Source organism: Ambystoma mexicanum, chromosome 6p (assembly GCF_040938575.1).
Source record: "Ambystoma mexicanum isolate Mex_15411 chromosome 6p, UKY_AmexF1_1, whole genome shotgun sequence".
Classification (NCBI taxonomy): Eukaryota; Metazoa; Chordata; class Amphibia; order Caudata; family Ambystomatidae; genus Ambystoma; species Ambystoma mexicanum.
The window spans coordinates 599,883,273-599,955,361 of record NC_090935.1 but is presented as its reverse complement, the minus strand read 5'-3'; positions in this window follow the sequence as shown (position 1 = coordinate 599,955,361).

Genomic DNA, 72,089 nt, shown 5'->3' with positions numbered 1-72,089 from the left:
TTAGTATCATCCTGTAGTTTGGAGAGCATCATCTTCAGATTCCCTTTCAGAAAGTCAGCCTCATCCATACTTACATTGATGCCCAGGTATCAGACGGCAGCTGTAACCATTTTCAATTGACAGTCTTTAGGGATCGCTGCTGCCCCCCACCCCCGAACCAGGAATAATACTGATTTCCCCCAACTAATCTTTAGTCCACTGTGTTCCCCAACATGTTGGATCAACTCCATCGTCCTGGGGCCCGAGTTCTTTGAGTCCCTGAGGTAGATTAAGACGTCATCTGCATACAATGATATGCAGTCTTCTCCCCAGGTAGACCATTTGCAGCCTGCTAATCTCCGATCCCCTCTGATTCCTCTGCCATTGGTTCTATCGCTAACAGGAATAAGAGTGGTGAAAGCGGGCACCCTTGGCACATGGCCTTTTGTAGTGGAAAACCACTAGATATATACCCTTTTACTCTGACTTTAGCCATGGGATTAGCATATAGTAGCTTGACCCAAGCGGTATATCACGGCTCAAACCCCATTCTTCCCATGACGGCCCAAAGGAAGTCCCATATAACCAAATCAAATGCCTTTTCTGAGTTAAGGGCTATAAGGGCATAAGGGCTGTGTAAGAGCGAGCACTTCCTCAGTGAGTTGTGCACTCTCTGCAAGTTCATTCTTGTCAACCACATTGGTCTGAGTGGATCATCTAACCAATCATCCTAAGCAACCTATTTGCTAGGATTTTTGCAGATATTTTGTTATGCCCATTCAGGGGGGATATAGTGTGAAACGTCACACATACATCAGCGGTTTTTCTTCTTTATGAATTACCACTATTGTGGCCAGTCTCAGGTCTTCAGGCAATTTTCCTTTTTAAAAACGTTCCTTAAACACATTTAACATGGCTTTATATACCTTATCACTTGCCTTTTTTCAAAACTCGATGAGAGTCGGGGGTCTTCCCAGGCTGTAGTTGGGAAGTCTCTGTTTGGATTTCTTCTATGTTGATCTCAGCTTCCAATTCCAGTCTAGCTTCCTCCCCTATAATGGGCAATTGGATTGCATCCAGGTATTGTGTGCTGCAGTCCATACTGACCCTCCTCCCCCTTCTTGACCCTGTAGAGCTCCTGGTAGTAGTGGGCAAATGCATATGCAATCTCATCCGCCTTCCTACAGCTTTCTTTATCCATATGAGTGACCTCTCTCCCCCACCTAGACCCTGCCTCTCTCTTTTCTAACCAAGCTAACATTTTCTCTGACTTCTCTCCTAGTTCCTATAATCTCACTCTTTACTCCCAAAAGGCCTGTTTGGACTCGTCTGTGGCCACTGTCTTGTATTGATGTGTTACCTTTTCCAGATCCCTTCTACACTCTTCTGTATTGTCCCAGGTGTATTCTTCTTACTTCCTCCCGATTTCTCTCTCCAATTTAGTTAATTGTGGTTGTTTCTCTCTTTTGTGTTGTTCTATCTGCGCCATTGCGTCCCTTCTTATTACCGCTTTATATTCCTCCCAGATAGTATTGTGGCTGTCAACCATGTCTTCATTCAAAGCAAAATAAGCTTCAGTCGTTGCCTTTAGCCTATCCATAATGGTAGGATTGTTAACGTAATAGGCGTTTACCCTCCATATCAATTTCCCCTTCGGTGCCTGTTCAGCAATCATCATATAAAGGGGTACATGGTCTGAAATACCTCTTGGTAAATACTCTGCTTCCGTCACTCTCCCGACTGCATGCTGGGAACAAAAATATGGTCTAAGCGTGGGAGTTATAGTAAAAGGAGTACCCTGCAATAGTGGGATGAAGTTCCCTCCACACATCTTCATCTCTGTCACTTCTACAAATGTCTAGTGCTGATGAAGTCCGGCCTCCCTTTATGAGTGGATCAATCTTTTTCAGGTTGCATGGTGTCATTAAAATCCCCTCCCACAACTGTTATGTCTGCCCCATGGCTTGCTATTAAAGTTTGCATCATATTTAGAATAGCCCCCTGGAGGTGAGGTGGCGCTTACAGATTCAAGATGGCCACTGATTCACCCCACAGTTGCACCCTGGCCAGGATATATCTCCCTTCCGCATCTCTTTTAACCTTAGAGATCTTCAAAAGCAATGAGTGTCTGACCATAATATCTACCCCACTTGATCCACTGTAGTACCCTGCATGTTCTACCACATTGTACAGAGATCTACCCAGAAATGCACACGCTGTTCTGTCATGCGATTCTCTTGTAGAAGTACTATATCCGCATTTTGTCTGCTGAGAAATGTGATGACTAAGCCCCTGTTCATTTAATTGAGGAGTCCATTCACCTACCAGGTCAGGCATTTTATGGAGATACTATACCTATCTTCCATTCCTGTTACTTGTGCTCCTACCCAGGATTCTGCCCGATGTCTGCCCTCCCTGCTCTGATAGGATTCTTAGGGGGTTCCACAAACCTGTGTCTTGGGATATGCAAAACCTGAACTTTCAACAGTTCCCTGTAAACTCACCCCACCCCGTACTTCCCCCAACTAAAAGCATCTGTCCCCCACAAAACCTGACAACCTTCAACATCAGCCATAGGTGGCAGTCTCGGGGAACGACTGTTAGAATCGTCCCGTGCTGCTCCGACAGTCGGTTTATTTGTTGACAACTGTCTTCATTGTACAGAGTGGTTGTCAGACCAGTCGTTTCTTGGCGTTGCTGCCTATTTCTGCCTGTTCTGTTGCATTTCTGTTTCATCTCTGTGCAGTCCCGTTCCCGGTCTCTCCAGCGGTGTCATCTTTTCGTGAATTCAGGGTGCTTTTGTTAGCATTACACGGTTCTGAGGGGTAAGCTTTGGTCTTCCCGCTCTTTGTGTGGCCCACTGAATCAACCCAATCCCATGCCTCCGCTGGACCAGTGTGCCTGGGCACAACTTTGCGTACTTCATTTCACTGTCCGCGTCCTCCGCTTTACCATTTCAAATGATTGGCATGCTTTATGGACCGCTTTTGTCAAGGTATATGTCCGTCCTTACTCCATTCACAGCCAGCAGTCCCTTCTTTCTTGCTGTTTGAATTATCATGTCTCAGTCCCCATAGTTCAATAGTTTTGCTGTATCCGCCTTGATGTGTTTCCAGGCAGAGGTATCCTGCCAGGCACACTGTGTGCCCTCTCCCCAGAGAAGAAGTTAGATCGACCTTTTGGGCCCACCCACTCCTTTATCTATCCCTCCAGGTACAGATCAATTGATGGCCCTTCTGTTTTTTTCGGGGAGGCCTGTTATCTGTATGTTACTGTGCCTGGCCGTACCTACCATGTCTTCCATTCTGTCTTCCAATAGCTGTGTTTTAGAGCCTAGACTTTGCACTTCCTTTTTAGCGTACCTAGAGTGTCCTTCACTTCAGAGATCCTCATCTTAGCTTCCCCCACTCTGCCAGATATGTTATGCAGGTCCTGCCTCAGTAGGCCCATATCCAGCCCTATTCCATCCATTTTTTGTTCCAGTGAACTCTTAGATTCGTGAATGGCTTTTAGAAGTTCTTGTATCAATTGATTAGGAAGAGGGTCTTTGTGCTGGATCATGCCCCCTATATCTATTTCATTTGCTCAGGCCCTGGGAATAGCTGTTGTGGTAAACAAGTCCATCTTGGCTTGAAGACTATGTAGTATTCAGCATGGGGACAACATGCAGTAACCACGCAGGAGACGGTGAGTACAAACAGAAAATGTACTCTTTATTTCTTCAGTTACAGATGAGGGTTAGACTGAAGCACAGGAGAAAGACATCCTTCCATCTCACAGTCCCACGCTGAAGTCCGCAGAAACTGTCACCCAGACATCCTCCAGCCCCTTTCATTCTACATTCCATGAGGTATTCTCACAATATCTCTCAACACACATGCATGCAAGATACCAGACTGGACATTTTGCTCTTTTCCTTTTCTTTTGACATTGTACTGTGGCCCACTTCTCTCTCAGCCATTCCGTGCTAGGGACCACTTACTCTAGAGCTCCCTGAATGTCTGGTCCTATGAATACTTTCTGTATGCAAAGACGTCCCCTGTTGCCTCACAATCTGGGGTCCTGGTGCTCACTACTTCCGTTATCTTTGTTTTCCTGAGCTGGGATGTATACCATCTCTTTGCCCTTGAATTCTTCTCAGGGATGATCAATCCCTTCTTCTCAGGTGTGTGTGTGAGGGGTGGGGGGTAATTCCTCTCTTGTGTCCCAGGTATTATCTTGCACACCCATGAGGTTCATTGCGGGGGTCAGGTACTGTAGTTTATTATTATTTTCCACCACCAGCGTATTGGAGAGGGGGAACCCAGTCTCTCTCCCCCTCCCCTTTGTGCTACTGTGATTCTCTGAGTTTCCAGATAAAGGTCTCAATGTTGGTCCACCGCACCTCCAGCCCCTCAGCGGTTAGATCCCAGCTGCAACCTTCGCCCACTCTCACCTTTTCTGTCTGCAAGAGGGATTTTCTATCTTCCACGGTCGGGACTTCAACCCCAGCTCATCCCCACTGAACATTTTTGCGGGGGTGGAAAAAGAAGCCGGTCGCACTATGATCACCTTCTGTCTGTCTCAGGGACACAGCTCCAACCCGGTCCCCCGATTCTGTCGGATCTCTGCCATTTTGGAAGCTACCAATCTAGGCTTCAATCTCCACTACCCCTCGCTCCTCCTGGCAGACTGGCTGGTTGGACACCAACAGGTGCTTCACGATAATTTCTCTAACTGGTCCACTGCTGTTGTGGTTAAAACACCTTGTGTTTCAGGATCTTTAAAGCATGTTTTCTCCTGTCGGAGCAGAACCTCTGCACTGTGCGACTACACTGTGTCGACGCTGAACCGCGACCCCCTCACTGATCCTTTTTAACTTTTACATGGAGCACACTCCACAAAGATCTCGATATAGCCGTCCACTAATACGTAGATGAATCCCAGTTGTACATGAGAGTACAGGGATAGAAATTAAGATTCGATAGGCAGCTCTTGGTTATCCATAAAAGCTAGAATTTTATACAAAACTCTGTGCCACCCACGAATGCCTTGTTAAAAAGGCCCCTAGCTACTTCAACAACACTGTAATACTGAACAAGACATCCAGAACACTCAGATCTAGCAAACAAGCACACCTCTCTACCCCACACATCAAATGCTATAGAGCAGGGGGGAGTAGCTTTCCAGTAATGGCACCCAAAATCTGGAATACACTCCCACTACAAACCAGACTGAAGGCTTCTCACCAATGCTTCAAGAAATCCTTAAAATCTTGGCCATTTAATAAATATTAGCCAACCAACCGCTCAGGGATCACCATCCTGACCAGCCACTTCTCCTTCACATCTTAATGTATTGTTAACCCTTTGTCAAATGCTTCAAGAGCACCTAGTGCTACCTGATGGATTGGAACTGTATCTATATATAATGTATCTAATGTAAATGCACTGACTGGAATCATGTTAACTCATGCAAAGATGTCTGTAACTATGTGACATCCTCGGGTTTGGGCGCATTATACATGAAATAAATAAATAAATAACATAAATAACCAGTAAGGAGCAGCTATCATTGTGGTGGAAGGAGCTAGTACATAGTACAAGTACATATAATTCTGGAAATCTAACGTTCAAATAATAAAATGCATTATCTTCCCATTATTTATGACTCGTTATTATTTAAATGTCGTTTAGATGTGTCCCAATACATATTTATAGATTGTCCCAAATGCACAGAGTAAGATTTGATTAGTTGTGTTTATTCTGCATCAATAGCTCCTGGTGGCTATTTGTGACCCGGCTCATCTAGGCTCATCTAGGCTACAATCAGGAGCAATATAGCTGCCAGTTCTCCTCAATTTCAAACCCTACAGAACATACCCCGCAAGACACCAGTCTTCCCTGTGATTACTTAGCTATCATTCAGTCCTGGATGTCACCTGTCTACCTCAAACTAAAACCATTCAAGACTGAAATTGTCCTCATCAGTCCGCTGCTAAACAACAACTTGTTCAACAATGGCTGAAAGGTATGCACCTAGAAGAATTTGATCCGCAAATCTTGGACTCAGTGAAATCCTTAGTCTTCACCATTAACAGTAGCTTGTCCTTCCAGAAACACATAGCCAAGATGGCCCAAACAGCCTGGCTCCAAATCTCCACTCTTCACAAAGTCAAACCCTTCATCCCGCCACAGAACTTCCAGACCATAGTACAGGCCCTTGTGGTTTTGCATATCGATGGCGAAAATGCCCTCCTGATGAGGCTCCGAGCGGCTCCCTTTGCTCCCCTAAAAGCAGTGCACCGTGCTGCAACACATTTTATTACAGGTGCACAGACATTTGACAAAGTCACTCCCATCCTACACATACTCCATTGGCTTCCTCTCCAGCTAGGATCCTGTTCAAGACTGCATGTATCATCTACTAAACAGTCACAAGTCCCACACTAGTGTACCGGGCAGCTAAGCTCCACATATCTAGTGGCACACACTCCACACACAGCAAATTGACCGACAATCTCAAATCAAACTCGTCTGCAAAGAGAGGACCTGCAAACAATGCTTCTAAAAAATGAGTGCAAATGAAACAAGCACTGGCAAAGCCAATAGTTTTGGCGTTTACTGCTGATCTTTGCATTTTGCATTTATAGGCATCAGGGTGCAAGGAGGAGAGTGCCAAGTTTCAAAGGAGGATGTGATAAGGGGTACGGGTGTGTAAGGAAGTGGAATAGAGCATGGGAGGAAATGACTGAGAGAGGGTGCCATCAATGATGAACAAGAGGAAATATGAGCATGAAAGGTCGAGAGTAAGAGGGTAAAAAATAAGGCAAGAGTTTGAGAGGAAGGATGACAGGGGGCAGAGAGTAGGGTGGGGTGGGTTTGGGTGGTTTTAGAGAGAGTTGGGTGGCTGGGGTAGAGAGAGTTGGGGAGGCTGGGGGAGGTAGAGATGGTGGGTGAGGGTGGGTGGGTATAGGTTGAGAGAGTGGGGGTAGGTTGGGTGGGGTAGAGGGACTGGTGCTAGCGTGCGTGGATGGTGTAGAAATATTTACAGTAGGGTGGGTGGATGGGGTAGAGAGAGTGACCGTAGGGTGGGTGTATGGGGTAGAGAGAGTGGCAGAAGGGTGTATGGATGGCGTAGAGACAGTTGGTTGGGGGAAAAGATAGTGGGGGCAGGGTGGCTGGTTGGGGTAGAGACTGGGGGCTAGGGGTAGAGACTGCAGATACGGTGGGTGGGGTAGAAAGTGGGGGCATGGTGGGTGGGGGAAGAGAGAGGTTGTAGGGCAGATGGGTGTGGGTAGAGAGAGTGGAAGATGTGTACAGAGAGTGTGTTAGGGTGGGTGGAGGTAGGGAGAGCAGTGGTAGGATAGGTGGGCCAGGTTAGAGAAAGTGGGTGTAGGTTGTGTGGCTGGAGGTAGAGAGAGTGGGGGTAGGGTGGGTTGGTTGGAGTAGAGAGAGTGGGGCAGGGTGGGTGGGCATAGAGAGAGTGGGGTAATATGGGGGTAGAGAGAGTGGGATAGGTTGGGTGGGTCGGGTAGAGAGAGTAGGTGTAGGGTGGGTGGGTGTTGGTAGAGTGGCAGCATTGTGTATGGATGGGGTAGAGAGGGTTCCATGTGCTAAAATCGCAGCAAAAATTGCTGTTTGCACAATACATCGTGGCAAAAGGCCATGGTTTTACCGCCACAATCCATGTAGAAGATGCGGGGGACTCCCCCACAACCCCCAGGCACATTATACCATTTAAGGGGAGCAGGGGACACCCCTGCAACTCCCGCTCCCCTTAAATGGTATAATGGGGTACACCTTTACTGGGTAAAACCACAGCATTTTAGCTGCAATTTTTTGTAAAGGCGACATTTTTGCCACAATTTTATTACTGCATACCGTAGAGAGAGTGGGGTTGGGTGGTGGTCTAGACTGGAGGCTGGGGGTAGAGACTGGGGATAAGGTGGGTGGAGTAGAAAGTGTGGGTACGGTGTGTGGGGGTAGTGTGTGCGGGTGTCGTTAGAGAGAGTGGGGTAGGTAGGGCTAGCGAGAGTGCGGGTAGGGTGGGTGTGGGTAGAGATAATGGGGGTAGGGTGGGTTGGTGGAGGTAGAGAGTGTTGGGGTGTGGAAGAGAGAGTGGGTGTAGAGAAAGGTGGGTGGGTGGGGGTAGAGAGAGTGGGGTTAGGGTGGTTGCATGGTGTAGAGAGAGTGGGGGTTGGGTGGGTGGGGGTAGAGACAGTGGGGGTAGGGTGGGTAGGTGGGGATGATACAGTGGGGATAGGGTGGGCGGGTGGAGGTAGAGAACAGGGTTAGGGTGGGTGAATGGGGAAGAAAGAGCAGGGGTAGGGTGGAAGGGTTGGGGTTGAGAGCTTTTTCATGATTGATAAATGTGCTCAAAGATACTACACCAAGAGTCACTACCTACAAAACGTAAAAACCTACAAACCTTGGAAATACAAACGTTACAGTTTAAAGAAGTACTTCACAAGAAAACAGTTATAACGGGATAACAACAACAAATACAATTCTACTTTAAAACCTCGAATGATGTACATTTTATTTTTTCAGTTTCATTTTTTCTTGCAGGAACCCTTTTCTACCGCCTCTGTTTCCTTTGAAGTGTTGTTTTTGAGCTGAATACACACAAGTTGAGCCATGACCGGCCACTTTCTGGCCAAGGAACCGGTGAAAAACTCTACAAAGACATTTGTATTCAGGACAGTAACATTAATGTTGGGATGTCAAAGCAGTATTCATTGCACAACCGTTTCCTAATAGTATATATCCATCTCTGGGCCTCTATGCCTTGGGGGTGGATTGGGTATGGATGTCAAAATAAGAAACTGGGATGAGAATGTCTGCGGTAATAAGGGACTGGGATGTGGAAGTGCCTGGTAATAGTTATGAGGGATAGGTAAGAGGATGCGTGTGGTAATGATAATGAGGAACCGGGACAAGGATGTGCATGGAAATGGTATTGAAGGCCTGTGAAGAGGATATAGTGTGCATGGTAATGATCAGCTATGACCAGAATGAGGGATGTAGGTGTAATGAGGGACTGTGAAGAGGATGAGGGTTGAGGGTACTCGGGGGCTGTGATGTGGATGAGGATTGCAAGAGTAGTATGTGTCTGTGACAAGTGTGAGTGTTTTAGAAATAATGTGGAATGGTGTCGAGGATGGGGTTGCAGGCTAATAAGGGACTATGATGAGGAGGAGGGATGCAAGGCTAATGAGCTTTGTGATGAGGATTCTGGAGATAAAAAGGGTTTGCGATGAGGATGAGTGTTGTATGGGTAATGAGGGACTCTGATAATGAATACCTAGTGTAATGAGGGACTATGACTAGGTTGGTGGATGTCGAGGCAAGGGTAATGAGGAACCCTGAAGAGGATGAGGGATTCTGGGGTAATGAGGGACTGTGTTGAAGTTGGGGGATTCTGGAGTAAGGTAATGGGAGACTGCTATATGGATTAGGTATGCCAGGATAATGGTAATGAGGGGCTGTGACCGGGAGGTGGGATTTTGGGGTAAGGGTAGGGGTAGGGGTAAGGGTAATGAGGGACTGTGACAAGGATGAGGGATGATGAGTTTTGGGGAATGAGTTGCTGTGACAATGATGAGGGCTGCCTGGGGGAATGAGGGACTGTTACCAGGATGAGGGTGGCTGGGCATTATGAGGGACTATGAGATGGATGAATGGATGGGAAATGCCAGGGTAGGGGTAATGAAGGGCTGTGATGAGGACGATGGATGCTGGAGGTAAAAATAATGAGGGATGCCAGGTAAGGGTAATTTGGCAATGTGACAAGGATGAGCAATGTCCGATTAACGGTAAAGGGGGACTGTGACACAGATGAGGGATGCCAGTGGTAATGATGGACTGTGACAATGTTGAAGGATGCCAGAGTAATAAAAGACTCTGATGAATATAAGGTATGGTGGTGTAAAGTTGATGGGGGACTTTGATGAGGGATACCAGAGTACAGATAATCAGGGATTATGATGAGGATGAAGGATGCAGTAGTAATGAGGGATTGTGAAAATGAATGATGAGTGTTGTATTGGTAATGAATGGATACGATAAGGATGAAAGAGGATAAAGGGAAATGTACTTTGATAAGGATAGGGGATTCCAGGGCAAGGTTAATGAGTGTTAGGACTCACCAGGGACGGTGGTCCGTCACTCTACTCCATCGTCGTCGGCCATGATTCATTGCATGGCGGTGGCAGTTGCCATGGTGACTAGGACTGGCTCGGTCGCTACAGGGAAGCCACCAGGCATTGCTTCTCAATCCAGTACTCTATTTAGAATGAGTGGCTGTCCTGCCTTCCTGTGACTGGCTTCCCGGTGTCCTGATTTCTGGTTTCCTTATATTGGATTGGAATCTGTTTTCTCCTTACTTCAGCTTAATTGAAATAAAATGCTATTCCAGTATTTTGACCTCAGCTTCCACTCACTGGATTTTCCCTGCTTGCTCCATACCTGTTTTGACAATTCCCATGGTGTCTTTCTTGGGCTTTTCTTGATTCTCCTTGGAACCAAAATCCCTACTACTGGTGTGTCCTGTTATCCTCCTTACTCCTGTAGCTGAAGATCCTGGACCATTTCTGGTGGCACCTGTTCCTTTCTTCCTGCGTCCTTGTTTCAGCCGGTCAGACCCTTGCACACTTTGTTCTCCTGGACTTCCTTACAGTGTTTCTGGTCTATGGACTGTTTTTTTGTGGAAATGTCTTGTTTGGGTTCCATGAACTGGGGTTTGCGGGCTCACAGGTAAGCCAACCACAGAACTCGTGTGGCCCCTTTGTGTATACCGTCTCTTTGGCCACTGTAGTTACGTGTCAGTTTTCTTCCCATCACAGTTCTGGAGGTTGTCCGTGGGTGTTCATCTCATTACCTGGTTCCTATATTTTCACCTAATGCCTCGGTCAGTGTGTTTGTGAATTCATTCTGGCAGTGGTATTGGGAGAAAGGCATATCATCTCTGTGGAAGTGTCGTACCACAACATTGAGGTCCTGTGACTGGATGCAGTGGTAATGAGAGACTGTGACAATGATCAGGGATGCCATAAGTGATGAAAGACTCTGAGTATGAAGGGTGCTGGTTTAAAGTTGACTGGGGACTTTGATGAGGATTCAGAATGAAGTGGTAATGGCGACTGTGAAAAAATGATGAGGGATGCATTGGTAATGAGTGGCTGTGACAGTGATGTGGGGTGCAGGGATATGTCTAATGTAATGAGGTACTGTGACGAGGTAGAGAGAATCCTGTGTAAGGGTAATGAGGCCCTATGACAATGAAGAGGGAGGTGAGGTTAAGAGCAATGAGCGACTGTGATGAGGAGGAGGGATGCTGGGGTAAAGGTAATAAGGAACTGTAACAAAGAGTTGGGATGCAGGTTTAATCAGGGACTGTGATGAGTACAGGAGATGTGATGGTAATGAAGGACTATGGTTAGGATTATGGATGTGGTGGTAATTAGGAACGAACAAGTATGAGAGATGCTGTGGCATTGGTAATGAGGGACTGTGACAATGATGGGGGCTGTGGGGGTACTGAGGGACTGTGACAGTATGGGGAATGCCTGGGTAAGAATAATGAGGGACTGTGACATGATGTGCTGATAATGAGGGACAGTCATAAGGATGAGGGCTATAGTGGTAATGAGGGACTGTGCCAACGATAGGAATGCACGGGTAATGAAGGACTTGTTAAGGATTTCAATCAGGCACACACCCGGGTCTCGCCAAGAATGTAATGCACAAATGAAATACTTATTTAATATGTCTATAGGTTCAATATTCGGAGTGATATACCACTTATACCACACCCGTCTCAAAATACCCGCCAGGCCGCAGTGGGCCAGGAATCAGGCTGGGTTACAAAGGTAAATATTTAGTTATTTATTTAAAATTCAAATCAAACATCCATTTTAAAATATAAATATGGGGCAGCAATCACCAAATGGTGACAATATAAATCAGAAAATAGGTAAAGCAATTGAATTCACTTTGAAGCAGCACAGAAGATAAAATAAAGGGAAAGGACAGTTTTGGTTTGTGAACAGATAGCGCTTAGGTTAAGATTTACCCTGCAAAGTTCTTAATTCACACATGAGCAATTCTACATAGATGTGAGTGAGCAGCAGGTATTCAGGAATGAACAACAGAATACAGTGTTGGAATATTATGTTGCCTCCCCAACCAAGAGAGAAAACGTTTTTGGAACTGGTACACTTTTTAAAACTGACAGTTGGAAATGGCAAAAATGTTTAAATTGATATAAATTCTTATGAGAGCAACACTAAACAAGTCCTAACAAACATGAGCTACAAGATAAACAACAGTACACACTTTAGATTGGAATGGAAGTTAAGAAACACTTTGAATGCGAAAAGACACGTGTCAAACTTGAATTCGCGGTAAAATGTCACTATGCGATTTTTAATAAAAACAAGTCAAATACACTTTTTTTAGCCGTGGATGTAGCTAAGGGCCGTAGGTCTAACTGAGAGTTGGAATTACGTCTCTAGCTATAAAATTGAAGAAGTTATGGAAGTTTTAGTGAGAGGCATTTTTGAAAAAAAATAGAGCAGAGAAAAGCAGAAATTCGGTTTTAACAATGACAGATTGGGTTTATTTAACCTACATTAATGAATATGAAAAAGAGAATGCCACCCGTGATTCTCCACAGTTACGCACGGCCTCTTCTAACTATTCACATATGATACTCTGGTTTCGGTTCTGTATGGGAATGACTTTATTTAATCCAAACCACTAATGGGTTATGGTTTAATGACACAAAATGGGAAAAATAAGCGCAAGAATGGTTCCGACAATGTTGGGGTTCTGAAGTTAAAGATAGGATAGGTTGAGATTGGGATAGGACAATGCAAATATACTAGGGGTTACATTGATTCCTGTTTATACTTACAGTCCACTGTAAAATAAGATTGGACCGTCAGGGTTCTGGTCATCAGATCGGGTCTACTGGCAGCAAGGCACCTCTGGCAGGATGGTCAGCTGGTCAATTTAGCGGCACCTCAGACTGGATTTGGATTGGCCCTTATGGTCACTGGACATGGTGGATTAGCAGGATTGAGTGTTTCAGCAGACAAGCCTTAATGGTAGTGAGCCAGACTGGATCAGAATTATTTTCCCTGAAGTTTAGGATGGTTGGATTTGTGCCTAGCTGAAAAGAGTTCAGCAAGTGCTGAGGCCTTGGTTTGCAAAATAATCTGGATCAGGACAAGATGAAGAAGTCAGGAACAAGATGAAGAAGTCAGGAACAAAGAGCTGCGCGGAAATCAGGATGCGGTCAGGAAGCAGTGTGTGTCTATGTGTGGTGAAGTTCCTATATTTTTCCTGCCAAGTGACTAAACAAAGTTTATGGCAGGGGCAGAATTTCAAACCACACCCCTACGGCTGTGAGTGGCCAAAGGCACTTGCTTTGTTCTGGTTGGGAGTCAGAAAAGAGCTGTCATCTTTATGATGGGATTTAGGAACTCCCACATTGATTTGAACCACAGTTTAACTTTTGCACGAATGGACATTTCAATAATTATGCCCTAATTGGAGACATACATTATATATTTGCTGAGTTATCCTTACGTCCAATTCCCATCTCTGTGAGAGGTGTCTTTGTCGTTCTGTGGAATTTTATCAATTGTAACCATAACAGTTTGGGCTAACAATTTCTTATTCAGTACATATCTGGGTGATTATCACTAGAGAATGGGTATACCACATTCGATTTGCAGCATTAATAGTTTTGCTTGCTACAATTAGGGTTTTCGTGTAAATTTGGTCCCTTATGTAGTACAGGGTTCACTAACGTCTTCAAAGCAAGGGCTTAAAATTAGATTTACAACTACCAATTTTTAGATTTGTCCTCCTTCATGGGGCAAAGTTAAAGGTTTTCAAAACTTAATCACAAATATGCATTTTAAACAACAGATATCTATTCAGTTTTTGTTTTACTTTCATTCAACTGGCAACAGCTGTCCCATTCCTTTGATCAGGGTGGTGTGCAGAGGGAAGTTTCCTGCCATTGTTGTTGTCAATATACGAGAACCTCCAGCATCAATTAAGCCTTCCTTTAGCAGCCTAGTGTCAACATGAAGTGTCATCTTTACCAGGCTGGGCACTGTCCAATCAGAATTAACCAGTTAACTCCAAACTGGGTTACTTTAATATTCCCTAAAATCTTTAATTTAAAAGATATCAAATGAACAGATGTTATATGGGATGTTGACAATTAAAGGAATTAAGCCTGTCACAAAAATTGTTTTTACACAGACGAATTTTGCAATTTCTTCATGGAAAAAACACATTTAAACTGAGTCTTTTACATCAGAGTTTCCTTTGCAGCATACACATCTACTCAGCACCATTTCTGTCCTTGAGTGCTGGAAATTGTCTGTAGTGTGGAAATAAGTATTAAGCCTTTGCTTGGAGTTTTTTCTTTTAATCACACTTTCCCCATGGAACTGAAAGAAACTGTTGCTGGACTGGTTTTTCATGAAATACCTTTCCTAGCTGCTGTCAGTCAGTGAGGCCCGGTTTTTCTGACCACACTGGATGATCTGTGATTTTAGCACACTTTTAATTTCAATGGTTCACTTGGAAAATGACTGAATTTAGCACCAAAGCAGCAATTTGAAGGTTGCAATTGGTTGCGGAAGCTGCTTTTTAAAAGGCATTTTCGGTTTTTAGCCCACTTCTGTGGCCTTGCTTCTTGTTACATGTCACAGCACCCACTGGCATTCTCCTGCATTGAGTTCTGTTTTTTTTACCACAACTTTGACTGTGGGTGGCAGGGGTGTGCAGCCTTTTGTGATGGTGAACCATGCACACTTTTGCAGATTTTTCTGCGCACAGGGGTTAGCGCATCCATTTTTGGCTGATTCTTTCCCCATTGGCAAAGGGCTGCAGTGGGGCGCATTGGCATTGGTAAGAATATCCCACAAAGCCCTCCCGCCCCCCGACTTCGGCTTGACGTCAGTCATGGGGAAGTCAGGCACGTGGGATTTTTCTTTCTGTCCATGTGAAGAAATCCAGTTGCTTCTCCCATCAGCGATTGATGCGACACGCTCTCCTCGCCAGTTCTGGTTGGGATGGGAAGATACTCCTGTCTTCTCCACTGCTTTCTTTTCCAGTGTGGAGCGACACTCGGATCTCTTGGGTTTTTCTTCCCTGGTCCCCGAGGAGGTCCTCCTTGGTGATTAGGTGGATTTAGTGCAAAATAGAAAACAGAACATAGCGCGGTTATGAAAAATGTCCCACTACTGTTACCAGGGGGATTTCAGCTGTGGGATAGACACATGCATTGCATAACAATTGACAATATTCCCTGCATGTATTCAATGACAATTTTAACAATTTCATTGCATGTAATCAATGCCAATTTAATAATTTCCCTAGGCGTCCAGATTATCTCCCTCTGGGTTTCCGGTAGGCTCTTCTATTTGCCGCACAGTATGCCTGGGGTGGCAATTGTTTAGCTTGTTTATGTGGACCCACTTGTCTTCCCCTTCTGTCAAAATTCCCTTGGGGATGCGGATTCTGTAGACGACTGGTAAGATTCTGTCCACAATTTCAAACTGTCCCCGCCAGCTAGGCAGAAATTTGCACTCCTTGGCTTGGTTCCTTTGGAAATTGTACAAGTAAACCCTGTCTCCTACTTGATATTCCTTTTTGGTTGTCTTAAGGTCATAGTGGGTCTTCATACTGTCTGCAGATCTTTCTAGATTCTGCAGAGCATACACAAAAGCATGTTGAAGGTGTTTTCTCAGATTCTCAACATACTCATGAGTTGTGGAGGCATTGATCAATGTCTGCTCTTGGGTTCTGTAGAGCAGATGCTGGGGTAGCACCATCATTCGTCCAGTCATCAGCTCAAATGGAGACATTTTTGTTGCAGAAAAAGGGGTAGATCTGATGGCCATCAGGACAAGGGGTAATCGAATATCCCAACTTGGCCCAGAGTCTTCCACAAACTTTTTTAATATGCTCACAATGGTTTTATTGTGCCTCTCAACTCCACCACTAGAGGACAGTGGTATGCAATGTATAATTTATTTTTTGCCCCAAGTATCTCCCACATCTTTGTCATCACTTTGCTGGTGAAGTGACTACCTCGGTCTGACTCAATCCTTTGGGATGGTCCAACATGCAAGAAGATGTGATTGATCATCAGGGCAGCTGCTGTTTCTGCCTTGCAATTTGGGGCCTGGAGACATTACACCCATTTAGTAAACAAGCATGTTTCGGTTAACATGTACTTGTTCCCCCCAGAGGAGTGAATCACAGGCCTGATGAAATCGACTTGCAAATCCGACCAAGGCAGTGTCATCCTCCTCTTTTGGAGGGGAGCACAGTGTGTGAGTGATGTTGGCTGAAATTGTGCACACACAAGACACCCCTTCAAGTATTGGTCAAGGTCCTGCCCCATGTGTGGCCAGTATGCAACCTCTCGCAAGATTTCTAAAGTATTGTGAAACTCCCGATGACCAGCTGTGGCCGTATCATGGGCATGACTTAGCGGCTTCGGAATGAGGTAGGGACCACCCACTGGTCACAGCCAGATATGGATCTCCTTACCAACAAACCGTCTTGGATTCAGAACATTTTTGGACATTTCATCAACACTCTGAGGTCCTCTTTCCCAATTCAATCGGTGTCCATCAGGGGAAAGCTCTCAGGGTCCTCAATGTGTTGATTGGATAATTAATTATTGCATCCCCTTTTTGAGCTGTGATTAAATCAGCATCTAGGGTCTCCTTACTCTACTGGCCAGTTGGGAGTTCATTGTGAGCATTTGTCTTGGACCTAGTGATAACAGTGACCTGGATTTCCCCCAACAGGGACTCGATCTCAAGTAGAGCCCCTTGGATGGCTCCGGTTTTGGCCAGCTGATCAGCTAGGTCATTTCCAGTATTGTCTGGTGCCTGTACTTTAGAATGACCCTTTATCTTCCAGTAGATGGTCATCCCACTAGAGGTAACCAGATCATCAATATTCTGTATTAGTTTCCCATTTGTTAGTGGTTTATTGTTAGCACATAGCATGCCTATGGTTTTCCAATTAACCAGGTGCTCCACGAACCCGTTCCGGACATAATCTGAATCAGTGATTATGACCAGTTCATGGAGGTGGTGTTGGACAGCAGTGAGGATGGCTTGATGCACAGCCATCAGCTCTGCCACTTGACTACTACGGGGGCCGATTGTTTTCCCTACCGGAGCGTTCTGGGGCATCATTCACCTAGGCATTCCCCACGCCGGCCACTAGTTCCTTGTCCCTGTTGTTGTCAACATGGTAGGAGCATCCATCCACATAGACAGTGGACATTCCCTCACACTTGTCTTCTTCATAGACTTTGTGTGGGGAATTGAGGTATGCCTCCATGTTGTCCTTGATTTTAAGACTTTAGTCCTCGAGACAGTTTTCTCTGGCACAATCATGCAAGTCAGCCAGACCTTGCGCGAGGGGACTCTTCTTGTTTCGGCCATATCTGACTTCCACAGGAAAGCCTTGCATTGACAGAATCCAGGAAGTAATTTGGGAATTACTCACATTTCCGGCCTGGATTCTGTCACTTTGAAGATATTGCAGAGGCTGGTGTGGAGTCTCCACTATGATGTGTTCCCCCTGGATGAACAGGCGCTAATTGTTCAATGCCCACACCGTTGCCAGGAGTGCCTTCTCACAATCGTTGAATTTTTCCTCCACAGAGGATAAAGTCTTACTCGCATAGGAGATGACTTTATTGACCTTGTCATGCTTTTGGTATAATACTGGGGTCAAGCATGTATTTGCGAACCCTGTCTCCAAGAAGAACTCCTTGTTTTTGACAGGGTAAGCTAGGCAAGGTGCTTGTGAGAGGCTTCTTCTGAGTTGTCTTACTGCCTCAGCTTATTCTGGACCTCACTCCCACTTGACCCCCCCCTTCAACAGATGGATCAGGGGTCTTGTGATCTCTGCGTAATCCTCAATTAACGTTCTGCTGTAATTAGTCAGTCCAAGGAGGCTCCTTAGCTCACGCAGATTTGTGGGGTCTTTTAGTTTCAGGAGTGCTTCTACTTTCTTTTCCTGGGGACAGAGACCCTCATGAGTTATCTCATGCACCAAGAAATTGACAAGGGTCCTGCATCACTGTGCCTTCTGGAAAGATAGTTTTGCTCCGGCTGCCCTCAACTGTGTCAGAACATAACGGATCTCCATTATGTGTTCCTCCACAGTTGAGCTTTTGATCAGAACATCATCTATATAGGCCAGGTTACCCCTTTCACCAAGGTCGTGCATGGCCTTATGCAAGAAGATATTAAATTAATTGCCGGAGTTGATGTATCCAAAGGGAGTCCGGGTCCAAGTGTACTGCTGCTCCCGAAGGTAAAGGCCAGCTTGTGTTGGTCCTCTCTACTGACAGGTACGGTCCAGTACCCATTGGTCGGGTCAATGGCAGTATATACCTTTGGCCCCTGATCTGGGCCAGCCCTTGGTCAATGTAGGGAAGAGGCCATCGGGAAGTGTGGACCCGTTTGTTTAGCTCCCTCAGGTCAGCACAGAGTCTCCACTGGCCATTTGGTTTCAAAATCCCCAGCACAGTATTATTGAAGGTGCTGTGGACTGGACGAATTATCCAACAGGACTCAAAGTTTTTAATTATTTCAGTGAGGACTCCATGGATGCCAGAAGCAAGCGGTATTGCTTCACAAACACTGGAGTCATGCCAGGGTCCATGGAAATTGTTGTTGTACGGATTTCGGTGTGCCCACAGTCATATGAGTCCACCGCAAAGAGATCCTGAAAATCTAAGAAAACTTGTTTCAACTTTAGCTTTTGCTCCAGAGTCTCACAGGCATCAGCTAGGTTGACTTTCTCTTCAACCATTTGCCTGAATCCCGGAAAGACTTCTGGTTTGTCTATCTGAGCGGCCTCCTCCAGCTGGGTGATGAAGTCCCTGGTTAAAGTACTGACTTGGACTGATGGCTTCACGTGGGGAAGGCAGTCCTAGTGGACTTGAAAGATCACCTCATCCCTCCTGAAGTCACAGGTCACCTCTTCCTTACCATAAGGGCAGGAAGAGTACACCAGGAAATTCCCCCCATGCCTGGTGTTGTGTCATTGTCACTATCACTGTCAAAACAGTCATTGGGGATTGGTCCTATCAGTTAATTACCTAAATCTATGGAAAAATGTTGGTCATCAACCGCCATTCCAATAATGGTGCCTGCGCCCAGAGTGATACTCGTAAGGTCGCTGTTATCCACCACTATTTGAATCGTGTTGTGTTCTGTATTGACTAGTGGTGTTGGGTTTACCCCCAACCCTTGCTGTTGGAGATGGGCGTTGAGATGAACATATGCATCAGGATTTTGCAGTTTCTGTCCTCTTTTAATTTTTACTTTAAATGGGAATTGTCAGGTCTGTTCTGGGATGGTGACTTCCTCTCCAATCTGAACTTCAACTGCATCTGGCAGCAGTTGAGCTGAACAAAATGCTTTCCATGGGTCATCAAAGTCCATGGGTTTACCCGCAAATCGGGACCAGGCTTTGAAGTGTATTAGGTCCAAATTAATGGCAAAGCGATTGAGAATGTCACTTCCTAAATAAAATGCAGCAGAGACATCTCGCATGATCCAACAGTTATGTACTATAGTTTTGTTGCCTATAGAAATTTTGAGCATACACCTGCTAGGCAAGAGATGTTTGGAATTGGGAGTTTCCAGGTCCATTTCCCATTCGTCTATCAATTTAAATGTTGGAATGGCTGGATCTTTTGAGAGTTTTCGGAACATGGCTTCGCTGATGAAGCTCTTATCGTTGTTCACACACACTCGGGCGAGAACAGAGTCCTTCCCCTCATTTAACTGAATAGGGATGAACAACTGTTCTCCAGTCTTCTGAATGTCAGCTAAGCTTTGAGCTGGTTTCTCATCATTTTGGACTATGTAAGTGGGAGTTTCTGATTGTGAATTGGTATATAATTTCAGAGTTTTTTCTTCCAGTGTGGAATGCCACTTGAGACTGGAAGGAAGGTTGATTTTTAGAAATGTAGAGGAATTCCCATCACCTGTTTGTTGTCCTACTGCAATTACTGTCACGTCAGGGATTGTGTTGTTTTGAACGTAGAACTTAATTTGGTCAGGTTTTCATTCAACCATTTGGCATGTGCCATTTAAACTAACATGGTTGACACTATGTTTTAAATTTATTGGTCGGTTAGTCTGGGTCCAGTGGACCTTGTTTACACAATCTATTAGGGGAGACAATCTACGCAGGATGTCATTCCCCAGTAAACATGCTGTGCCCTCTGGAGTCACAACTACGACCGGGTGTTTCACCTTGTGTTGCCCAATTTTAATTACCAAATCTGCTGTCCCCTTGACAGGAATTTGGTATCCCTCCCCCCTTCCTGAATTCAGCTGATCAAAGACCCTCTTTGACAGAAGGGTGGCTAGGGATCCAGTGTCCACCAGTGCCAAAAATGTACATTCCCCTTGTATTTGGACCGGGGCATAACATCTTACATCCTTCTCCTCAAGGGGGCAAAGATAATGTGCATTTTGGGCCAGTTGGTGGGTTAATTTCTTGACTCTTAATTCTAACACGGGTAGTTTGGGCAGGATTCTGTGTGAGAGCTTGGGGATCTGTAAAAACATTGTGGCAGTTGGATATTTGGGGAGTTTTGGGCTCCCCTGGTTCTGATTCTGGGCACCTCCCCCTTTTTGGAGGCAGTCACCAGAATATCTTGGGCAGTGTGGTTTTCCAAGCAATCATTTTGGCGTTTCCATGATGGGCTGTTTTAACTCAGTCCCCACATTTACCCAGTCTTGATTAGGATCTCCCGGGACACATTTTTCTTTGAGAGGAGTTCCCCCATCCCTGAAGGAGAATACCTTTTTCCCAGAGTCCTCTGAGGACCCCTCTCCTTCAAACTGGAGGACACTAACCTCTTCCACAAAATGGGTCTTTTTAGGTCCTTTATTTCTCCTACCCGCCCTCTATTCCTTGGGTTGCAGACTTTCGGGGCAGGAGATTTTGGTTCTGGTTCCTGCATTTCCAGGGGCTTTTCACAAGTGGGGAAGGAAGCTTCCTCTAAGGCTTTGAACCCCCCCCCCTCCCCCCGTGCCTCCTTCTTTGGAACCGGTGGGTTATCAGGGTTCTCTCCCCGTCATTGCTCTGGAGTACCAGACCCTTGATTTGTGGAGTTCTGAGTCGCCATGTTCATCTGAGGGTTCTGCTGAGCCCTCAACATGCGACCCAGATCCTGTGACAAGTTCTGGACCTGGCGCTCCTGTTGGGACACCCGCTCTGGCTGGTACGGGGGTCTCTGGTCCATCCTAGGTGGATCACGGGAAGGATAACTGTCCCTTCTCCCATAATACCCTTGGTTGGATAGTTCTGGTAACCCTCCACCCTTGGCCTCCCCTCTCCCGGATTGGGCTGTCTGGGTTTAGGAAAGTGGGGAAAGAAAGGAGGGTTGTTTTGTGGGTTGAAATTTTGCAGGTACCGGGGGAAGAAGCTCAACCAGGCATTTGGGGGATTACTGCTCTCCTGGGGAAAATTAGGAGGGAAGTTTCCCGGGGCGGTGCCTACCTGATTGAATCCCCCCTCTTGGGCTGGAGGAGTCCACACATACCCCAGGATGGGTTTGTTGCCCTTATAACGGGGGCTTATGTAGTCCGGGGAGTTAGGGGTCCCATTCGTGGGATTACATCCCCGACTACCTGTTTGGGATTGGCCCGAGGGCCTTCTAATTCTTTGGTTAGAAGATGGATTCTGTACAGGAATATTTTTAGGCCACCCCATCTCCAGATCTAAAATGGGAGTAGCCTTCACCACCGTCACCATAGCAGCAGCAGGGGTGTTGGCTGGTTTGCGATTTTTATTTGTATTTTTGTTCTCTATGGGTTTCTGCACCTCATAAATATGGGTTGCCTGTTCAATGACCCAGTCCAGTGATCTCTTCTCGTGAAAGTCCCTCACCAGCTGGGTCATGATGTATTTAGGGAGTGCATGAAAGAAGGTGTTAATGAACTCCCTACTGTCTGTGCGCACCCTCCTGGTGGTCTGCGCAAAGGCACGTTTTAGTTCTTGCACAAATTCTTGTGGGGCCTGATCTTCCCCACACTGCAGATTGTAGGCCGCCTTGCGGGCCTCTTGGGGGTTCCTATGGACAGGAAAATGTTTTAAGATGGCCGCCTTGTAGGTGGACCATCTTGAATAGTTCTGATCCTCCAGCCCTGCAAAGAAGCTGGAGTACTCAGGGGAGAATGTACATTTTACATATTGGATGCAACTCTGAAAATCTTTCAGATGAAAAGTATCCATCATCTGTTCTTATAACTCAAGGTGTTCCCAGACTGAATACTTAGCATTTTTGTGATAGGGAGTTATAACGCTCCTAATGGCCATGATCTGTTCTTAATTTTGTTGGCCTTTTTGGTTTTAGTCACCCGAGCACTCTCATCCTCTGACTCAGAGGCACTACTACAGGAGGTGGCCATCTGATCCTCTAGGCTCTCCCTGATTCTGCGAGTTTGAGAAGGGCTTGCAGAATGTGGGGCCTAGTTTCTTGATGCCTGTGGCACTCAGAAGAGTCTTCTAACTCTCCCCTGCTCCTAGGATTGGCAAAGTACCCCTTCCCCCCCACTACCCCAGCTGGGAACGGGTCTTTAGGATACTTTTTTGGGTTTGATTTCCTGGAGTTCCCCACCAAATTTGACAAACTGATCCTTTGGTAGGCAATATTTTTGAGGATCCAATTCCCTGACTCTCCCCTCACAGGAGTCTTCCTGATCAGAGAGACGAGCCCTAATATTTGGGGATCTGTACAGAGACACCAGTCCATCAATTTCTGGGATGCCCTGATCTGTCAGTCCCATGTTAACTATTCTGCTGAAGTCTACCTTCCCCCTGGCCCTTGGTTCATATGAGCCAGTGGACATGAAGCTGGCAGGGTCCAGGGTACTGAAGGGGTTAGAGTCCCTGATTACAGGGTTCCTGATGTTATGCTCAGGAGTTTCTCTGTCCTTCCCTACCTCTTCTCTTTCAGCCCCTATTCCCTGGTGATATCCCACAATCTGACTCTTTTTCTCCTCTATCAAGGCCTTACTGGTCTCAATGATTTGCTCTTGCATGGCTATCTGTTTGTGGAGCCTTTCATACTTTTCACAGAGAGCCTCATTGTCTCTCTGCGCTTCCTGCCTGGATTGGAAATACAGGGCCAATTTCTGCTACAGGAGACTGACCTCCTGAGGTTTATCATTATTGGTCTGGGTGTTCTTTTCCAGAGCATCCTCCACCTGCCTGGTGTGCTCTAGTAGCTTCTCATATTCGTTTTTTACCTCACTGAGCTCCTGGAGGGCCAGCTTTCTTTCCTCTAGCTTGGTTTTTAACTGCCTGACTTCCTGGCCTAAGGTGTCCCTCTCCTGACTTAGAGTTCCCCTCTGTTCCGCCAGGTCATCCCTTTGTTTTTTTAAATGCATGGGACTTCTGGTGCTCCTAATCAAATTCTGTTTCAGATTCTAAATCTTTAAGAATTAATTTATTGTTTTCCTCTTCCAAGGTTTCTATTTGATTTTGTAAGGTAACCACCTGCTCTGCGCAGGCTCTATTAAACTGTTCTTGTTGTGCCAGCTGTCATCTTTCAGTGCCTGAACTTGGGTATATTGCTCTGCCTTCTCTTGCTGTAGGCGGGTCCGGTCTACGTTTAGTTTTGTCAGATATTGCCTAGCTTCTGTTTCTGATTCCTGGCTCTTCAGTAGCCTTTGCTCTGCAGAGTCGAGATTAGTTTGGATTTTCTCTAGTGTTTCCACTTGCTTCTTTGCCAGAACTATGTTTTCGGCATGCTTTTCCTGTATTACTCCTATGTGGAGTTATCGGTAGGCCACTATTCTGTCAATTTTTGTTTGCTCCTCTTTAGCTTTTGGGGCCATATACAGTTCACTAAGAGCTTGGTGTAATGGGCCCTTGTCCTGCCATGTATCTAGGTCCATGGCAGTGACCTGTTGTTTCATTTCTTGTAGCAAGATCTGCTAATTCTGTTCTGGCTACTCACCCCTGACAAACAATGTGTGCAGGAAATGTTCCCTAGCCATATTAATTTCTACTGGGATCGCCATTTTGGAAATTATAATTTCCTTATGACTTTTTTCAGGGTTAATTTACTTTTACAAACTGGCCTGATTTTTGGAGTATTCATTTTGAGAGGTGCTTGTACAGTGTATCACAGTACACCAACCCAGCGAGGTGTCTGTACCCTGCAGGCTAGTATGCTGTGTTAGACTGTCACGGGTGGTAACTCGAACTCAGAATCCCGGGTGAGCCCCCAAAATCTGTTAAGGATTTCATTCAGGCACACACCCGGGTCTCGCCTAGCATGTAATGCACAAATGAAATACTTATTTATTTTGTCTATAGGTTCAATATTCTGAGTGATATACCACTCATATCACACGCGTCTCAAAATACCCCCCAGGCCACAGTGGACCAGGAATCAGGCTGGTTTATAAAGGTAAATATGTATTTATTTATTTAAAATTCAAATCAACCACACATTTTAATATATATATATATGGGGCAGCAATCACCAAGTGGTGACAATACAAATTAGAAAATAAGTAAAGTAATTGATTTCACTTTGAAGCAGCACAGAAAATAAAACATAGGGAAAAGACAGTTTTGGTTTGTGAACAGATAGCTCTTAGGTTAAAAAGTTCTTAAATCACACATGAGCAATTTTACACAGATGTAAGTGAGCAGCAGGTATTCAGGAATGAACAACAGAATACAGTGTTGGAATATTATCTTCCCTCCCCAAACAAGAGAGAAAACAATTTTGGAACTGGGTCACTTTTAAAAACGGACAGTTGGAATTGGCCTTGTGAACAATGCAAAGTGTGCAGAAATTTTAGCTTGATATAAATTCTTATGAGAGCAACACTAAACAGGTCCTAACAAACATGAGCTACAAGATAGTACATACTTTAGATCGGAATGGAAGTTAAGAAACACTTTGAATGGGAAAAGACACATGTAAAACTTTTGCAAAAATGTGAATTTGCGTGCCAAAATTTCACTATGTGATTTTTAATAAAAACAGGTCAAATACACTATTCTGCAAAATGTAGTTGTGGATGTAGCTAAGGGTCTTAGGTTTAACTGAAAGGTTTAACTGAAAGTTGAAATTACGTCTTTTGCGTTTTTGAAAAAAATAGAGCAGAGAAAAGCAGAAATTCTGTTTTAACAATGACAGATTGGGTTTATTTAAACTATATTAATGACTATGAAAAAGAGAATGCCACCCGTGAATCTCCACAGTTACGCTCAGCTGCTTGTAACTCTTTACATAGGATACTCTGGTTTCGTTTCTGTATGGGAATTACATTATTTAATCCAAATCACTCATGGGTTATGGTTTAATGACACAAAATGGGAAAAATCAGCGCAAGAATGGTTCTGACAATGTTAGGGTTCTGAAGTTAAAGATGGGATAGGTTGAGATTGGGATAGGACAATGCAAATATACTAGGGGTTACTATGATTCCTGTTTATACTTATAGTCCACTATAAAATAAGATTGGACCGTCAGGGTTCTGGTCATCGAATTTGATGTACCTGCAGCAAGGCACCTCTGGCAGGATGGTCAGCTGGGCGGTTCTGGTCAATTGAGCGGCACCTCATACTGGATTTGGATCAGATTGGACCTTCTGGTCACTGGACACGTTAGATTAGCAGGATTGGGAGTTTCAGCAGGCAAGCAATAATGGTAGCGGGCCAGACTGGATCAGAATTATTTTCCCTGAAGTTTGGGATGGTTAGATCTGGGCCTAGCTGAAAAGAGTTCAGCAAGTGCTGAGGCCTTGGTTTGCAAAATAATCTGGATCAGGACAAGATGAAGACCTCAGGAACAAGATGAAGAAGTCAGGGACAAAGAGCTGCGCAAAAATCAGGATGCGGTCAGGAAGCAGTGTGTGTCTATGTGTGGTGAAGTTCCTATATTTATCCTGCCAAGTGACATCACAATGTTTATGGTAGGGGCAGAATTTCAAACCACACCCCTACGGCTGTGAGGGATCAAAGGCACTTGCCTTGTTCTGGTTGGAAGTCACAAAAGAGCTGTCATATTTATGATGGGGTTTAGGAATTCCCACATTGATTTGAACCACAATTTAACTTTTGCACAAATGCACATTTCTATAATTATGCCATCTACTAAAATCCGACACATCTATTATATATTTGTTGAGTTATCCTAAAGTCCGTTTCCCATCTCTGTGAGAGCTGTCTTTGTCGTTCTATGGAATTTTATCAATTTTAATCATAACAGTTTGGCCTAACAATTTCTTATTCAGTACATATCTGGGTGATTATCACTAGAGAATGGGTATACCATATTAGATTTGCAGCATTAATAGTTTTGCTTGCTACAATTAGGGTTTTCGTGTAACTTTGGTCCCTTATATAGTACAGGGTTCACTAACGTCTTCAAAGCAAGGGCTTAAAATTAGATTTACAACTACCAATTTTTAGATTTGTCCTCCTTCATGGGGCAAAGTTAAAGGTTTTCAAAACTTAATCACAAATATGCATTTTAAACAACAGATATCTTTTCAGTTTTTTTTTTTACTTTCATTCAACTGGCAACAGCTGTCCCATTCCTTTGATCAAGGTGGAGTGTAGAGGGAAGTTTCCTGCCATTGTCTTTGGCTGAGCCAGAGACGAAGGTCTGATGAGTTCATTGTTGTCAATATGCGAGAACCTCCAGCATCAATTAAGCCTTCCTTTAGCAGCCTACTGTCAACATGAAGTGTCATCTTTACCAGGCTAGGCACTGTCCAATCAGAATTAACCAGTTAACTCCAAACTGGGTTACTTTAATATTCCCTAAAATCTTTAATTTAAAAGATATAAAATGAACAGATTTTATATGGGATGTTGACAATTAAAGGAATTAAGCCCTTCACAAAAAGTGCTTTTACACAGGCGAATTTTGCAATTTCTTTATGGAAAAAACACATTTAAACTGAGTCTTTTACATCAGAGTTTCCTTTTCAGCATACACATCTACTCAGCACCATTTCTGTCCTTGAGTGCTGGAAATTGTCTGTAGTGTGGAAATAAGTATTAAGCCTTTGCTTGGAGTTTTTTCTGCACAGCTGAAATTATTATATGTTGCCACTTTTAATCACACTTTCCCCATGGAACTGAAAGAAACTGTTGCTGGACTGGTTTTTCATGAAATACCTTTCTTAGCTGCTGTCAGTCAGTGAGGCCCAGTCTTTCTGACCACACTGGATGATCTGTGATTTTAGCACACTTTTAATTTCAATGGTTCACTTGGAAAATGACTGAATTTAGCACCAAAACAGCAATTTGAAGGTTGCAATTGGTTGCGGAAGCTGCTTTTTAAAAGGCATTTTCGGTTTTTAGCCCACTTCTGTGGCCTTGCTTCTTGTTACATGTCACAGCACCCACTGGCATTCTCCTGCATTGAGTTCTGTTTTTTTACCCTAACTTTGACTGTGGGTGGCAGGGGTGTGGAGCCTTTTGTGATGGTGAACCATGCACACTTTTGCAGATTTTTCTGCGCACAGGGGTTAGCGCCTCCATTTTTGGCTGATTCTTTCCCCAATGGCAAAGGGATGCATTGGGGTGCATCGGCATGGGTAAAAATATACAAATTACTGTGATGAGGATGGGGGATGCCATGGTAAGGGTAATGAGGGTCTGTGACAGGATGTGTTTGTAATGATGGCCTGGTGAGTGATGACTGGTGAGTGTGAGGGATGCATGGGTAATAAAGGACTGTGCCGAGGATAAGGATTGTGGCAGTAATGAGAGAATGCAATAAGGATGAGGATTGCACAGGTAATGACAGAATGTGAAGACGATTAGGATTATAACAGAAATTAAGGTCTGTGATGAGGACGATGGATGCAGGGATAATGAGGGACAGTGACAAGTATGAGGATTGTAAGTATGGAGGGCGATGAGGATGGGCATGCCAGGGTAATGTGGGACTGTGATGAGAATGGGGTATCCCTGAGTCAGGGTAATGAGGGACTGCGACAGGACATGGTGGTAATAAAGGACTGTGATAAGGAGGTAGGCAGCAGTGGTAATGAGTGATTCTGACGAGGAAGGGGTGTGCAGGGGTAATAATGGACTGTGATGCGGATGGGTGATGCCGGGGTAATGAGGTGATGTGACATGGTTGGGTGATGCCAGAGTAATGAGGGCCTGTGACAAGAATGTGGGATGCCAGGCTAATTGTTAAAAGATAGGGAGAGATGATGAAGTAAGAGTAATGACCCTTTTTCGGGAACCTCTGTGTTTCCATTCATGACATTACATATTAAAAGTGTTTTGCTCCTTCATATGCTTCTGCTTGTTTATAATAATACACAATATGCTTGTACTTGCTCGTTATATTACACATTACACGTGTTCTACATTTTTGCTTTCCCATTTATGTTAGTAATATCAAACTTTCCAAATGTCCGCATGCTTGTGCTTGCTGTAATATTATATATTGCGACTGTTCTGCCTGTTCATATGCTTGAGGTAGTTCATAATATTCCACATCACGCTTTCCACATATTCTATATGAGAGTTCTTCTGTTCTACATTGCAAGTGTTCTGCTCGTTCATATGCTTCTGATTGTAATATTACACAATGCCTGTTCATATGCTTGTGCTTGTAACATTATGAATGTTTAGCTTATTTGTAAAATTAAACACTGCAAGCATTGTGTGTGTGTCGCACATTTAAATTCCCATTTGTTGAACAATGTAATACCTTGAGTTTGACTGCAGCAATTGTAACATTTAGTGAAGCATGAACTAATCCATATTGAGGTGTGTAGGTGTGTCAGAAATCTCGAAAATTGATGCATCCAATTTTGAGAAACAGCTTCTAAACTTTTCTTTTCCCAATGGAGATCTCATTATAAAAGAGTAAAACAAGTATTTGCCTGAGTGCGTGGATTCTTACCAAATTTGTCATGCTCAGTTGGATCGGTCAGGGTCAGTACCTTGCCAAATTTCAATCCATCCACTGGTTCAAGGTTATTTGGACAGTACGTTTCCATTTTAACATCAAACTTGCAATGTAACCTTAATTATAGAGATGCAACCACGACTACTTATATAACAATCAGTGAAAAATTCAGTTGAATTGACAAGGTGATGATTTAACACAAACAGCCCTTGATATTCGGTAACTATTAGAAGCTACCCCACCTTAATTGTGAGTACCCCCAGAACCATAGGGCAGCCCATGAACACACTGCGGCCATCATGCATGGCATGAATGGCATCATTGATGACATCATTGGAAACTAGAGCATACTGATGACATCCAAGGCCTGTTTCCACATTGCCTGGGGGATACCTTCATCCAGGCCCAGTGGTCACCCATCCCATTGGGCCACTGGCCATGGCCTGAACACATGACCACACCGGGCACATGCCCCAGGTCCCTCCTAGCCATTCAATGTAACCACTTGGCCTGGCCTTGTGGCCAGGCCCATTGGCCACTTCACCCTATAAAGGGTACATGGGCCACTGACCATAGCCTGTGTTCATCGCCAATGGCCACATTGCCTGGCTGTGGCCTTTAGCCATGCCCAAAACCCCAGTTCACCTAAAGTAGCCACAGGTCCAGTGGCCACTTTACGCCCAGAACTGGTCCACAGTTATATTACAGTTCTGTTAGCACGCACTACACATGCAAAACATTTGTACAATACGTTTGTCATATACCTTAAAATAGACTACGTTCATTTTTTACCCTGTCGGTTATTTTCCGTTATGTCATCAGTGGCTTTACTTACCCGTGATGCCATCAACAATGTAATAAGCAATGTCATAAATGATGCAATCTGTGATGTCATTTTGAGGTCATCATTGTGCATCATTGTGCTCATGTGCTGTGCAACAGGGGAGCTCTGAGGTTAAGGTGGTGCAGCTTCCAACACTTCCTGAATTTCAAGATTTGTGTTATGTGAAATCACCACTGGTATGTCACTTCAGCTAGAGTTTTTTCACTGAATTTCAAGGGTTTTCTTATACTATACGTATTACAAGTTCATAGTTTATTTTTAATAAAAATTCATACAACTGATATACATTGTTACACACATTATAACATAACAACCTAACAATAAAACAATGAGCATCTGGTACAGTAGCCATTGCTTTTGTTCTAACTTGCATCGCATGTATCAAAAAAACATGCAGAGCCTCAGAAATCTTGATATGGGATGCTTGCCACGTAATGCTTGCTTGTCGTAATGAGGCCCATTGTCTGAAATGCCTAATATAAGAAAAAGGATAATAAAACATTTTCTGGGTAAGACATGCCAAGGACCAAAAAACAATAAATACATATTGGATTCAACAGACACCTTGTACTGCTTTGAGCATGCGAATATGTAACATATGTGGCAAATAATCTCTCGCAGTAGACCTATTCCCATTCACAGGTAAATAATGTACTGCAGAAGGTTTCACAGCATGCTTAAATAGTGATACCACTCCATCATTGATCGACACTGGACTGAAAAAAGTGGCTTAGTCCAAGAGTCTCTAAAGTGCTCTTAGCACAGATTACCCATGGAATACTCTGTGCTTTATCCAATATAGGGCATCACTTAGAATATGCTTATTCAACTCTGTTCTATCACTAATCCAGATCTTAATCCATAAGGATTCTGGAAAATACTATAGCATCGCTGAAATAATCAGTAATAGAGGGGAAGCTTCTATTTTTAATCCTAGACATGACTGGGTTGTCAGAATGTGTCCTCCAGTTAGAGGTACAGAGGCCCCACTCGACAGAAAAACAGTGGATTCCGAGAGCTCCCATGTAACAGCGGGAACCCCTAGAAGTGACTCCAAGCAAGATCCTGATTAGTGTCAAACAGATAAGCCAGTGAACCTGTCCTTAGCGTGAGGTTGAACTCTCCTCCAATTAACATGCAATCGAACCGAGATTAAGTTGAACTCATTTTTGCATGGTGAGCTATAGGTAATCTAGTTAAATCTTCACATTCAAGAGCCAAAATGTGTGAGCAATGAATTATGTCTTCAATTGAGTGTCCCAGAGAAAATGAAACACACACGCATGGCCCTCCTGGGTTGTGGCTCTGGCTATTTTTCATGGCTGGTTTTAAATAAAAAGCAAACCCATGCATTTTTGGAGAGGAGAGAGACCATGCTCCCTGCAATTCATAATAATAGTCACTGAATCTTCCTCATCACATGCTTTAACACAACCCAGAAATGTTCCAGGTCAGCAAGAGGTAGATGGGAGGCGGTGGGAGAGTATAATCACAGAACCCAGGAACCAAATTCCAGAGTTAACAGGAAGGAAGGCCGGTGAACTTCCTTCATCAGGGACACCGTTCTTCACAAGTCAGTTCACATCCAGAGTTAGTTGATTCATCAGTTGGGAGTCAGAACATCCTAAGAGTTAGAGGTGCAAACAGCAATCCCGCTCATGAACCCACTCGGCCTCGCCAATAGCCAAGACTCCTTCTGCAAACGTAGTGTTTGACCATTTGGACCTATGGTCTAAGTGATACTTGACAGGCTCATTGGTCTTATTTGCCATCATACTCAAGAACTCTGACAAGTTTCTCAGGCACTGGGCAATCAGAATAAAGTGTGGTGAGGAGACGAAGGCAGGATGTAAAAATACCCTAAAGGTCATAAAACACTGTTACCTCCCTGCCATTCACTAAAGGCGTATGAGTAAATGAGTGTTACTAGCAAAGGAGACCTCAAAGTTAAAACAGCACAATCTGTAGCCCCTCAAAAGGCATCAACACCAACCTGTGCACCCTCCTCACCATCAGCAAATCTTGTGGATTCAAACATCCCCTCTTACTCTCGTATTAAGCCACTAGGTGGCCTCACTAATCAGCAGACACAATCATTCCCAAGACCCCTTGTGGAAATGGTGTTACCCCTGTCTTGACCACACTGGGGACATCGCTTTGAGTGAAAGGTACAAATTGACCTCTACTCCTCTGGTCAGGGGTGTCTGTGCAGATGATGCAGTCCATACTAACACAGAGGGCTAATCCCTCGCTCACATGAGCTAACTCTGTAGTGGTGCTGGCCCTTGCAATGGCGCCCGGGGTGAAATTGTCATTGATGGGCCTTATTGTAGCTGAATTTCATGCCACTCTTCCCCAGGAGTTAACGCTTGACAGAAGTAGGCTTCAGGTTGAGCTGTTACTATGGGTATGGCTAATGGCGTGAAAGCCATTGCCCCAGGCTGAGGGACTGACATAGACACCATGATTTCCATGGAAGAGGAGTCTGGCGCCGTTAGTTTTGTGCAATGAGCAGACTCCACTGTAGAAGCAAATGGCATATGGCAGGCCGAGCTGTGCTCCTCCAGTTCACTACACTTTGCTGCCAGGAAGTCTAACCTCCCTTGTAGTAGATCCATTTTGAAATTAGTTTTCTCCAATGACAACATCAGTAAGTGAGTTTCGATTTTCATGATTGAGAGTTGGTTGGCATATAGCCCCCAACTTTCCAGGCACTTAATATGGGCAATGGATATAAATCGCTAAGTGCATTTTGTTTTGTGGGGCATGGTGAGTGAGCGATTCCCCCATGTGGTTGATCTGAAGTTTTAGATGGCATTTTAGGAGCTGTTGTGATGGCCGTTGAAAGCACTTCTGCCTCTAGATGCTGGTAGGGACTAAGAGCTGCAAAGCTAATCTGCACCCGCTGGGTGTGGGCTTAAAAATAACATTACTGAAGTGCAAAAACTGGGCACATCAAACAACCCAGTTGTCATCACACCCCCCCTCACATTCTGTGGTAGCGCCAATGTCCTCTAATTCTAGACCTGATTCCATGATGGTACCACTGCTGGATCTGCAATGAGACCCACAACAGTGTCTCAGAGTCTTCGATTTTCTCTCCCTTTATAAATTGTTGTTTGGGTCCTCTGCCGCTTCTTCCTTGCTTGGCTGATGGTGACCACATACTTGCTTTTCTTTTCACCTTTTTCCCGAGATCAAAGCGAGGCTTAGGCTCTATGTTCTACTCAGAACTCCAACCAACTGCAACGGGCAATGGAAAGTAGATCCAAATCACAGCAACATGTACCCCACAAGCCTCCCCAATAGCCGGATTTTCCTGCTCGGGCGCGAAGCCAGAAAAAAACAAAGCTACATATGATACAGAGGAACAATAGAGGGCCTCTTGAAAACAAACACGTTACTGCTATGCTACGTTTTTAGAAAAAAAGTTACATTTGTGCCACATAATAGGGGCAACTTCAGACGTGTGTGCCTGCTTTGGACCATTCTGCAAATACTGTTGCATCATGCTGTTGGATTCAGGCGAATTGAAGCGAGTGATAGCAGGTTAAGCTCTGTCAGACCATCGATCACCAATATGGAATCACAAACTGGCGAAAATGTAGGCGTAAAGGAATTTAGAATGGTGAGGAACAATGAGGGACTGTGAGGAACTGCAAGGTCAGGCTTCCTCCACTTGAGTCCAAGCGTAGGACAATCAGTGCCAAACACATAGACTCGCTGCTACACTCCGACTGTGTGTAACGCTGAGCGCTCAAGCCATGTTGTCTTATTCTGCCACAATGCTGGTGGCTACCCGTGAGCACTCTGTTGTGGGGTCCGGCAAGGCCACTCCAGCCGGACCCTTCAGAGGTGGGTGGGTCAGCCAGCATATACCACTACATGGCCCGGCGAGGCCACTCGAGCCTGACCCATCAAAGCAGGGGGGGTCACCCAGCAGATATATGAGTACAGGGGGGTCACACTGTCAGCACTTGCTGAAGCACCCAGGCCATCACAACATACGGCACCGGCACCCATCAGGGGCACCGGTGTTCTGCTGTGGTGTTGCTTTGTATGGGCTCTGCACCCAGGCAAGCCTCAGGGACAGTGTTGCCCATCAGGAGCACTGTCTTCTGGGATGGCCCCGTGGGGCAGGACCTCTGCCTGCTACGCAGCGCCAGCTTTGCAAAGGACCACGCAGCAGGCAGGAGTCATTTGGTCTCCACTGATGAGCAACATTGTATAGAGAGCTCAAGAATGAAGATTAGTAACACGTGTGATGAAAGACGTGAGGAAAGCTTAATTGCTGATGGATGTTTGAACCTTAAAAGAGAAAGATACAATACTAGTGACAGAGTGGTCCAGCACCGCAAGTGTTCTCAATCGAAGGTCTTTGTGAGGTATCCAGCCAAGAAGTGGCAGAAGCAAAAGTAAAAGATGAGAATGAGAAATTAAGTGAATCAAAGTGGTCCTGCAACGCTTTAAGCAAAATCCATTGCACAATCGAAAGTCTTCGATTTCTGATACAAAGAGGAAAGCTTAGAAAGTGAGATTATATGGTCTGAGCCCAAACGTGGGCGACCAATTGTGAACATTTTGTTAAAACGGTGTTCGAGCCTGAAAGAGGGAGATCCATGGTAAACAGTGGACCCGAGAATTTATGAATGTGACAATCCTGATAAGAAAGTAACTTTGGTGCTTGTTTGTTACGTCAGCCCCAGGAGATATTAATTGGGAAAGAGACTTTGGCGCAGAAGGCCCTTATACCTATGCTTTGAACTATATCCTTGTTGCAGAGAAGCCAGAGTTTCTGCGAAGCTCGGACGTGCCGCCTTGTCCCGTGCTGAAAACATGGAGAAGGGAAGCAAACTGCTCAACTATCCTGACATATTTCTTGAACACTTTTCTTTTTGCATACATTGTTGTGCCACACCATTTATGTTTAGAAGTAAGAACTGGCAATAAGTTTATTAGTATAGGCCCTTTTATTTTGACAGAGACTCCACTACGACTGCGTTATTATTTTTTTATGGTCGAAGCTTGCTCCCATCTTTAGATTTAGGGTTATATAGGCATTCAACCAACCCGATTGAAGTTCAATAAACACCCTTGAACTGTGATCACTTGTGTCTGTCTTACTGTTTGATACCATGCCTTCCTTACAGTAAGCTCCAAGCACTGGTAGGATGGAGAGTAATTGGCCTTCAAGGGTGCACAAGCACTCAAGAAAGCTGCAACCCTTTTGTTTTTCCTTTTTTTACAAAACCATTTGCCTCAGGACACACGTGGCAGGGTGTCTAAGCCATGTGCCTCATTTTTCCTTCCAGGTAGGAGTCACTGCTGGAGGTGGGCAGGGTACCTGTTGGTGCGACACAGGTGTCCTGCAGGTAGGATGCTATTCTGTGCTAATTGGCTGTGTACCTGTGTAATGTCGACAACTATTCGAATTTTGGATGACTGGAACAGAATGCAGGCAGGACTTATAATGTGGCAATCATCCTTATTCTTCTTTTTGGATTGTTTTCAACTTTAATATTCACCGCCGTTGGGCCCGGGGTCGCTATGGGCTATATGTATTCCGTTTACATAGCGCTGATATACTATTTTAGTAGCACATCCTACAGCATTTTATTTTATCACAGCAAAGCGGCCCTGGATCTGTTTTGGGCCTCAGGGTCTTGAAGTTCAAAACTCCAATACCGGTGTACTTACATTTTCACTAACTATTGGCCTGGGCTCTTTCTTTCATTACCCCAATGACAGGTGCACATCACCTTCAACACTGATGGGTCTGGGATTATTGCGGGAGGGCCATTCACATTTTATTGGCACTTCACCAACCCAGAGTGTCTCCTTTTAAAATACATTTTGCATTTAAATGTAATTGTTTACCGTCATTGGCCCGGGCTCTTCAGGGGGCTGTGTGCATTCTATATTCACAGCACTGTCATGGAGCACTTCAGCCATTCAGTGCCAGCGGGGCCCACGATCGAAGTTTGTATAGAAGGGCCTCTCCTCTCTGAGCTCCGACTTTTCAGTGCTTGAAAATATTCACTGCCAGCGGCCCAGGTGTCTGTTCTTGGGGTTGCGCGGATAACCACGGTCTCTCCATTTTGCTGCTCCGACATGGGGCGGCTTGTCCTTCGCCACCGGCTGGCCCAGGGCCTTGGAATGCGCATACCATTGCTTGAGGGGCTGGGGGCGGGGGGGCGTTTCTTCTTACACTGCGGGACCACTCCTTTCGTCTCGGGCAAAAGGTCTACTCCTTTATCCACCACTGGCATACTTCTCTATGCAGCCATCTGCAGCGGGTGCACATCTACCTTTCTTTCTTTTTTTTCTTCAGCAGGAACCGACAAACACTTGATGCACTGATGCAGTGGGGGCTGTGGGCCAATCCTCAACCCCGGCCACACAAGCACCTGTTGTATTGTAGCTGAGTCACACAAGTGAGCTATGTTCACACCAGTAATGAACACCATGAGAAAGTATGCAACTCTTCCTTTCTTTATTGTCTAACCATAACTGACTAACTGTCCCTTGCTATTCCCCTTACCACAGCCTCCCACATTCCAAATTCCACTAGCCGCATTCCCTAGTCCCTTACATTACAACAGCCCCCCCTTACTTATCATTTAAGTTAGTGACTCATATGCCGACCAAGTTCACAATCACATCTGTTCTATAAAACGTGCAGGCTTGCAAATAGCTCTCTGAGGCCGACAATGTACAGACGTTTCCTGAGATTCCAGACCCTCTAGATGCATTGGGGAGGAAGGTCCCAGGTTTGCAGGACTGCCAGCACACAGCTCTTCATCCTCATATTCAGCCTGCGACTCTTCATCAGAGTCATCTTGGAACATCCTTCGAAAGGACGATGCATTCCTGGTGATCGCACCGTCATCACCCACAGCCATAATCATAGGGCCTTTGACCGCTTTGACTACTAGGGGCATTGGCCTTTATCTCAAATCCACCTTCCTTTGTTGTCTCTGCTGAACAAACACAGTGTCACCCACTGACAGCTGACGTTCTCTAGCTTTTCTCTTATGGTCTGTCCATTTATTGAGTCTTCTCCTTTTCACGCTCTCCCTTTCTCTGATTTAATCATCTTCAACAGGCGTATAGTCCTCAAGTCGTGAAAGTCTAGTCCTTGGTTTATCATCAGATATGCAGGTGAACGCCCAGTTGCTTCATGCAGCGTGTTGTGAAAACTCCTCAGCATCTGTGAGATCGCTTGTGGCATAGACATAAGATCTGCAACAGCCTTCTGGCGGATTCGTTTTATTGTAGCCATAAACCTTTCAACCATACAATTAGCCTGTGGCCATAACGGGCTGATTTTTCTGATGTCTGAAACCCAGGTGCAATGCAAACCTTTCAATCTCTTGTCCCTGAAAAGGCGGGCCATTATCAGTCTTAACCACGTTAAGGACACCCCACTCACTGAACAGCTCCTACAGGACTACGACCACATGATGAAAGGCTGTGGATGTTTGACCAATGGGAACCATGAATATTCGTCTATCACCACCAAGAGATGACCTCCTTCTTCTAATGGCCTGTAGAAATCAATTGCCACCCTCTGCCAGGGTCCGTCAGGCATTGGCACTATTTGAAGTGGGCATGGGGTCTTGCTGGGTGCAGTTACCTGACAAGCCAAACAATGTTGCAAAGCATCTTCCACAATTGTATCCATGTGTGGAAACCATACCTGGTTTCTTAGTATCTTCTTCATGTTTGCAACTTCCCGATGACCCTCGTGTGCTAGAATCACAAGAGTTTTCCACAAACATTTTGGGTCTACCAACCGATTCCCCCTGAGTAACACCCCTTGATCAGTTGCAGTCAGCTCACTGTGTATTCTTGCCAAACTCTGAAGGTCTCTTCTATCCACCCCCTCCTCTCCAAATTTTTCTGTGTCTAGACATCTCCACCTGTTAGCAGTAGTAAGCTGAATGGCTGCCTGGATTGTGGGATCAGCGTTGCTCTTTTCTACAAATACCTCCTTCGTGATGGCTGTGGGAAGAGCATTAAGGGACAGGTACGATATGTACGCTTCCGCCTCTTTTTGCATCTCATTCTCAGGTGTTCCCTCAGGATGTCGAGACAAATAGTCTGCAGGGTTAGATCATTCCCCGGTTTGTGAATGATAGTATAATCATATTCTTGCAGACGTATATCCCACCTCTCTATGCGTGGAGGCATTTTAAGAGTGATAGAAGGGCTTGATGATCTGTGGAGAGTAAACGGCCCGTCGATGACAAAATGGTTGAATTTATCACGTGCCCAGACTGCAGCAAGACTCTCCCCCTCAGCTTGCGAATATGCTTGTTCAATGGTGTTTAAGGCCCTACTAGCATATGCTACAATGTGCCTTCCAGCCTCTCCTTTGGGGTCTGTCTGAGCAAAAATGGCACCCAGGCCAACCGGACTAGCATCTACTGTAATTTCAGTTTCCCAGACAGGATTAAAGTAGGCAAGTTGTCGATCACTGGTTAGCTCATTCTTGATTGTTTCAAAAGCTGCCTAACAGTTCTCATTCCAAGTGAATGCCACATCTTTCTTGAGCAACTGCCTGAGTGGATCAGTTAACATTGCATATTTGGGAAGATATCGAGCACAATAACCTGTTATTCCTAAGAAGGATCGTAGTTCCGTTACATCTTTCGGAGCTTCCAGTCCCAGGATGGCATTGACTTTGCCTGGGTCTGCTTTGATTCCTTTTTCAGAAAATATATGACCAAAGAAACATAGGCTATGCTTATTGATGTTACACTTTGGGCCATTCAAAATGAGACCATTGTCTTGCAAGATTTTACAAACTTGTTTCAGTGCCTCGTCATGCTGATTTTGGGTAATGCCAAATACCAGAATATCATCGCTGTAATTGACGGCATTTCTGACAGTTGCAATGAGCCGCCTAATCGTCTCCTGGAATATTTCAGCGGCTGAAGAAATGCAGAAATGAAGGCGCTTGTACCGAAAAAAACCTTCAGGTGTGGTGAAAGTAGTGATAGGCCTGGATACAGGATCGATTACTAACTGGTGGTAACCCTGATTTAAGTCCAACTTTGAAAATCTGGTGGCTTGATTGAGTCGAATTATCATATCCTCGATATTGGGCCCATGATTTCTCTCCCTTTGTATCGCAGTATTGGGAATTCGCATGTCCACACACAGACGAAGATGACCATCTGCCTTGGGTACTACTACTAAAGGAGACACCCAATGTGTGGGACCGTCAACTCTCTCAATGACATCATTATCAAATGGTATGGTATACTCTTGCCTGAAGATGAAATCCTATCCGTCTGGGATGTTGAGGTACAGGACGGACAGAAGGATCAATGTGCAGATGTATAACATTGTCTCTCAGCTTCCCAACACCTTGGAATAACTTTGGATATGTATCCTTTAGCTCTTCAATGTCCAATCCTTTCTTTGACAAGGCCTGTAGGTCGTGGTTCTGTGGAGGGAATACTTGTATCATTTCGGACTGATCATATTTGACATCAATGAGTTGTAGCACGGTAGCGGTTTTACAGCTGAGGAGGCACCTAACTACTCCTGGACTACATATAACATGTATGTTGACAGACACACAGTAACCTTTGTGAATTAAGTCACATTGATATTGCCCTTTGGAGGCTAATATTTGTATTGCTCCCCATTGAAAGATTTGAGCTCTTGATGGTCATAAAGGGTAAATGTTTGCTATTCCTTCATAAGCTCTTTCACTCATCACGTTTACTGTGGCCCCTGTATCAATCCGAAAAGGTATATGTTGCCCACATAAGTACACTGTTACTTTTATGGCAACCATGTCATCAGATGTATCATACATCAGTCTAACATACTCTTGATACTGATCTGTTGGTGGATTTTCATAAGGATCCTCTAACTGCATTTTTCTTTCTTGATTTTGAGCTTGGTTTGACTGTACAGTCTGATCATGTTCTTGACTGGCCTGTTCAGTTGCCTCTATTTGCAAATTCTCTATTGCCCTGATGAATCCTGGTTGTGGTGCTTGATGGGTCGCTCTGGCGATTGCATTAGGCCTTGTAAAGTTTTTCTCATGATATGCTCTTGTGTTGGAAGTCTTTTGCATATCGTATCTTCTGTTTGGCAACATTTGCATGTTAGACCTGTAGGTAGGCAATAAAGGCACTCTCTCCCTGCACATTGTCTGAAAGTGATTTTCCTGGCCACATCGCATACACATTCGGCCAAGAGCCGGGCATTAGCCTTTATGCGGGAATTCAAATCCACAACGATAGCACTGTCTTTCTGGTGGATTCCCGCGGCTATTATTCCACCATTCTTGGCTAGGTGGTATGCCAGAGTATCGTGTTTGCCCTTGCACGTTCGGTCCTACGGCAGCAATGGTATCTAATCTCTTTGGATTCTCAATATTTGCCGCTTGACTGTCAACTCTCTCATATACTCTTACCAGTTCTAGTACATCATGTAAGGGGAGAGGCTTCTTTAGGAGGTGCTTCCAAAATTGTGACAATATGCATCCCTCAATGACTCTCAATCTTATTGCCTCATTGTCACTTAAGTTCGGAAATTCACAATATGTTGCTTTCCTCTGTAGTCATAGCGCAAACTGTACTATAGTTTCTTAGTTTCATGTGAAGCTTGCGTACATTGATTAAATGTATAACGTTTATCAATCGTCCACTGATAGCCGTGACTAAATGTTGGTATGTTGTTTTCTCTTCAGGTGGTATGGTCTTGATGACACTTTTTATCTCCTTTCCTACCAGGCTTATGAAGATGCCTAGTTTGTTTGGGGCATCTTGATTTCCCACTGCCCTTAGAAATTCTTCAACTCATCTACCCATTCCTACCAGCACTGTCCCTGGCAATCTTGTGGCTGAAGACTGAATGGGTTTGGGCGGCGTAGATAACTGACTGGGTTTGTGGATATAGACCTTCCAGACACATTCTGAGTTGGGTTTACATCCACTTGCATTGTCAAAGGACATTTTTAGTTACTCCTTGGATGTCAGTGTTTTACTGCTGTGAATGCGGTATGATGGATGTCACTATTTGCTTTAATATTGATTCAGAATTGATTTAGAATTGAGAATTGGCTGATTGATTGATTCAGAATTGGCTATTCTGTTGTGATGTATTGTTGATCTTACCCCCCAGATGCAGCAGTCCAGCCCTTTTCTCTCTGATTGTTATGTTATGTTTTGTTTCTTTTTTTATATGTTTCTTCAGTTTGCCTAGCTTCTCTTTTTTTTACTTTGTGGTGCTTGTGTTGACACAGTGTGTTTATTGTTTACAGGATTGAATCAAATAAAGCACTACATTGTTGTCATATTTCAATGTTTTCTACACGCTTTAAAGTTAATGTGCACTCAAATGTTGTTGCGTCTGTAACGTTTGACTGATTAAGTTGTATTCATTATCTTAGCATTCCCAATGCAGCATTAGAAATTATTTTCGTATGTATCCACTGCGTTGTTATGGCAACCTTCATGGTCTCTCTTAATGTAAACAAATATGGCCACACATTTCCTTGCATTCTCAGGGCCTTTTCTCTTATTTCCGACACTACGCGGCTGCTTTGCCACCGGCCTTGGAACTACAGACCACGCGCTCTGGTGTCACGCGCTTAGACCTTTCAAAAATGCCTTTCTCATACGGCGACTTGTTGTTTATATTTGATCATACAGTCTCATGAGTTTGCATCAATTGTGAATATGTCTCTCTATTCCTTGAAACAGCATACAGCCTCATAAATTCACATTAACTACGAATACTGCTGTTAAAGATGGCGTCACTAGGGCGCAGCGTACCTGTTCGTCCGGAAGTCGGCTTAGTAGATGATGCCAGAATGCCAGAAGTTCTGTGGTGATGTGACAGTGACACAAGGAACGAGCCCAACTCCCGTCCAAATGGATACTGGACTGGAGGTGAACCAGCTCCCGATGCCACAGGTTAGCTCACCCCTGATTAATGTGGCATCAGGACAGTGCAAGCACTGACAGGGGGAGCCTGATAGTCTTTGGCTAGAAGTTCTTTGTAGACAACTGGAGCAAGAAGAGTTGCGAGTCGAATCCAGGAGCAGGAATCCAGGAGGCAGCAGAATGCAAGGGAAGGCGGGAAGGCAAGGGGACCAAGGAGGACCAAGAACCCAGAGGAAGGAACAGAGAACAACTGAGAAGGGGGGAACCACCCCAGCAGGAATGGAGCAAGGAGAAGGGAACCAGGGAGACCCCCTACCCGGGCAAGGAAGGGTAGGTCTAATACAGAAGGAACTGGAAAAACCAGGCAGGACAGAGCGGAACTCAGGTCAAGGCAAGAGCAAAACAACGATCCGGTCAGACCACGTTGAGACGCAGTTTGATCAAACCGCCGGGCTCCTTAAGTAGGGCCTCCCACACCCGGGAGGCTTGGAACGCAAGCCGTGCTGTTTCCCAGGTGCTGGGAGGCCCAAAGCGAGGCTTGGGCCGCAAACCGGCCAGGAGCCGAGAGCATTGTGTACCGCGCATGCTCGGAAAGCGGGAAGGGGTCGGCCACGCATGCGCAGAATGGCACGCCCCAGGAACCCGGAACAGCGCGGGACCCGGAGCGGCCGACCGCGTACGCGCGAGACCAAGCGTCCCGAAGAGCCAGGAGCAACCGGTACCCAGGACCGCCCCGTACCCCCCAGGCGAAAGCGGGGGTAAACCCTCCAAGGCGTGGCACGCCGCATCAGGTAAGTGGGCTGGAACAAGCCCGGGTTGGGTGGCGTGACACCATGCCCCCTCCCAGAAAGACCCGGGGCCCCAGGCTTCCAGGGAAACCGGAGAAAAAAGTCACGGACAAGGCGAGGTGCATGCACGAAACCGTGCGGTTCCCAGGTACGGTCACAAGCAGGATAACCCTTCCAATCTACCAGAAACTGGAGCACACCTCGACGAATCCGGGAGTCACATATCTCCTGCACTTCGAATTCCGGAACCCCCTGAACCTGGATTGAGGCTGGACGTGGACTGGAACATCCAAACGTGCCTTTCACAAAGGGTTTTAACAGGGAAACGTGAAAGACTGGGTGTACCTGCCAAGATTGGGGCAATACCAATCGAAAAGCTACTGCAGATATGCACTTGGAAATCTTGAAAGGCCCAAAAAACCGAGGTGCCAGTTTAGCGGGCAGATTACGTACAGGTAAGTTCTTGGACGACAACCAAACCTGATCTCCCACCTGAAATCTGGGTTCAATGGTCCTTCCCCGGTTAGCCTGCTCCCTCATGCGCTGTTGTGCATCTGCCAGAGCACTCTGAGCCAAATCATGCTGCTTCTGGATAACGCGGATCATCTGGTCAGCCGATGGGACAGCACTGGGTGGCACAGGACAAAAGGTAAACATCTTAGGATGCTGTCCGGTAGAGCAAATATAAGGACTGACACCAGTGGCCGCGTGGGTTGCATTGTTGTAGGAAACTTCCGCCAAATCCAGGTACTTCATCCAGTTGGATTGGGTGGCATTAGCATAGCAACGTAAGTATTGCTCCAAGGTCTAATTCGTTCTTTCAGTCTGCCCATTAGTCTGCGGGTGATAACCCGAACTCAGAGCTCTGCGTATTCCAAGGTGGCTTCACAACTGACGCCAAAAGGAGGAGAGGAACTGAGACCCACGATCCGAAATGATCTTCTCTGGTAACCCATGTAAACGGTAGATGTGATGCAGAAAAGCCAAAGCCATTTGAGAGGAAGTAGGAATCCTGGAAAAGGGAATGAAATGCGCAGACTTAGTGAAACAATCCACCACTACCATGATGCAGGTGTGTCCCTCTGATGGTGGAAGCTCGACGATAAAATCAGTGGCTATGGTATGCCAGGGATAGGGTGGTAGTTCAGTGGGTCTGAGCAACCCCAAAGGTCTTCTCCTGGGCGTCTTGGTCTGGGCACAAACTGGGCAGCTCTCCACGTATAGTTTGGTTTCCTTAGCCCAACCCGGCCACCAGAACTGCCTGGCAATGAACTCCTGGGTCGCCTTGATGCCACGATGACCTCCTACTTGCAAATCATGGAACCCATGGAGAATGTCCAAGCGAAGAGATCTCGATGCTATGTACAACCGGTGTAGGAAGAAAAGAAAACCTTCACGTTCTGTGATTTGTGGACGTTTCAGTAGATCTGTGCGGTCTGGGTCTGTCTGAGTCTCTTGGAAGATCTTCTGCAAATGAGGAGAGATCGTGAGAAGAAAGTGCTTGGGGGAAATCAATGGAATGGGTTGGTTGACGTCCTCCACCTCTCTTTCCAAGGAGCGGGATAAAGCATCGGCTTTTAGGTTCCGGGCACTAGGAATGTACGTGATGTTGAAATCGTAGTGGGAGAAAAAAAAGGCCCATCGAGCTTGACGGGCGGTATGACACTGCAAAGATCGCAAGTACTGCAGGTTGCGGTGGTCGGTGCAGACTTCTACTGAAAAGCGACCACCAAGCAAATGATGCCTCCATTCCTCAAACGCTGTCTTGATTGCCAATAGCTCTCTTTCTATGACTGAGTAGTTCTGTTCGCAAGGAGAGAGTTTGCGTGAGTAATAGGCCACAGGATGTTCATCACCCGTAGAGGGATGTTTCTGCAACAGGACTGCGCCAACAGCAAAGCTGGAAGCATCAGCTTCGACGATGTAAGGCATCTCATCATTGGGGTGACAAAGTACAGGTGCAGTACAGAATGCTGACTTCAAGGCATCGAACGCCACTGATGCCTCAGTATCCCAGAGGTTGGGTATCTTCACACTGGTCAGACGCGTCAATGGAGCTGTGAGACGTGAAAATTGCGGAATGAAACGCCGATAAAAGTTTGTGAATCCCAGAAATCGCTGAAGTGATCTCAGGTCCTGTGGTTGTTTCCAGTTCTGAATAGCCCGGACCTTACAGGAATCCATGCTAATTCCTGTACAAGTGATTACATATCCCAGGAATTCCATCTCATCCCGATGAAAGGAACATTTCTCAGCCTTGGCAAACAGATGATGTTGTAACAATCATTGAAGAACTACACGAACGTGGGAGATGTGTTCCTCTAGGTTGTCGGAGTAGATCAAGATGTCATCTAAATACACCCAAACAGAGATGCCAATTAAGTCGCTGAAAACATAGTCCATAAACTGTTGGAAGACAGCCGGGGCGTTACACAGCCCAAAGGGCATTACCCTGTATTGATAGTGCCCGAAAGGTGTCTTGAAAGCCGTCTTCCATTCATCTCCCTCTTTGATTCTGACGAGATGATAGGCTCCGCGGAGGTCTAATTTAGTAAAGACCCTGGCTGAACGTAAGGACTCCATGATATTCCGGATCAATGGTAACGGGTACCTGTCTTTAAGGGTGATGTCGTTCAGTTGGCGGTAGTCAATACAAGGCCGTAAGGAGCCTTCCTTTTTCTTCACAAAAAACAATGGGAAACCTGCAGGTGACTTGGAAGGAACGATGTATCCTTTCTTGATGCAATCATCGAGATAATCCCAGAGGACCTGTTTTTCAGACTGGGTGAGGGCATACACCTTTCCATGTGGCATCACGGCTCCGGAAACCAAGTCTATGGAGCAGTCAAAAGGCCTGTGAGGCGGCAGTGCGATGTCCCTTGGTTCGGAGAATACAGACATCAAGTCAGCATATTCAGACGGTATCCTAGACAAGGAACACAAACCAGATGATTCTCTACCTGGGACTAAGGCTGTCGAGACGGACGTCTTTGAGGATGTGTTAGGGCTACAGCATTCTTGAAGGCAAAAAGAGGAGGTGAACACCAGAGTACGTGTCTCCCAGTTTATTGTGGGGTTGTGTCGCTGAAGCCAAGGTAGCCCCAAGACCACTTGATATGAAGGTGTCCTTATAACATCCAGCGCGATTCTCTCCTCATGTCCTTTAATGCGTAACAACATACCCACAGTATGTAGTCGTATGGGGCCAGAAGCCAATGGGGTTCCATCAATGACTCCTACTGGAATCGCTTCTTCTTTGGTAAGCAATGGTATGCCGTTGTTGATGGCAAAGCGCTCATCGATGTAGTTCCCAGAGGCCCCACAATCCAATAATCCATGGATCTCGACTGTCTTATTCAGCCACTTGAGACTGACCTTCAGAATCATTAGGACTGCAGGCAACATGGGTGGAAACACAGATTCAGGGCAGGAAAGGACTGGTGGTTTAATCAGACCTGTCGGGGCCTTTCCGGAGCACGACAGGTCACCTAGTTTCCCCCTTTCTTGATTGGTTGTAGAGGACAAGTACCCAGAAAATGACCTGCGGCTCCGCAGTACAAACATAGGCGTTGGCTTCTCCTCCGCTTCTTTTCTTCCTCAGACAAAGGGCCCCTTACGGCGCCTAGCTGCATAGGTTCTTGAGTGGTGTTCGAGGACGCTGGTGTCCCAGCAGGCGGAATTGGAGGTCTGAGGTCCGATTTCTCAAAACGGCGTCTTTCGCCTCTTCTCTCAGCCAATCTCTGATCAATCTGTAGCACCTGTTCATTGAGCTTCTGTAGATCTTCGGGTTCAGGAATGTGTAACAGCTCGTCCTTGTACTCTTCTCTTAACCCACGGCGAAACAAGGTCTTCTGTGTTATCTCAGGCCATTGGGAATCAGTTGCTAGTTGGCGAAAACGGCCTTTATAAGAGATTATGTCTGTGTTGGCTTGTTTTATATCCATTAACTGATTCTGTGCTGCTGAAGCCAGATTGGGGGACTGAAACACTTCCAGAAATGCCTTTTCAAAGGCCACAAAATCACCGAGAATGGGACTGTTAGAAACCACAAGCGGTGTCACCCAAGCAAGAGCGTTGCCAGACAAATTGCCCAAAATATATCCAATCTTGGCTTTATCGTTATTGAAGTGGGCTGAATGATACAGGAAATGTATCCGGCAATGATTGCAGAATTCCCCCACACGTCTGGGGTCTCCATCGAACTTGATGGGAGTGGTGTGTGCCATAGCGCTCTCAGGTGGAGGAACAACATTTGAGCTCTGGGTTACCATCTGGCGTAGGGTTTGGTTCTCCTGGCGGAGTGCAATCATCTCAGCTCGTAAGGCCTGCATCTCATCACGAAGACTGGTGTCCTCATCCATCTCCGATTCTGAAGAGCCTGAAGCCTGGCGTCTCAATCTGTTAAAGATGGCGTCACTAGGGCGCAGCGTACCTGTTCGTCCGGAAGTCGGCTTAGTAGATGATGCCAGAATGCCAGAAGTTCTGTGGTGATGTGAGAGTGACACAAGGAACCAGCCCAACTCCCGTCCAAATGGATACTGGACTGGAGGTGAACCAGCTCCCGATGCCACAGGTTAGCTCACCCCTGATTAATGTGGCATCAGGACAGTGCAAGCACTGACAGGGGGAGCCTGATAGTCTTTGGCTAGAAGTTCTTTGTAGACAACTGGAGCAAGAAGAGTTGCGAGCCGAATCCAGGAGCAGGAATCCAGGAGGCAGCAGAATGCAAGGGAAGGCGGGAAGGCAAGGGGACCAAGGAGGACCAAGAACCCAGAGGAAGGAACAGAGAACAACTGAGAAGGGGGGAACCACCCCAGCAGGAAGGGAGCAAGGAGAAGGGAACCAGGGAGACCCCCTACCCGGGCAAGGAAGGGCAGGTCTAATACAGAAGGAACTGGAAAAACCAGGCAGGACAGAGCGGAACTCAGGTCAAGGCAAGAGCAAAACAACGATCCGGTCAGACCATGTTGAGACGCGGTTTGATCAAACCGCCGGGCTCCTTAAGTAGGGCCTCCCACACCCGGGAGGCTTGGAACGCAAGCCGTGCTGTTTCCCAGGTGCTGGGAGGCCCTAAGCGAGGCTTGGGCCGCAAACCGGCCAGGAGCCGAGAGCATTGTGTACCGCGCATGCGCGGAAAGCGGGAAGGGGTCGGCCTCGCATGCGCGGAACGGCACGCCCCGGGAACCCGGAAGAGCGCGGGACCCGGAGCGGCCGACCGCGTACGCGCGAGACCAAGCGTCCTGAAGAGCCAGGAGCAACCGGTACCCAGGACCGCCCCGTACCCCCAGGCGAAAGCGGGGGTAAACCCTCCAAGGCGTGGCACGCCGCATCAGGTAAGTGGGCTGGAACAAGCCCGGGTTGGGCGGCGTGACAACTGCAGAGCGTCTTTCTATTCTCTGGAGCAGCTGCGCTGTGCACCTTACCGCTTTTACGATTGCTGTTTTCTTTCCTTGGTAGTCTCTTTACGTGTTGTCCTCGCCTTTTTTTCTATATCTCATTTCATGATCACAACCTCCACCTTAGATTGTTTTCTGTCTCTGTTGCACCAGCCATCTCTGCAGGCATTTCCAGCCTTCTCCGCAGGCTGTTACTGTGTCACCTTCTTCAACAGCACCCTCTTCACAGAGGGCCGCGGCCAGGGAGGGTCCGCTGGCGGGGCGCTGGGCATCCATTCCCTCCTTTATCAGTGGTCGAAGTGTACGAAAAAAAGTAGTGGAACTATGTTTCCTGCTGGCCTGCACCCACTCTCCACAAACCCCATCACCACGTCCCTTCCGAGACACAATACACACCACCAAACACTTGCACCTGCTGTTTAAGGGAATGTTCAGTGCAGTGCACTGTAAGTGCAGGTTTCAACTTCTTCCTACAATTTTATTTTAAAACAAAACCGTTCCGGAACGGTTTCTTTTTAGAATAAAAGTATAGGAGCTGTAAAAGGTAATTAAAAAACGTAGAGGAGCACCGCTCCCGACCGCTCCCACTCATTTCGACCACTGTCCTTTATGCAAGGCGGTGGATGCCGCTTCCTCCTCTTGTCCCAGCAAGAATTTGCATACACTGCAGGGCTCCATGTCCTTCCTCGCTATTGTTGTGGGGTCCGGCGAGGCCACTCGAGCCAGACCTTTCAGGGCTGGGTGGGTCAGCCAGCATACACCGTTACATGGTCTGGCAAGGCCACTTGAGCCAGCCATTAAGGCTGGGGGCTCACCCAGCAGATATACCAGGACAGGAGGGTCACGTTGTCAGCTTGTGCTCACATGAGCAAACCATGGCCAGGGATCCACCCAGGCCATCACAGCATACAGTGCCGGCATTGCCTGTTAGTGGTACTGGTGTACTGCTGTGGTGTTGCCTTGTAAGGGGTCTGCAACCAGGAAAGCCTCCGGTACAGTGTTGCCCATCAGAGGCACTGTCCTGTGGGAGGACCCTGTGGGGCAGGCCCTCTGCCTGCTACGCAGTGCCAGCACAGAGCTGCAAAGGACCACACAGGAGGCAGGAGTCAGTCGGTCTCGACTGACGAGTGGGAAATAGCTTGTCCCTTTTATTGAGTGCCTCACATGGTCACAAGCATGTGACATTAGCACGAGCCCTGAGAAGGGATCACATTATCACAAGTGGTGGCACACCACACACTCCTTACAGTGATTTTCAGCATGACCAAATGCTCCAGATGTGCCCTACTGATTAGAAAACATTGTTTTAAGTGTTGGCTCCAGAGGTGCATGCAGTACCCCTGGTGTGCTCCACAAACCTGGACAAAGTAACTACGTGCAGTCTCCAGAGCTTGACCCAATGCCTCAGCTGATGCTCTAATGGCAAGCCCACCTTTCCCACGTCACCTTGTTGCAGGAGCATATCGCCTCACCTTCTTACCCCTCCCCTACTATCTTTTTCAGTACCATGTATACCTTCATCTCACTGTGGTGCATATCCATAATAGTCCCTCGAATGACTTTATGACTTTGCATATTTTTCTCTATGAAAATCTTCTGACGCATCTTATTCACTCCATTATTTATTCCCTTTACCTGGAGCAATGCAGCACCGCTATCCACAAAGGCGGCAGCTTAGCACCTAACAGTTACCAAGAACTGAAACTTCAATCTATTTTTTTTTTTTATTTAAGTGTATATGGTTTATTTCAAACCTTTCACATCAGTAAAACATTATATTTCATTAAGAGAGATCTGTCCTAATGCAATCACATTGAATTTTACAAAAAAACAATTTACAGTCAGTGCTGATAAATGAAAACGAAATGTTTGTTGCAAATGAACATAGCATTAACTAACAATCAAGAAATTAAATTAGTTTAAAACCTCCTTTTATAATCAAATGGAGTGCTTAAGGTGAATTTCTATTGCTAACAGTATTAGATGAGATAAAATTGTTAGATCAATAGTTTTAAATGACGCATAAATATCTAACATTGGCTCAGCACAACTTTTCATTCGCTCGAGTTCATTGTTTATGCTGTTTTTTCCTTATCAATGTGAAACTTCAATCTATGTCTCCCGCTTGACTGTGTGTCCCATCTCAACAGCTGAACTTGCTCCCATTCTCCAGTTAGCCAACAGCTTTGGTTGTGTTGAGCACGGCCCTGGCAGCTTGTGGCCATGGCAGGGCTCCGTTGTAGTAAGCTATGGCAACATGTGCACCTAGTTGTCCTGGTCAGGCGTGTGGCGCATCATTTGGTGTGCATGATTGACTTCTCCCACAAATGTGAAACTGTACTAACTTGTAAGAAACCTATGAGCCTTCCTCGTGAATACTGGAAATTGACCGTTAAGATTCTGTTCAAGCCTTTTCTGTTTACCCCCGTTCCAGTGAAACTTTACAACCGGGGGAAGTCACCTCTTGAGTGCATTAAAGAAGGCACAACACCTGGCATATATTGTGAGTACTTGGGGAGGTGACGTGAACATACCTAACAGTTGATGGTAACATCAGCTTAAAATGTGAGCATCCAAACTCTTAGATGGCAATACCTGGCACCACAGAAGACAGTTTCATGTTACACGTGTGCCGCATTGTTCTTGCTGTAAGGCAGCTTCCACCATTTATCACACTTTCTGTGAATAAAAACCTTTCTAGGTTAGTTCTGATTCTCCAGCTAAAGTGTCTTATCATGACGCCTTGTTTAAGAGTGTTACTACTGCCGGCATATGCTAGCCTTTACTATATGAGTACACACAATGCATTTACATGTTTTCTCCTAGCTCTCCTTTCCTATGTACTACATAGATGTAAGGCCTGCTATCACTCTTATAATGTATGTTCGCGATTGGCTTAAATCACACATGATCCTTTCAGGAACGGGGATTCTAAAGATGCTGGCAATACTCCAGGTGTTGCCTCGTCACAGATGAATACTGCAGTATAGTATTTTTCTGTTTTTGTTGCTTCGGCACCATGACAATGCTCTGCCAATTAAAATTTGTAAGCAATTATATATAGTGACACTGAACTCCTTGATGTAGGTCTGTGCAAAATGGCCTATTCTCATCCCCCTATCTTCCTGTCAAAAACGCATTAATCTTTCCCAGAGTTTTGTTTAATTCGTCTGGAGCAAAATCGTGTTGAGGTCAGAGCCTGCCTGTATAAGGTAAGAGTTTTCCCTTCCCCGAGAAGTCACTTGATCGTGTACCCTTCAGTGGTGACTTTATTTTCACGCGGACTGTGCTGCCTCCCTTAAAGCAGGGGCTCTTCACCTACTACGCAATTTCCTTTATGCATCAAAGGTAAAGCAAACATGATGTGTTATTATGTGGTAATGCGTTGGAAAATGGTCTTGTGCATTGTCGATGACTTGCATCTACTGGGTCTTTTCATGTGCTAACATCCAAATCTGACTGCAAACATTTACCCAATTTTTCGCAGAAAGTGCTGAAAAATGCACCATTTTAACCCATTATTTTAAAAAAATTTCTTGGGAGGGGAAAGAATGCACCTGAACACCCTTTGTTTGGTTTGGGGTTTCTTGACACACTCGGGCACTTCTGCATATTGGGCAGATACGTTTATGCCGCTCCATCTAAAAAATTCACCAGCCACCGCTGGTACCGTTACCCCATCAGACAGCATCACGCCACATCTTTTCTACTCAACCAATATTGTGCTGGATCCTACAACTCACAGTACTGTGCAGGAGTCATCCATCCACCTTGTCTATCCTTCCAGGACCCCACATGTCCTCCACACTGCTCCCAGAACTCTGCCTCACATCAGGCACACCAAATTCCCACTCTCTAGGCACTCAAACCACAGGTATTTAACCCCTTGCCCTCAACCTTGCACATCATCTACTGCTGTCACCTGTGCACAAAGATGAAGACCCATGTTTGACATAACACCTTGGCAAAAATAATAATACGGCAGCTTTATGTGAAGTGTGTTCATTTGGCATCAATCATGGAAACAAGCGTGTTTTCTAGGACAAGGGGGATTCCATGCTAGCACGATTTTCCTTAGAAATTCTCCAAAGCTGATTCCGCACATGGGTCAAAATGTTGTCCCACAAGGTGCATATACCAGGAAGCTAACAATACAATATCTGAAAGACATTTTCTCTGCAAGTCACCATGATGATGTAAAAACCAAACAATTAAGTATTAACAAAGCCGCGCTCCTTTTAGAGGACAAGCTGAAGGGGTGAATAATAGTAGTGACATCTGCATGTATGTTACAAAGACATAACATCATTCATAAACTACTGGCTACCTTGCATTTAGACTCCCCATTTGATTGTGAGTTTCGATAAAAACTAAAAGAATGCACTGTTGACAGGCTCCTCAGAAAAGTTATCCTATAATTCTATCACTTCCAAGACCACACAACTCTGAACAGCCATGAAAATCCATTAGCAACCTTGGGAAAGCCTGGTGTGGCCAGGTGCCAGCTTGAAGGAGCCATGTGTTGGCACAGAGCAAGGCTCGGTGTCATGACCCCTTACAAGCGCTGGTCCTTGTTGCGCCGTCGGGGTGTACACAGTATTTCTCCTTTCCCGGTTTCTGTTCCCAAGATGGCCGCCTCATCATTCCCTTTTGCTAAGCCAGTGTACGTACTAGCGTACGGAGCAGATTCCTCTCGGCTGTCGTTACGTCTTGCATATCAACTTTGGAAGAGTGCTGCTCTACGCGTCGCTACTCCAGATTTGGATGCTCCGAAGTTCGTTCCTAGGTATTGCTTCATATTCTTATTTTACACTGTTTTCCTGTGCTACATTCTGCCTCTTAGTATCGCATGAGTTATAATCTTCCCTCGCTTTAGGTTTCTTACCTGTCCTTCGGAGTGAGATCGTAATCATGTTACCGGCATTTTCCTTCACGCAGAACCCGGTCTCTCATCTCATCTACGAAGTCGCTTTCACACACAGGACGGTAAGCGAACACTGTGCTGCCTACTAGCTCCTCCCCGCATTCAGCCGTTACTTACTATTTCTTCTTTCCCTGCTGCAGCGGGAGTCTGTACCCGAGAACGCCCAAGAGACAGCTACCTCCCGGCTTCTATCTCCAAATACAAACTCAGAACTTTGATGCTGATACAGGTTTTGGCACAGGTTTGGACTTACTATATAAACACTTTCCAACTTTCTGATCTACTTTCTTACATTAATCCTCTCCTCTCTATCTCGTAGTATCGCTCTACTCAGACATCAGTCCAACAAAGTCTTCTACCAAAACACAAGGGAATTTACAAACGACTTCACATCACTGCCTACCCATCCGCTGACTCAAGAAACACATCACTCTCTAATCCAGAGTCCAGGGGTTTCTGCCCGAGATGGTTTACGTGAGTCCTCTGTTCCCCTCGGTTCCTGTTACACTGGCCGAGGGGCGTAGGGGTCTCCGGGGGATCTTTCCTATGCAGCTGCTTCCTTTGATCCTGGTTAGTGGCATTTTGTTCCACATGTCAGTTTGATTGCAAGGCATACGAGAAACCCTTATGACACGCGGACAATCTTGGAGCAGCATTAAGCAGCCATTAGAAAATATTGGAGTAGCCTTGAGCACCCATGTACAAGCTTGATGCAGCCTTAATCAGCTCTGGGCACCCTTGGACAAGCCTGACGTATCCTTGAGCACATCTAGAGAAGCCTTGGGCAACCTGGAGAAGCCTTGGGCAAGTCCAGAGCAGCCTCGGGTAGCCTGGACAAGCCTTTGGCAAGTTTGGAGCAGTCTTGGGCAGTCGTTGGTAAAATTTGAGAAGACACGTAGAATGTCAAGGGGCCAAGAATGAGGCCTTAAAATATTTCTCTGATGGCCTCTGGTCTTACATGTGTTAGATGCTTCGGTGAGTGTGAAGATATCCTAGGATTGCCCTCTCTGAAGTCTGGAAGGAGGGCATGCACTTTACGATGTCATAAAGTTCTTCAGGGCTACTTCTAGTCATCACTAGAGGATCTAGAACAGAATATAGGATTCCAACTGGATCACTCTGGGAACACCCTGCCGAGGAAGGGAGACTGCTAGGCAGGGATGCTGCAAAATGATGTCTTCAAACGAAATCCCTTTTGGATGTCCAGTGGCTCCATAGCAGGGGAAGAAACACGGCGGGAGATTAGACCCAGAGTTAACAACCCACTGTGTTTCAACCACCTCACCTAACCCACAGGCAGATTGTTCTTTCGAAAGACAGCTTCTCCTTGCCCCACTATCAGTAGAACGTGCTGTCTCAGGGGGGAAATCCTTCTGTGGGCAAAGGATTCTGTCCCCCAAACAGTTGCTTCACAGATGGAGATTAATGTTCAAAAGTAAAGCAAAAATGCAAGATCCAAATTCCAAGCCCTAAACTACACGGCTCAAAGATTAATGTTTATTCCAGAAGAAAGACTGAACCGTCTGTCTTCAGTAGAGTCGGAGTCCAACAGGACATTTTCGGATCCTATGCCTTCTTGCAGTGTTAGTCTAAGGGGTTGTGGCATTTGCTAAGATGCCATCCCCATGGTGAAGGAAGGTGTTCATACTTAGGACAAAACAGCCCATGCATCCACACGCATCCATGCACACGGTGGTGAGCCTTTCATCGCATTACCAATAAATATAGAAGACTATACCACACATGGCCCTTTAAAACACTTGTGTAGAGGTGTGATACAAATACCAAATCATATCATATCATATCATATCATGGGTGGGAATGCCACCTAGAATGACTGAAAGTGTGTGTCCTTGCTATTTGCTCCTGCACATGCTGCTGTCAGGCACAGCCTGTTCCCTGATGATCAGCGCATACCAGACCAGCCCTGGGGTTCTGATAACTCGACACAACAACCTGCAAAGGAAGGAGAGGTGGAACATGATTGTAATGCCGCACCTCTTCCCTCAGTGCCTAACCCAAATTTAGTGACCCAGACAACAACTATGGCTGCTCGAAACCAAGATTTGAAATACTGAGAGGCAAAAGATGCGCTCCTGCTCTACTCTATGAAGAAATGACTGTTAAACATATAATTAGGACACTTGTGTCTGCAGATAATTCATATGCTATTCAAAGAGGGCGCTGGCAAATTTCACTGCCCGACTATAACACCTTTATAATTGTTCTTTTATAACGCGCTTAACACCGGAGACCAGTTTCTAAGCGCGGGACCAGGATTCGAACCTATGCACTGTCCTGCTTCCAAGGCGTTACCCCTGAGCTATCCTCCCAGCCTGGCCTCTACATGCATCCTGGCAGATGACACTGACGAAGTGAGAGGCAAGCTAATACAGGAGTAAACTGAGAAGACAAATTCTAAGAAAGTCGGGCCTGTCCGTCCAGCGCACCTTGGAACTTGGCCAAGCCCATGAGCTGACAGATAATCGAGCGAAAGGATGGAAGCAGCATTACAACATGTACTGGATTCAGAGGTAAATGCATTGGAGAGGAAACAACATTGGAAGAAGCAAGGAAGCAGTCATATCAAACCGTGTCCAAGCGAGGGCACAAACACCACGAAACATCTATTTTATAACCAGGCTGGGATGTTACCACACATGGGCCACTACAAAGCCAGAGGTGCTGAATGCTCTACTTTGCAAGAGTATGTCAATCAGTGACCTACCCGAGCATACAAAGAGACCCTGGCCCTCGCTCACGGAAGGTAAGTCAGGTGGCTGCAAGGTGAGATGAACACGAGGTGTTCCTAATCTCTTCCCCAGCTCGCAAGCTTGTCACATACCTCCAACCTCGCTGCCGAATACGGATATCAGAAACGCAGAAGACCACCTTATTTGCCACTTGTGCTTCAGTGAACTCCATCAGAATGGAACAATTTACAAAATTGAGACCAAAACCTCAACTCATGTCCACCAAAGTGAGGATATTTCCTTATGGCAGGGATGTGGCTATCCCACTGGCGGGTGTAGCACGCACTAAATTCTGGTATGGCAACATCAAATTGGAGAATAAAGTATACATAGCAGCCACCGACACTGCCACACTCCTTAGTTCTGAGACAGTGGGAGACCTCCAGCATATCTACTTCAAATATAATGTCCACGAAGAAGAGCTGGAAGACATTATCTGTGCCTTTGACGCACTATCAAGTAGCATTGGATGTCTTGGAAGCCATGATGTATGCCTGCACATTGACGAATCAGTACAATCCATAGCCCTGGAACACTGGTGCATTCCCTTTGCCCTAGGGTTGAAGAGCTGCACAAGCTAGAGTCTCTAGGCACTATTGCTAAAGTGGAAAGGCAGACGCTGTGGGCCCCACCCATTGTTGTGGCGTGCAAGCATAAGCAACTACGTCAAGTGTTAATCTATAGTGACATGCACCTGCCAAACAAGTTGGCGAAGTGGGAAAGACACCTCACACTGATGCTCAATGACGTGCTAGCTAATGTAGAAGGAACCCATCATTTCTCCAACCTTGACCTCTATCCAGTGTGCCACTGAATCCCCCCACACCAAAACTCCCATACATCACAACATGTTCCTCTCATGTAAGCCTACACCACTACAAGTGTCTCAGCTTCAGCATGGCAGAGGGGTTATAGCAGGTATCCCTAGTGCGATCAATGTTAGTGAAAATGTTCTTGTGTTTACAAAAACACCAGCAGGACTCCACTGTCGGCTATGTAATGTCCTCCAGCGACAGAGAGATGAAGGCCTCACACTCAATCGTGTTCAGTAAAGACAAGCTAGAATTATTTGGCTTTGTGTTCGGGAAAGGAGTATTGGTGGACTAGCTGAAAATCAGTGCATCAAATCAGCACAGGCTCCCCAAAACCAGTCAGAAACTCGCAGCTTCTTCGACATGTCCAACTATTGCGGGATATTTTTCCCATACATAGCCTCTCTCACATAGCTGCTGAAACACTAACAAGGGTATCAGAATCCTTGGAGTGGGGTTAGACCCAAACGTCTGCGTTTGAAGCGATTAAAAAAGGCATAGCATCGTACAGCATGATGGTGTATTGTTATCCAAAGCGGCCAACAGAATTGGTTGTGGATCCCAGCGCCCATGTGTTTGGGGAAGTCCACACCCATCTTAATGACATCATTGACGTGTGTCCCTGTTGCCTTAGATAGCCGAGCCCTGGCACCCAGAAAACCAAGTACTTCGAATGTGAAATGTAAGCTATTGTAGTGGTATGGGGATGTCGCTCTTTACAACTGTAGCTGTGCAATGGCTCAGCCCTCGGCCCACCTCCTCGGACAGAGAAGTGGATCCTTCAGTTTCAGGAATGGGAGTTCCAGATACATTTTTGCCCAGGTGCCAACAACACTGCTGACTTCCTGTCACACCACCCCTGTGAAGCCACCCCACAAGAGGTAAATGCTGCCCTCCGGCTAGAACAACACATCAACATTACAGTGGATGGCAGCAGCACCCAAGGGCCATTTCAGTTGAATAAATACAAGAAGCCACTTCTTTCAATGAATGCCTGGGTACCATGATGGAGAAGCTCGCCTCAGGCAAATGGAAAGGGTTTGTGCAAGACCAGTACCACCAAATGGAAGCAGCGCATCAGTGCATGATAAGCCTCTCCATGGTACAAGATGAGCTATTGGTGACACCACTTTGGGCTCCTGCTGCGAAGGCCCTACATTATAATCCTGGTGGCTCGAATTCTAAGAATAATCCAATTACCTAAAGCAGGTCATCGGGCCTGTGCAAGACAAAAGCCCACCTATGGGAAAAGGTGTGTTTTCTGGGGCTCGAAAAGGATGTCGATGATGTCTCGCTTACTGTGCTCCTCAACAAACAGCGGGCGCATGGCAAGTTCCACATGTCATTTGAGTCTCAATCTTTCACCATCAATGCCAGGGAGGGCAGCTTGATCACAGCACATCGAGGGCCATCCGTAGTAATGAGAAATCCATCCCACTTGGGCCAATTCAAAGTCATGTGAGACCTCCCAGAAGGAGGACCGTCTACAGTCCAACAAAACGTCGAGGACAGAGGAAGTGGAAAGGACTATACTGATCTCCCTAAGTATTCGCAGGTGCAATACGAGTAGCCATGTTCCCCATAGATTTGGAGCTCTTCCATGGCTCATATACCTGAAGAGACTCCGGTGCCCCATAATCCATTGAGAGGACAGAGAAGGATGCCAGGAATGTTCAAAGACATTGGCCCTCATTACAAGTGAACCAAAATTTTGCTGGTGATTCTGTGGATTTTGTGGCACCATTTCAGGCAACCGTAACCATGGAATCACTAGCACATCACAACATTGTGGGACCACGCATTCCGGCATGCCGGGAACGGTGCGACCGGCATGATGGAAACACTGTCATCACATGCTGAAATCGATGGCACTCATGGAAACACCAGCACCAGAAGCACCGGCACCGGAAACAACGTCACCTCCGGAACTGGAAGTTCGCTGGTGGCCATTTTGAAAAACGCAATCCATTGAAAATCACCCTGTTCCTGTTGCCATCTGAACATGCAGACACCAGCATCTCACTAGCAAGCATGGCATCTTGGACCCCGGAAAGACCGCAGTGAAAGCCACGCTTTTCTGAGCAGGAATTTGCCATCCTGATAGACAGCATTCTAGAACATGCTGGTGAGCTGTTTGCGACGAACCACTGCCGCAGTACACAACTCAGAAAAAATACCATCTAGGAGGAGGTGGCGCAGAAGTTGTCAGCCATGTGACCCGTACCCAGCACAGTATTCGACTACCATAAGCAGTGGGATGACCTCCGCCTGAGGGTCCGCAACCTGCTGTCGGCCCACCGTAAGGAATGCCTGGCCACTGGCGGTGGAACCGCCTCACCAATTAAACTAATGCCATGGGAGGAGAAATGCAGCAGTGTGCTGCACCTTGAAGGGATTGAGGGAAGGGAGCGGCGGAGGCTGGTGCAGGGACACCTGGAGAGGGCGGTGAGTGGGCGGTGAGCACAACATGCCACACCAGAACCATCAAAGCGGGCTTGCAAATGCAGCGCAAAACACACAGAGACATGCCCAACTGCATGACATAAGACCACATTCAACCCATAAAGTGTCCATCAATCCATGGTCATTGGGCAAGGGTTCACAACATTACCACCCCTATCATCCAAACACACATATGCCCACATGAGGACTGGTCATGTGGAGACATTGATTGCATGAGAGGCAACACATGCACGAGGCACACACCCTCCAAGACAGCATAGTTGCACCATTGGCCATCGGCTCCTGTGACACACTCACATGCATGCACACATCAAATGCGCGCTGACGGACCTGGCCCTGGCATGGTTGACTGCCTACCTGTCAGACCGACATCCCCAAGTGCAATAGTGCTCTTCCCTCACCTCCATCTCACTACCCACCTGTGGTGTCCCTCAGGACACCATTCAGTCACCGTGGCTTCCCAACAGCCACCTTGTCCCTCTGGCCCACTCAATCAACACCATTGCACACCACTCCCACTCCCACTGTTATGCTGATGGCACACCGCTCAACTTCAATCTGCCATCCTCTCTCATACATGAGTGCCTGACTGCCAATCATGCTACATGCCCTGATGACATAGCATAATTACCTGCCCCCTCCCCAAACTCCCGGAGAGGCTACAGACCTTGGTGTCACCTTTAACTCACCCAAACCTCGCCTATGCACATCATTGACCATGGCAAGAGACCCAACTTACAGCACCACCACCTAACAGGCCTACCTCACCTACTCCCAGCCCGAATCTGGACCACCCCATCCTTCACACTGTACTCCCCTCCCTCTTTTGACACACTGCACCTGCCCCTGTGGCTCCCATCAACATGTGGGTCCCCCCTAACCTCCCTGAACTAAACCTCTTCCCATCCCGGTCCCCTCCCTCCCCTGCACTACATTGTTCCTTGCACTTGCACGGTAACAATGACACAAGGCCCAGAACGGACAAATCTCCTAATTTGTCCACCCATGTCCACCACCATCTTGCTGGTGGCACCTGGAAACACTTATGTGTATGCGCCATACAAAATGGCAATGCATGAACTTTAAACAACATGCACAGGCATCATGTCACACACTGTTTTAACTGCATGTTGCAAGGCCATAGTATGGCACAGATGTGCTAACAGCATGCCCATCTCACCCCCACAGGCACATCGTGCCTCATTACGACCCAGGCGGTAAGTTACCGCCTGGGCCGTGACTTTACCACCATGGCGTAAACTACGTTTACGCCATGGTGGTTGGCGGATTTACCACCCCATTCCAACCTTGGTGGGGCGCTAAATCCCCATTTTCCCATTTACCCTTCCCCATTCCCATTTTGCCCCATAGGGCATAATGGGAGTGGGGAAGGCGTTAATTACGCCACCGTAAATTACGGTGGCGTAATTAACTCCATGGTCCCTTAGCGCCATGGATTTTAACACCTAAGCAGGTGTTAAAACCTCCATGGCGCTAAGGGACCTCGTACTCAGGCGGTAAGGGTCGGCGCTGTTTACGCCGCCGTAAAACCCTTACCGCCTGAGTCGTAATGAGGCCCATCATCTGACAGCGACCAAGGTGGACCAAGCCCCTCATGGACACCCACACAGAGGAGGAGAGCCATGCCAGGCAAAACTGCTGCAAGAGTAACACTAGCATCGGCCATGCAAGGCACAGGCTCGTTGAGCATGCCGGCTGCCCCTGCAGCAACACCTGCGACCCCTACAGAGGCACAGTCAGCAGCCCCTGCACCAACACTTGCTGCCCCAACGGAGGCACAGCCAGTAACACCTGACACACAGCAGTGTGGGCCAACCGGACGGCTATTCCCCCATGCACATCAGGCTCCCATTTACTTGGGCACATCTAGAGACAATGATGCCGGGCAGGAGGCCGGGGACACAACCGATTAATGTTCATCCAATAATACACATGGTTATGCATATGAATTCACGTCCAGACATTCAATTTGTGTACTGTGCTTTATTTTTGTGCTATATCACATGCAGTGTGTGCCATGGGTGGTGTGCAGTTGCTGTGCGCTCAGAAGTAGTTCTGTACGGGTTGCTGGTCGGCTGCACGCCCATCCCAGTCATCCCTGTGATGGTGAATTTGCATGTCTGCAGCTGCATCCACGTCACTGTCATCATCATCGTCTGCCGGAGGCATGTCCATGGGGAATGTTCCAACGGATGCACATATTGTTCATCATGGCACAGGCAGGACTGTATTCTCCACTTTCACTGGCCTGTACATCAGTGCCCCACCGAAGCAGTGAAGGCAACGAAACTGTGCTTTCAACAGTCCAAAGTTCTGCTCATTGTCACCTTTGTTCTGATGTGAGCACGACTGCATGCTGTTGCCTGGTGGCTCTGTGGATATCTCACAGGGGTCATCAGCTAAGGCAGGGCATGTGTAGGATCTGACTCCCAGGGATGGGTTGCTGGTGGTGGGTGGAGCATAGTGAGGAAATTCTGTGCTTTGCAACATGAGAGTGATGCATTATGGTAACTGTGGTGCTTTACATGTGTCTGTCCATCCGTGCCCAAATTGTACTGGTCTGTCCTTCGGTTGACTCATGTGGTATATGCCAGTCATGGCCACCCACCCTTGCCTGCAGAATGTGTACCTGCATTTCCATTATGCCTTTGGGCCATGCATTGGTGACAGTGAACACCCCCACCCCCTTACCCTGGTGCAAATGCATTGTGGTGTGTATGTTGATTCTTTTACTCACGAATAGCCATGTCTGCTGTCCACTGTAATGCGCCATGTACCCAGGCAGTGTACTATTGTGCAGGACAATGGAGTCATGTGTTGATCCCGGGACGCGTGCTGAGCAGTGTGTGATGGTCAGGTCAGCATTGCAGCCGACCTGCACATTCATAGAGTGGTACAGCTTTCTGTTTCAATATCCCTCCTCTGTGCCATGGGCATCCACTAGCTCTATGTGTGTGCAGTCCACTGCTCCCAATACATTAGGCATGCCTGCAAGGGCATGGAAGCAGTCCTTTGTGGTATTCACCTGTGCCTGTGTCATTGGTGCGGCAATGTGCTGGGACACATGCCACAGGAGGGCATCTAGGACCTCTCACGAGCACAATTGAAAATGCTGGCTGGGAGATGCCATGCAGCTCCCCAACTTTGTGATGGAATTGTCCTGTGGCAAGAAAATGCAGCACTGACACCACCTTCAACAGGGTGGGTATGGCAGTCCGGATCCCAATGACACTCTGTATGTCATCACTATTGACAGCATGGTCTCCCTGTTCATGCGGTAAAGTGTGTGGATCTGCCTGTCAGTCATGGTCCAGCCGTTGTGCGGGTTATAGGTGCATGCGTCCGGGGCACAACTGCTGCCCATTGTTCCTCTGCATTCTCTTTCTACTCCTCCTCCTCCTTCTCCACTGTCGGTCTATTACCACTGTTGCAGCTCCTGTTCATAGAGCGGCACTCCTGCATGCAGCACCTCCATGTCCATGACTGCTGCTACAAGTGGCAGCATGGTTGTGTCGGACGGTGTGTGTGGTCCTTTTCAGCAGTCCATGTGCTCATTGTGTGCATCTGTGTCAATTGGGTGCACCTGTGGCCTGTTCCTCCACACATCGGCCTGGTTACGAGCAGCATTTTTGTGCCAGTGTTTCTGGGAAATCTGCCGTTTTAATGCCACATTCTTTCCGTGGTGCTGGTTATTCCGACACTGAATCATGAGGGTCCTGCGGTTTTAGTTACCTGTGCTACCGGCAACGGTAACACAGTGTACACTGTTGCTGGCACTGTTGTTCCGGCATTCCCTCTTGTAGTGCTGCTAATCGGAATAACCGGCACGTTGTTTCCGGACTGCCACACTTGTAATGAGGGCCATTATTTTGGAATGACTGTCAGAAGAATAATAAAAAAAGACTGCAGATGCAGCCAGATGTTGGTGGTTTGGACTTTTTAGAAGGAGAGGGGTGTGATGCTGCATGATGAAGACTGGATGACACACTGGGTAATTGTATTTGGAACATCAAGGTCAGTGAATCTACATGCACCCATGTATGCAGTGACGAGTACTTGCGTCACAATGTCAATAAATATAGTAGGGATTGCCTCCCAATGGTGGGTATGCTGCAGAGAATGACCGAGGGTATCCTCGCTATTTGCTCCTGCACATACTGTTAATAGGCAGTGCATGCACCCTGACGTTCAGCACATACCTGCCCAGCCCTGGGGGCCTTGAAAATAGATACAACAACAACATCCGATGTTGGTGTGTGTGATTTCCAGTAAGCCCTACCTGAATTTCCATTCTGGAGTGCTATCACTGGAAGGAAAATTGTTTTCCCCTCGAGACTAGAGAACTCAGGCAACATATCCGGGTGTTTCCCAGTGAGCTCACCCTACCTAGAGCCCCTGAGCTGTGCCCAGGGCCAGCCATTTGCATGTGGAGTCTATGCTGTCCACGAGGGTCCCGCACTCATGGTGGGTCCCACAGGCGCCCGCTGTTACATGTTTAACAAAGTCATAACAACTGTGTCCTTGAGGGGCTTTTCTTTTTTTCTGCCTATGCTAGCGAGGCCCAGGTCATGCTGTCCCCTCGCAACGCGCTGTGGGGCTCTGGAGACAAATACTGCCAAACTGGGTCCTCAAAAATATCTTCCTACTTATCACTCTCTTTGTTTTGAAAGCTTTTTATAGGTGATGGTTCATTTACGTAATGTGGTGGGTCAGAAGAAGTACACAGACTCTGAAATTCCATATCACTGACGATTACCTATCTTTCCCTATGCCATCAGGTTTCCCTACCTAACAAAACTAATTAGGGTGCTTGCCTGTTGTCAGTGAAAGTCTTAACAGAACCTGTCCACCTTCCAAACTAACCCATTCTGACCCTAACACTATTATAACAACTAAGGACAGGAGAATGACTCCCTCCTCCTGTTGATTTGTTTCTCACTAGGTTCAGTTCAATAGACTATCTTCAAGTGTTTCATCATGACCACTGTTATCAACGTGTACAGTTCCTTTAAATAATGATTTAACCTCTGTGTCCCATCCTTTTGATAGCAAAGTTCTATTCCTTTCTTGTTCTTCTCTTGAAATGTTTTGCTTACATTTGTTCTTCTCCCTTTCAAAGGTAAAATAGGCCAACATTTAGAACTCTCCCCTCAGGCTCTCTGGTCCTTCATGTGTAATGCACAGTCTTTGGTTTCTCTATGAAACTGGTCTTTATGCTTCTCTTTTATTTTAACCTTAGCTTCAGGCTTTTCTTCTCTGTGCTGCTGGCCTTCTTTAATTAACCTTTGTTTATCTTACAATATGTTATTTAACTCTCTCTGAGTGGGACGGGAATTAGTACTCCAATCATGATTCACATTCACTTCTCTGTGACTCAATAACTTATCTTGACGAGGACGAGTATGAGCTTTGCAATAAGGATTCTCATTCGCTTCTCTGTGGGTCAATGGACCTCATTAGAAGTTGGGTGGTGCGGGTTAAATTTGGCAGTTTTTCCATATACTGCTGTATTACTGCAGCGCCCAACTATAAGTTTGGTGGAAAATTGGAGGATTCACCTCCAGTCAAGAGCTGGAGGTAAATCTGCCAGCTTTCTACCAAATTTCACCAAAAATTCCCCACTGGGTCCAATGGCCTCACAATAAATGGGGATTTACACTGCCACCACCACTTGTAATTTGGCGGTAATACCGCCAGACCAAGTGAAAGTAACGGTAATACAGTTTGGTGGTATCTGAGCGGATTTACCACCCAGATACCTCCAAACTCGTAATGAGGGCCAATATCTTATCTTGGCTGGGACGAATATGAGCATTCCAATAATGATTCTATTCACTTCTCTGTGAGTCAATATATTATCTTGACTGTGACGAGTATGACCATTCCAATAAGGATTTTCTGTCCCCCTCTCGGGTCTCCCATTTTTCCTGTTACATGTAGTTATTAGGGATAACGTCACCGGGGTTTATCATTCGTTTGACATCCCCTCTTTGGTTTGTTCGGTTGGCTTCTCATGCTCCTTCTAGTCTTTTCTCTTCGTATTGCAGCCCAGTGTGCTTTTTCTGTGATTCATGGACCGGTAGGTTTTATGTTTGCTGTAGTGGAGCGGTATCGGCATTGGTCAAGTGACCCTTGGTCCACCATGAGACTGTTGTGGTCACGCCACCACTCTGCCATCTCTCTCTCTCTCTCTCTGGATATGGGCACTGTACGTCTGACATTGTTTCTCTCTCCTCTTTGCTTCTCAGACAGAGCGCGTCAGCCTCAGCAGTTTGCTTTCTCGCAGCCACAGGTTGGCGTGCGTCCAGCCTCTTCTCTGTGTAAGCAGGCCACCCAATTCGTAACTCGCAAGCTTCCTCTCTCAATCCTCTCCTCCCCTCTTCATATATTGCATAGCCGTGGGACTTCCCCGCCGCAGCTTCGCATACCTTTCCCTCTATTTGTTTCACATTGTCTTTTCCTCCATAGGTCAGCCTCCTCGTCCCAGTAATAGGTGACTTTTCCCTTTCAGGGCTATTTGGTAATTTCTTCACATATTTCTTTATTGGATAGCATTAAAGAGGTCTGGTTGGAAGTTTCTAGGGAATTCCTCACAGGAACGGGTGTCCTTGTCCCCAAAGGGGGAGTCTCTCCTGGTGATGTCACACTTGCCTCGACCACTAGGGAGGGTGGTGTGGAGTGAGCTCACCTCCCTACCTTCACAGAGCGGGGCTCCCCCTTGGGGAGAAGGGACGAATTCCTGCTATTCGTCACAGCACCCATTTAAGTACCCATTGTTTAGGACACAACGTTCTTTACCCTGATTATAAAAAGGGGCAATTTAATTCTGAAAGCACAGAAAAAGCATTTGTTAGCTTCCCAAATCAAAATGTCATGCAAAAAAAGGTTTACACGATCTCCCATATTTTCACGTGTTCTTATCTGACACATCAAAAAGCTTTAATATTTTGTAGAATGTGACATCTTCCCATGCAGCACACATTTGTCAGTGAAAAACAATCAATTCACCTTTTACACATTGGCATCATTACGAGTTCTGCTGTGCGTTAAAAAAGTGGCAGTAATCCATTGCCAACACTTTTTTGTGGTAACGTAATTACTGCCATGTTTACCACACTGCTGAATTCCGAGGAGTTTGGAGGAGCAAAAAGCTGGATGTAAATCTTCCACTTTTCCTCCAAAAATCAGCAGATTTACCGCAACAGAATTACCACTCGAAGTAAATCCACCAAAATCCTTATTGAGTCATCTGCACCCCGGAAATGGGGAATTGGCCAACCCTACAACAACTCGTAATCCTGTGATAAACCAACAGGACTGAGTAGTAGTAACAGTAAATTATGTGGGCGGTAAATCTGATGAATTATCGCCCAAATCATTTTTTGTTACCGCTACTTGGCCCTGTAGGTTTACCAGAGGATAATGAGTGGTGGTAGGGTGATTTACCACCAAATTACCATCAATCTCGCAATGAGGCCCAATATCTTTTTTTGTGTGCCTTAATTAAAAGTACATTTACAAAACCTACAGGCTATTTCTGTAGCCTTCCGCTTAATTGTATTCTAGTATTTGTATACGTTTATTTAGAAAGTGTGGCAATAATGCTACAATTGTACTCTTTTTGCATAATATATTTCTATAAGGAGTACTTTATAATGTGTCTTGCACTTTTCAAGTCATCTTTATGAAACATAGTGCTGTTGAAGGCCAAACATGGGATGAGGAGGAAACAAGGAGTGGGCAAGTGCTTAATGATCATTTGTCAGGGATGTAGGAAGAGAGTTTCATGGCCTGGTGACTGGAAAGGACGTTTGCACTTATGCTGGTGCTGTGATGATTTTGTTAACATTTGAAGACATGGGAAACAACTTGCTCTCACTGCTGCAACACTCTCTGGTGAATAGACTCTGCTTCAATCACACTGTAGGGCAATTCTGCAGGCACTTTGCCCTGTCTGTCCCAGGCCCAATCCATGTCATTACACCCTTGGAACCTACAGTCACAGCAGATAACATTCCCTAGGTATGTGGCTCACCTCGTTTTGAAAAATTAATCAAGTTGTAAAAAGTTGTAAAAAGACCTCTTGCCAAAGTACTTCTTCCAACCACAGCTGGGTAGATATGTGACAAGTGCCTGAATTGCAGACCAGTCTCAAATCCTGGCTTCACTACTTAAACCAAGTGCGTGCTCCTCTGCAAATCATTTTATCTCGCTGTGCCATATCTGCCAAAATTAGAAGTCTCTAGAACTGATTCAGCTCACACTGTACATCACACAAACCCTGACTCATGATATTGCCACTCATGTAATAATAACAGTGGCCATTTTATATGGGAGAATTCCATTGTTGGAGGTTCAACAGTCTCATTTTATGGTACACCAACTGTTTTTGCATTTTCTGTCTTTATTTTTTGAGGTCTCTAATTTATTTTGGTGGGCAAGGGGACTTCTGCTGACGTTCCCCTGCATTTCATCATTTTTGACCTTGCAGAAGGTTTATGGTATTAGGTCACCCATAAAATGCCCAGTCCCAGGGGCACCTCTGAGGTACCCTATTTCTACCCTATATTGGTTTTGAGGGGGGTGTAGGATGGTGGCAGCTAGTATTTAGTTTGGCATCACCAGGTGCGCAAGCTGGTTTGCCACATTTGTAGCCCAATGCACCTTTATTGTAGCCATTGTTACAAATGGGTTTTTGTAAGTCCCACCTCCTTTGTTTGGGGAAACCACATAGCACGCTTAAAATTGCTGTTCTGCCCACGTGGGATCTTTGTGAGCCCAAGATGGCAGCCTCCATAGTGGTTTGGATTGATTTAGACCAGTTCCTGGCCCTGGGCAGGCCACTATACTTCCTGTGGGGGAGGGTGAGGGCTGTGGGTTTGGCTATTTCTGAGGCCACCTTGATTGGCTGACGACCAAAATATTTCTTTTAAATCCCCTAATAGGATTGGTGGGATGGCAGAAGCTACCCCTGTAAGTGAAGGGATGTATAGGGGAAACCCTACTCCTTAGCTCAACGCTGCTGGATTTTTGAAAGTTAGCAGGACAGTTTACTTGCTGGATGATTTTGAGACCCATTCTGGCAATACTGGTAGGAAAGTGTCTCTTGCCGGTGCTCAGGGTTTGCATTTTCATGTGCAGTGCATCCTCGCTTGGTCTTAATCGTCATGCTAGTGGTCCTACTCATCTGCTTGGGTGAGGTCTTCCATCCTGAGACCATCTCTGTCATTGACTCCACCTGAGGCTGGCGGGTGTCACTTCTGTGAAGGAGGATTATCCTTCTTTCGGGCCATTAGGGTCTATGTTTGAATCGGGTTGCAAGTCCCTGGGTGACCAGATCCTTTATCTATTGCTTTTAACGAGATAATTACTTACCAAATTGTTCTGCTTTTCTGGAACAGTGTTTTAAAGCACTGTAGGTACTCGCCTCAGAGTCCTGGTTTGGTGGGTTATTCAAGATACTCACCCCCGGGGATCCCCGTGGTTGCAGGGTACTGCAACAGGTCCCCTTTGGCTAACATTGGGGGATACATCCTGCTCTGCTTCTCTGCTCCTGGGGCTGCGGGGTCTTGAACCCTCCGCTGGATCTTTCCTCCCGGGTCTCCACTGGTTTGCCCTTAGGTCCATTGCTTTCTTCTAGGTACCTGTGGGAGGAAACGGAGACTCACCTGGCTTTTCCTGTTGTCTCCTATGGGGTACTTTCCTTAACACTGGAGCTCCTACAAGTGACACTGCAATGTATTTATCTGGACTTTGGCATTTTTCTAGGGTCCCTAGAGATCTTCACCAAGCCCAGGATTTGTAAACTCATTACCATATGTAAAGCTGTGTATTCCAAAGCAGCATAGGATAAACATTGTTTCACTGTGGTGCTACTGTTTCCCTCCTTGGCATGTAATATTCCCTTCAGGGCCTAGGGAGTGTGACTAAAATATATCCTGGACTTTGGTAGCCTTCTTGGCTGTGTTCATCATTGTGCTCCCCTTTTCACTACAACTAAATGCTACACATGTGTTCAATGCATATTTACTATAATACATTATTTACAATGTGGTAGGGAACATGTGCTAAGTTTTGTGTATGTAATATTGTCTAGGAGTCTTTGCCTTAACTCATCTCTGGAAATCTGTAAGTATTGTGTCCACCAACAGGTATGGAGCTTAGGGTTTAGGGTAAAGAGTGAGTTGGCCCTTAACTGGCCATTAATATTTATGTACACTATACGTGTGTGTGATTCTGACCTAAATGTTTAGTGTGATCTTATAATAACGTGTATATTTCTTCACTCTACCAGTGTGGTGTATTCTTTTGTCGTGTCTACTGGGAGTCATTTCTACTTCCCTGCCAGCTTTCTTCCCTCCAGAAGTTACGCTCTGCTACATTTATTATTGAAGAGTCTGGTCTTTCCTTTTGGGTGACACGCTGTACTACCATCCTGTACTACCATCTGTAAGAAGATTACATAGCCCTTACCATAGGGCTGTGAAAACATCTCCCTAACACCAATCATATATAGGACACCACACAGTGTATTTGTCTCCTGGCTTACTCCTCACAACTTCTTTTCATGGAACTTCCCATGATCCCCTGCAGAATGAAAGACTCATCTCATTCTGTGACACCATTTTCTGTGATACACGTGCATATTAGGGGCCTCACACGTTGTGTGACACCGAGGGACCCGCAAATCGTAGTGCGGCCCTGGCTGTACCTACATGTATTGCAGCATTGAGCAGAGTGCCAGAGCCTTCCGGAAGGGGGCGACTGGCTATTGGGTGTCAGGGCTGTGCCGGTACTGGCCAACCATCCTTAGGAACAGTCCTAACACTTAAAGGAACTGTGTCCCTGTCTTGGTAAGAAGATGTCTCCTGGGATACCTGTAATCGGTGACGTTAGTTACCAGTCCACGCCCCTTTTCTGGTTATCATCGCTTCATGGAACTGTAGTTCAATTCACAGGTGTGGGCTTCTTGGCCAGAGGCCAGGTCCATTACTCCCATGAGTTGAAGTGTTAGGTAATGCTGTAACTCATTTTGCATCCAGACCCTCACCCACTGGTCAGAGATTAATATTGTTACACCTCTTTCTCAGGAAACCCAGAAAATATTTTGTTCCACCTATTTTGATGTATGAGCTCTTAGTAATGTGAGGCTGCTTCAATCTTTCAATGTTTGAGATTCCTTTTTGTATTCATGGTTTTTGTTTGCAGTGTTCACTGAGGGGAAGTAGAGTTCCATGTCATTTCGCTGATAGTAATTACTACGAAATAATTGAATTCGAAATTTTACTTCGATAGTTTTTTTTTAAATAATTGCGTGGTCCCCCACTACTACTTCTACCCCAATCCCCTCCCCACCCCATTTTTACACATGAATCCACAAATACCTATATTATTCGAAGTAATTACTTGAAAGTAATTAACCTCGAAGTCATTACTGTTTTTGAAACCACGGGATACGGAAAGTAGTGTCGATGTTCTCTGCACCCCCATCCGGTTTAGAAAACACATCTAGCGGAAGCACGCGCCTGATGCTGACCTGAGGCTAACACTGCCCCTGCGCAGCTGCTAAACCGCGGAGCCCCTCCAGCAGCCGCACAATGCACAGCCGGATGCAAATGCTGAATCAGGTGGTGCACCTGGGCTGTATACAATGATCACCACTGAGTAAAGCACAAGCCCACACCGGAAGACGTGCAAGGGCCTCTTTTGTAACAAAAGGAGGAAGAGGTATGCGCGCGCCTGCACAGCCCATGCCGCATAGTCTGTCGCCGAGATGTCATACATGAAAGCTACTCATCACAGGTTGCATAGGCTGCTTGCTGAACCAGAACACAAAGGGCGCATGCTCGTGATGTATGTGGCCAGGCTGGCATCAGCGCTCAGTCTTTCCTCGTGAATGCCAAGACCAGGCTTTACTCAAGAAGGCACCTGGACCTTGGCTGATGGAGGAGAGTTGATGAATTCCCGGTGACTTCAGGTTCCCCTCATCGTAAAACCGGAAAAAGATTCTATCTTTTGGCATCTGCGTGGCATGTTATGACATTTGAAGAGACAACAGAACACGTAAAACAAGTTATTGATGCTTCACTATTGTTTCAAGTGCAACACGGTAGACATATGAAGAAACAAAGGCGGCTTGTGCAGGTTACCTCAGGACAGCTCAAGCTGAAACGTTTCTATTTGAAAAACTCTCTCAGCGAAGCTGATGGCCCTTGGGCAGGAAGTCTCGGTAGCTTTCCACTGGCACCAGGACATGGACCCAGCACCCAGCCCAGCACCCAACCCCACACTTCTGAAACATGACACCAAAATCATGTTCAAATTATTTACACAATATTAAAGGGGATAGAAATGCATCAAGAAGATATGTATTTATTCATTTTTGCATTTATTTCAGCACACTAAGCCCAGAGGCATCTAGGCGCTAGTTACAGAAAGTACATAGTACGTTAGAGAAGTGCAATAGTATTCATAATGGTTACAGACAGAATAGGGGAGAGTATACAAACTAGCAAAGCCTCAAATGACTTAGCGGGGCCTACACCGAATGTACATGTACAAATAGCTAATATGCGACATAATAAGGATGCAGAGATTGGGAACGCCTCACCTCATGGTATGGGGGCTATATCTCTCTGGAGGGAGTGTATGTCTAATTCTTTACCCACACAGCCTGTGTTGTGTACATGGATGGCCATGGACATTTGTAATCTCAGGCGACAAGCAATGTGCCGTTTACTGTGATAGTGTAGCATCGCCAACCCCCTCCCCCCCAGGGTCGGACTGGTTTATAGGGCAGTAGGCCCACGGCCGAACCAAAAACGCAAAATGCAGGGGTGGTCTGTTTTTTTGGTCAAATTGGGCCACTTTTGTGGCCATTGTGGGCCAGTTTGATGAGTTACTTTACAATGCGGCTAATAGTTATGACCAGCGTCGGCAAACAAATATTCTTTAAAATGCACAATTTGCAACACATTTTATCAATAAAAATCCCCCTTTGGTACTATTCAAACAGTGTCACAAAAGGAGTGAATAGCCATTTGGAACTGTGGGTCACTTGGTGCCCGGGAAAATGTTATGGCTCAGTCTGACCCTGCCCACCCCTTTAACGCAGTGGCTCTTCGCGTCACGTCAAGACGCTGGCCTTAGCCACATCGAGCACGCAAGCAGAGCATGAGAGGCGTAAGAGAGAACAGCAATGCAGAGCTGGTGCAGAGCGACAG